Source organism: Diadema antillarum, unplaced genomic scaffold (assembly GCF_040938485.1).
Source record: "Diadema antillarum isolate AM-2024a unplaced genomic scaffold, OU_Dant_1.0 seq00000384_RagTag, whole genome shotgun sequence".
Lineage (NCBI taxonomy): Eukaryota > Metazoa > Echinodermata > Echinoidea > Diadematoida > Diadematidae > Diadema > Diadema antillarum.
The window spans coordinates 651,423-723,511 of NW_027271382.1; the positions used below are offsets into that span (position 1 = coordinate 651,423).

At 39.5% G+C, this 72,089-nt stretch overlaps 3 protein-coding genes across 3 annotated transcripts; 1 reads left to right on the top strand and 2 right to left on the bottom strand.

The window, feature by feature from the left end:
* Positions 1-17,274: 17,274 nt before the first annotated feature.
* Positions 17,275-42,902, bottom strand: LOC139731742 (WD repeat-containing protein 7-like). The gene is made up of 24 exons (XM_071642626.1): positions 42,626-42,902; positions 41,769-41,963; positions 38,269-38,375; positions 37,383-37,461; positions 36,547-36,721; positions 35,095-35,162; positions 34,477-34,596; positions 33,582-33,727; positions 32,064-32,169; positions 31,263-31,431; positions 30,600-30,682; positions 29,542-29,713; positions 28,112-28,332; positions 27,517-27,712; positions 25,990-26,864; positions 24,498-24,679; positions 24,028-24,125; positions 22,546-22,908; positions 21,947-22,147; positions 21,401-21,587; positions 20,452-20,722; positions 19,202-19,384; positions 18,305-18,409; positions 17,275-17,460 (listed from the first exon to the last, which is right to left on the bottom strand). The coding sequence occupies exons 2-24, from the start codon at positions 41,925-41,927 to the stop codon at positions 17,275-17,277; spliced, it is 4,452 nt and encodes a 1,483-aa protein (XP_071498727.1). The 5' UTR covers positions 41,928-41,963; positions 42,626-42,902.
* A 4,968-nt stretch (positions 42,903-47,870) lies between these two features.
* Positions 47,871-57,210, top strand: LOC139731756 (transmembrane emp24 domain-containing protein 3-like). Its single transcript, XM_071642637.1, has 3 exons — positions 47,871-48,182; positions 52,526-52,774; positions 53,736-57,210. Exons 1-3 carry the CDS (start codon positions 48,018-48,020, stop codon positions 53,964-53,966), a joined length of 645 nt encoding a protein of 214 aa, XP_071498738.1. The 5' UTR covers positions 47,871-48,017; the 3' UTR covers positions 53,967-57,210.
* Positions 57,211-60,080: 2,870 nt separating this feature from the next.
* On the bottom strand, positions 60,081-67,062 carry LOC139731743 (uncharacterized). The gene is made up of 10 exons (XM_071642627.1): positions 67,030-67,062; positions 66,288-66,374; positions 65,487-65,606; positions 64,607-64,741; positions 64,307-64,363; positions 63,827-63,913; positions 63,086-63,199; positions 61,976-62,107; positions 61,110-61,151; positions 60,081-60,380 (listed from the first exon to the last, which is right to left on the bottom strand). Exons 1-10 carry the CDS (start codon positions 67,060-67,062, stop codon positions 60,081-60,083), a joined length of 1,107 nt encoding a protein of 368 aa, XP_071498728.1.
* Between the last annotated feature and the right edge of the window lie 5,027 nt (positions 67,063-72,089).

The window sequence follows — 72,089 nt, forward strand, 5'->3', positions numbered from 1 at the left end:
TATTTTGCGTTTAGCGCCTGATTCTCTTCGATCGTCGAGTGATGTTTGGTGTTTATACAAGTGAAAGCAAAAATAATTGCATTTGTCTCATAACTTTTACAACTTGGAAAGCGTCTATGTCACAGCATCATAGGCATATTTACTCATGAATAAGTAGTAAAGTAATAAATATTTCAGAAATCAACGTGTAGACCCTGCACGACGTCATTATCATGATTTATAAAAAAATATTAAAGATACATAAGACTGACATGATAGTAGGACCGGGCTCGCATGACAGCCTCAGACATCAATAAGGAAGAGGAAGTGTTGTTTAATTGGTGCCAGAACCACATAATCATGTAGGCCTATTATACACAACCATATAGGCCCTATCCACGCATAAAAGACTTGGCAAATATGTTCAAATGATATAATTTCCCATATTGTGCGCTCGTTGTATGTTAAACTATTAGTTTACAGCTATTCTTCACAAAGCTCTGATCTATGAAATCACTCGCAGCAGCACGACGTGTCAGCATCCGATAGTGTATACCTCGAGACGAGATCCCGACGGAGCTCAGGCTGTGAGAGATCGAGGCTTGATGACGAAGCGAGGGAGAAGGGGTATTGTTACCTAGACAACACCTTGAGGAAATCTGCGTGACATCTTTAAAATGTCATGGACAGATAGATAGGGTGTGTCTCGGCCGTTGAGATGAGCTCTCCAAATGAGATCATGTCAACGAGAGATTGTTCGTTTCACTTTTTCTTTTCGTTTCTTTTCCTTTCCCAACTCCAAAAGATCCAAAACACGGCCGGGAGACCTTTGTTAAAAGTTAACCCTTACTCTCATGTCACGTTTATTACAGTTTAAGTTGGAATACTGTATCCAAGAGAGAAAGTAATGCAATTATGAATTAAAGACATGTTTGAGTACAAGGCATTACCATATCCCCGCCTCACATAACCAAAACGGTCTTCACCTACCTAGCACATACAGAGCTGCATCAGCATAATCATAATGATATACTGCATTTCTAATGATTTTAAGTAAACTTCTTCTCTTTCCGCCTTTAAGTTTAACTTGAACAGAATCGGAATGTCTCTTTCATTATTTTGTTTTGCTTTTCTTGTGTTGTCATACTTGTGAACCTGACCCCCCCCCCAAAAAAAATGCAGTTTATGTAATCACATGTTGCGATATGTTGTACCTTTCTATATGCTTTATCTACAGCTGTATGTTACATTCTATATTCACTCTCATTCTATGAGTGTTATTATCTTCTGTATGATCGGAGTTATTGTGGTAAGTTTTTACCATCAATTCACTTCAGACGAGTCTGCATATGTGGTTTCTTTTCGATTTATTCGCTGATGATCAGATTGATGATTATCAAATCTGAGAAGCTTTACTAAAATATGACAGCAGGGTGGCTTTCTTCAGGTCACACACGTTACTTTAAAAAAAATAATAATAATTGATACAAATCATACTCCAAAACTGCATAAAAGATGCCGTTTCACGTACTTGATGAGGATTGACACATTTCTAATGATAATAGTCACATGAGTCGGAAAACGTGTCTGTCACTATCAAATTCATAGTCAAAAATCCTAATTAAATTATGTCGCAATGGCAACTTAATAATAATTAAAGTGTTAATGTCCGTAATAGGGATAGAACATCCGTTGAATATTCTTTCTTGGAACAAACCGCAATGAAATCTCAAAGTCGGTGGTAATTGCCATTAACTTCGGAGGACGACTGGATGTTGCAACTAATCCGAACATTTATTCAGTGGGCTTGCGCTATATGATAAAAACGCCTATTTGCCGTCAAAGATTAAAGACACTCAGTCGTGGCGAGTGGTTTGTGCGGCACGGAGACGAACGCAACACGCTGCCTCCCCCATTCTGTATCAAATGTAGTGACCCCCGAATGAGAATAGCGCTGGCTCAATGGGTCAGCGAAAATACGATAGGCTACAAGAGAGCTCCCTGTGCTTATCTCCTAACCCAAAATGGCTGTCCCAGCGAGCCACGAGAGCTTCCGAATGGACGCACACTCTCAGTGCGCATGCACATGAAGAGAGGCCGAAAGAGCCACGCGTCTTCTGGCCTCTCTCCTCCAATCACCGCAGCTCGCGGTGACAATATTTGTGTATGACGCGTACACACACACGCACACACACACACACACACACACACACACACACACGCCGCAGCGTCTTCTGGCCTCTCTCCTCCAATCACCGCAGCTCGCGGTGACAATGTTTGTGTATGATGCGTACACACACACGCACACACACACACTTGTCTCAGTGGTAGCATTGCGCAATTGCATGCACAAACTTCGGTCGTTCGGAGTTTACGTACCATTAGGGATGGCGATCGGCTGCCTTTAAAGGCAGGCGATCGCCATCCCTCATGGTACGTAAACTCCGAACGACCGAAGTTTGTGTAATGCTACCACTGAGACAAGTTTTAGTGTATGTGTGTGCGTGTGTGTGTACGCATCATACACAAACATTGTCACCGCGAGCTGCGGTGATTGGAGGAGAGAGGCCAGAAGACGCTGCGGCGTGTGTGTGTGTGTGTGTGTACGCATCATACACAAATATTGTCACCGCAAGCTGCGGTGATTGGAGGAGAGAGGCCAGAAGACGCGTGGCTCTTTTGGCCTCTCTTCATGCGCATGCGCACTGAGAGTGTGCGTCCATTCGGAAGCTCTCGTGGCTCGCTGGGACAGCCATTTTGGGTTAGGAGATAAGCACAGGGAGCTCTCTTGTAGCCTACCGTATTTTCGCTGACCCATTGAGCCAGCGCTATTCTCATTCGGGGGTCACTACATTTGATACAGAATGGGGGAGGCAGCGTGTTGCGTTCGTCTCCGTGCCGCACAAACCACTCGCCACGACTGAGTGTCTTTAAGTTTCTCTGCTAATAGTTGTCTTCATTCAGAGTGACACGGCTCGGAACTTGGCCCGACCTCAGCGGAAATATGGCCATGATTGGGCGCGTAACTTCTCTCAGACAACTCCGGCTAATTCACCGTGACTCCTTTAAGGCAACACATTAACCTCTGTCATTAACTCGTTTAACAAACATTAAATCCCACGGGAGGATAAAAAAAAAAAAACTGATCTCATCAAATCCAATGTCCTTAATTTAAGAGTGTTCCGGTCACTTTGACAATGTCGTGCCGTGAAAGCTTACTCGGAGTGATGTGCACAACAAAATAATAGCCTGCTTATCTGGACTGATACATGTAACTGCATGGACGTTTATGTTTTTCCTGCATTTCGTCGAGCTGCCCTTTGATATTATCTTCAAGAGAGTTTACTGCATGATTTCCTTTACTTTACGTCTGCGATGTTCAGATTAAATCAAAACGAAAGTACCAAAGTTGCATGAAGTGTAATCTTCTATCATACCTTAATCTTCTGTGTAGGAAGTTTTTCATTCTCTGACACGTTACTATGTATCCACCTACTTTTGATTTCTATGTGGCTTAATTCGGTGCAAAATCATTTTGCAGCTCAGTTCTGTGTTGGTGTGAGATGTCTCCAAAATACATTCAAAGATCCCGTCACTGAAAAGACGTAAGATGTGAGATATATTTTATTGTTTCACTAGATGAGATAATTAAATTACTGCACATAAATAAAAAGTCTCATAACTAGTCATTATTTTTCTTTATTGATTCTTATCTTTCATTTTCTAAGCAGTGATAAGATTCGTAATCTTTCAAGATTCAAGATTCAAGATTCAAATTTATTTTCATTTTTATCAAATAAACAGAGAAATTATATACAATGTATAAGCAATTACAAAAAAAAAATCTTAACAATTCCGTCTCATAAAGGTAAAAAACGGGGGGGGGGGTTCATAAAGTTGTATCTCCCTCTCTTTATTATTTTTTCTTGTTTTCATCTGTTAGTTGGTGTTGTTTGTTGGTCTATAGATGTAGGAAGGGTCTCGCAGGATGCTGGGGAATTCAGGAGCGCCGAATTCAGCGGAGCCGATTTCATTTGCGAGACTTGTCTTGAATTCTGATATCTATCGATATGAGGCATTATCATAGACCAGGGCCGGATCTACTTCTAATCATATTGAAAATGATAACCATCCTGTAACCTGTAAACTTGATACTGTAGTGAAATAAGAAAATCCTCCCCGTTTCACGTTATACCGTCGCCCGTCGAAACGGCTTCGCTAGCCAAGCTGCGTCGAATGATTTATATACCTCACAGCGGAAGTCAACATGATTATTTCTTCCCCGAGAAACATTTCCTGATGAGAAGCAGTTGACATTTCTCTTCCTGGTAGAAAACTTTAGAAACTTTGGGAAGAATTAATGATTAGTGGGGCCGGGTCTAAATTGACGGTGACGGCGGAGCTAGAGGAGGGGAAAATGTCTATCGATGTCATGACTGCACACCGCGGGCCTGATGGAGAAAGGAAATTAAAGGGATAATATAGTTTTGGTTGAGATGAGAGATTCAGATTGTAACTTTTTTGCGAGGTAATTAGAAATCATTTATAAAATATCAAAGAGCACACAATTCTAAGAGGAATTCAAAGTTTATTTGATGAAAATCGGTTTTGAAATGGCTGAGATATCCAAAAACAACACAAAGCAAAGTGGTCCTATTATAAAAAGGTGGATCCCCCTTTTATTATTTCCTCTTTATTTTGATTATCTCAGCTATTTTAAAACTAGTTTTCATTGAATAAATCTGAATTCCTCTTAGAATTGTATGCTCTTTCATATTTAATAAGAGCTAGGTTTCTCATCATCTCACACAAGGAAAAAAATTGGAAACCTGAAGCCCCATCTCAGCCAAAACTATATCATCCCTTTAAGATCGAAATGAGGGAGACTTGAAAATAGCAGAGAGCAAATGTTACAACATTGAACCGGATTGTTTGAGCGTTGCCAAGTGGGCCTTTGAGTCTCCAAACAGATGCAGACGATTACGAATGCGACTACTCCCATTGAAAATATCGCAAAGTTCGTCAGCAAGTAAAGGTAACATTCACGTGAATTATAAAAGGTGTATATTTGACTTTAGAGTCCGGTTAAATTGAACACCTGTCCGTGCTCAGTCAGAACGGGAAGCAGCATGGCATAAAAGCAAATGAAAAGACAAATTCCACTGACGAAAAAAAGAAAGAAATGAATGCACAGCTGAAAATGACATACTATACACACAAATTAATGTGAACCACCGCATTTGACATAGTTTGCAAAGACTATCATCACACACACACGTTGTCCATAAGTGTTGAATGTCTGAATGATAAATGACAAACAAATGTTTCTCTCCCCTACAAAGTTTATTGCTGATTCAAATTGTGTGTGTTCAAATGGTATTCCTTGATAATGAAACTGTTCTCCACAAAGTTGACAAAGTTAATTGCTGATTCAAATTGTGTGTGTTCAAAAGGTTTTCCTTGATAATGAAACTGTTCTCCACAAAGTTGAGGGTAGCGGATAATTCTGAAGTAGGTGTAATGCTTATTTCATGTTTAAGATAAGTATGTAGGAGCCTATACATACAACAGTCAAATATCATAATTTATTATGTCAAAGCTGATTACATTTGTTCCATTCTTCATGTGACTGAGAGATGCTTTCAACACGTAGAGAAACCAAACAGACAGAATAAAAAGAGCATTTTAGTCGTTTACTCTGCACTTTATTATATCGTGCACTGTCTTATAGCTGAAATTAACGCACTCTTTCCAGGCACGGCTGTCATTGTTGTTGCAATTCGGGAGCGATTCAATATAAAACCAAGGGTTAGTTACCTTGAAATGTGGCTCATGTGATAATAACTCTCTGATTTTTCGTTATATTTGAGCAAGATATTGACAATGCCTTTTAACTCGTTTTGTATGTAATTTTCACATCTTCATTGGACATTGATCCACGTCTTTCTTTTATGTGCAGATTACCCAACTTTGCAATGATAGGATATATTCTACATTATAACAGCACAAACATGGAAACACACACACGTATGAACCCCACCCTGAAGATGAGATTTCCTTGTGGATTACGAAATATCAAATAATCTTGAACAGCAATTCACACCGAGGTTTGTTCTTTTATTCGTCTTCGATCAATAAACCTTGCAAGGCTACAAAAAAAAAAGAAAATCAAGAAAAATGTTTACTGTATTTCGCACCAAGATATCGAACACAGTGCAATTTATCAGATTTGACACGCATTTGTTCATTCCTGAAAATGCAGTAATGATTTGAATAGTTGTTCATAAACGGCGACAGGACGGAAAACCATGTTTTTCATATTCCCCTCTTCCTAACCTCATCCTCTTCCCACCCTCTTCCTTGCGACGTTCCCACTCCATCCTCCTTGCTCAGATCCCAGGGAATGAGACCCTCTTTTTCTGGCTGACCGACCTTCACTCGCGTGGGAGACGATTCAATTTCTTCTTGCTCTGTTGCTTCAGCCCTTTTTACACTTGTGTTTCTTAACCCCGGACTTTCCAAACCACATGAATATTCATGATTACGCTGTGTACTGTACACGTACACGCACGCACCGGCAGCACTTGATTACCTCGTTTCTGATTGGTCAGTGAGGGTCGGACTTCGTCTCCGTCGCTTAGCCCAGGATTATTTTTTCGTTCTGTTTACACTTACTTGCATGGCACCGCAAATGCGGTGCTAACCCTGCTATTTTGCAGGGCCAGATAGTACCGGACTATCGTCGGGGCTAGCCCACTTTGGCAAAAACGAGTGTAAACAGAAAGTGGCTAAGGATAGTCCCGTACCAATGGTGGGGCTAAGCCCCCCCCCCCCCCCTTAGCCCCACCGTTGGTACGGGGCTAAGCAAAAATTTACAAGTGTAAAAAGCCCTTTAGTTGGTTGGTTGTTTTTTTTTTTTTGGGGGGGGGGTATCGAGATTTACTGAAGGATTCACTAGGAGTTGAACTGTAGTGGGCCTGAAAATCTATTGTATGTTAAGGTTAACTAAAAGTTTAGAGTAAAATCACACAAAGAGCACGGCGAAAGTTTCATTACTAGAAGAACAGCATCAGAGGTAAACTTTAGAATTGTGTAGTTTAACTCGTTTTCCAGAACAGGAAGATCGGTCACAGTCACTCACTCAAATTAGATAAAGTTTCAGAATATTGGTCTGACAAGTTTTCCATTCGCCAACTCGCTAAAATATTTACAAATTTTTCTTCTGTGACATGCGTTGAAGACAGGGAAGGCAAATTCTTCCCATCTTATTGTTCCAGGGTTTTAGCAATGATTTAGCAATGACGATGACTTTGCAAAGGGGAGAGATTGCTGTTGCAGAAATTTCGACAAACAGAATAATTGATAGTAAAACCAAGGAGGTACTGAATGGGCTCACCTAGTACCCCCTTGGTAAAACTCCGTTTGTTTTGAACTCCTCAAATCATTCATTCTCGTTTATTCTTTCTTTCTTTCTTGTCTATTCGTGGTCTATCTCTTTAATGCTTTCTCTCTTTGCAAGTTGCGGGAAAACACATGTAAGCAGACATGTTTTGAAAGGTATCCAGGCAGATAATCGAGATTTTTTTCCAGCATGGAATATATCCATGGTTACCAGTCGCTATCCTTCTTCGTTTGCCTCTGTCTCCCTGTTTTACCGTTCTCTCCCTCTCTCACACTCTCAGCCCCCCTCCCCCCCCCCCTTTCTCTGATCTCTCGCTCCCTCTCACTCTTTACTCCTCTGCATCCACTCCGCATCTTCTTCCATCACTTATCGCCTCTCTAATGAATGGTCCGGGTGGTAGAGACACGACGAGTGATAAACTTCACTCCAGAAAACCACTCGTTCACCCCGCATCAACTTTCCACAATTCAGCACATCTGGTCCGGTATAATAGCTTCCAAACTGATCACATGATGATCAGATCTATACAAAGGTTACCGAAAATTGGTGTAATACTTGCTCCAAGTCGTTTCAGACTGCCCCCAGAAGAGTAATTGTCAAAACAGTTCAGCGATTAAATCAATGTCCACATCATTTTATCGTCTGCTTCATTTCTCGTGCGAATGAAAGGAAACCAAAACCCGAATATAACTTTGGACTGAGTGAAAGTAGCACTATTAGTAGAATATATCATTTGAAGTTTTTTTGAATTTTTTAAAGTTTCAGTGCAGTCACTGCTGGATAAGGACACTACTACAGTTCATGACGTCATTGTTGACAACAATATAAAGAAATATATGGAGAATTCCACGAAATTTAATTTTTCATGGAAAGTACGCGTTCCATCGACATGCTATTGACACATGTTAAGGGGAATGTCATTCCCTCTGCTTTCTGAAAGAGGCAAGCAAAGTGTTCTTTCATAATGGTAGAAAAGTGAAAATATGTTGAATTTTCTTTTATTTTCTATATATTTTTGTCCATAATGACGTCATGAACTGTAGCAGTCTCCTTGTTCAGCGATGACGGCACCGAAACTTTAAAAATTCATAACTTCTGAACGAAATACCCGATTTTCCTCAAACTTTCTCTGGTGAGTTCAACTAATACTGCCGTTTTCAGAATCCATATCTATATTTCGGTTTTGGTCTCCTTTAAATGCAGTTTGAGTTTGAGTTCAGAATAGACCACACTCATCTCTACGCCATGCCTTATCCTAACTTCTGAAGGAATAGCAAAGTGGCGTCATACAAGTGAGTGAAACGTTCTTCCATCTTGGAGTTGACTCTAGTGAGTAGAGTAACGCAAAACAGGTAGAAGTTTTATCATGCCACGTTTACACCATTGTTCCCGGGGCCACCGTGGACGAAACGGAATAGACGTAACCCGTTCCATCACGAGATTCGGAAATCCCTATAAGGACCTTGTACAGCCCAGCCCCCCCCCCCCCCCCCACACGCCCAAGGGTTTGCTGTATTCAGTGGGTTAAGTAGACTGTCATCACTGTATCACGTTTTCAAATTGGAGGGTCGGGTGCCAAGTTTTTGAGTCGCTATGCTATGGATAAGGAAATCTGTCCGACACATCACTTGCGATCTTATCTATCCTCATCTGTTCTCGACATTTTTACTACACATGAATAATAAACTGTAAAGTAAGTTGAGAGGGGAAACGGTTGTGTTCAATGATCGGTCATGTTCAATGATCAAGAAGTCAAGATTTTTGCGCAAAAACAGAAGAAGAAAAGAAGAAATGATCATAATTCGTCTTCACCGAATCCCAGTTCCACTCGCCTCCTGCAAATCTCTTCACCCATGGACTGTAGCCTAGGGTCCATGCTCACACACTGTTCAGTCTTCAGAGCAAGGATCTTTCATTGATTGTGACAAAACGAACAAACAGCGATGCGAGCAGAAACGATCAGCTATCCCATCATTCACGGAACGGCAGACGATGGGAAAGTTGAGACAATGATCATGATTAGACCTCCTGCAGCGAACGCGGCACGAATGTATTTGACGGTGCCGAACGGGGCAATATTCTTAGCAATCAATACGTGTAGATACATTGCGAGGAGCAACATTCTACTTTTGTGTGGTACATACAGACTTAAAGGAACCTACTCCGCTGAATCTGATGAGTGTAAAACAAAACGAAGAATTGTGAATGTCATTAAAATTGGACCCCTCCCCACCCCCCTCACCCCTTAAAAACAGAGAATAATGGAACTTTCACTTTACAAAGAAGAAGGAAAAAAAGGTGATACACGGTCGGGATCCAGCGGGCTAACAATAAAGATGAGGAAATAAGCGCCATCACTTCACAAGACTCCCCCTGGTCTGCACATTAAAAAAAATAACAATAAAAATATATACATTGTATATAATACGTTTTGCCAATCATTTAGCAAAGGCAACCTCGCTTTAAAACCATTTTCAGCCGAGATCGTGTGATTTCTTCTCCTCATTGCGATCAACAAAAATCGAGCTTCTTTATGGTTTACTTCAGAATCACAGGACTTTTTTATTAAAACACACACACACACACACACACACACACACACACACACCCACACACACACACACACACACACACACACACACACACACACACACACACACACAACTTGGAATTCCGCCTTGCAGGTATTTTGTTCATCATTTAAATGTTCCCCCAAAGAATCAGTCATAACTAACATGACTAAGTGGACACGAATCATCCATTATTGCTGATGATGCCCATCGCCATCCTACGGCGTGTGAGGAAAAGGAAGACCAGGCTGCGGGAACACAAACGTCTTCTCCCGCGGGCTCTTCCCCCATTCCCGCTGACACGAGATACTAGTACCACAAGCTGTCTCTCACTGCTGCGACACTAGCTTAAAGGAATGATATATAATTTTGATTGAGATGGGGCTTCAGGTTTTTAACTTTTTTGTGTGTGTGAGATGAGAAACCTCTTATGAAATATGAAAGAGCAAACAATTCTTGGAGGAAATCAAAGTTTATTTGATGAAAATTGGCTTTGAAATGGCTGAAATATCCAGAAACAAAGAGGTGGAATTCACCTTTTAGGACCACTTTGTTTTACCTTGTTTTGTGATATCTTATACTTGTGTTGTGATATCTTATACTCGTTTTGTGATATCTTAACTTTAAATGAGGTTCTCTTTAGAATTGTATGCTCTTTCATATTTCAGTGGTGGTTTCTAATCATCTCGCAAAAAGTTAAAATCTGAATCCCCATCTCAACCAAAACTACACTGTCCCTTTAAACCAGGACGAGGATTTGTTTTCCCCCGACACTTCATGTTCTCACCTTTATTATGTTTTGACGCCTGTTGGAGAGGTAGGGTAGGGGAGCAGGAGGAGGTGTTTGAGAGGAGAGCGCATCGGAAGTCACGGTCTAGACCACTGATGGGTATTATTGTTGTATTCTACAAGTCACCAAAGGCAGCTGGCGATCGCCCTCATAGGAGGGCGTGAACTTCAAAACTTTTACAGAGCTACGAGTGCAGATTGAGAAGGCCCTGAGAATGTCGAGTCGTGGGGTGTGTCACAACACATTAATTCTCTCAGGACCACTCCTTCGTATAGCATGTAATCAGCCATATCTTGCACAATAAGTATGTCAGTGGTAACGGCAGTTATTAGCTAGAAGAGGCATAGATAAATCGAAAGCCACATGGATGGACAGATGAACAAATGAAAAGATGAAAAATTCAATGGACGGATGGATAGATGAATGAGCGCACGACTGAATGAAAGAATGAACGAGTAGATTACTAAATGAATGAAAGCATGGACGGATGGATGAATGAATGGAAGGATAGATGGATACCAAAGTAAATGGATGAATGCGTGGATGCATGAATGAATGAATACATAAATGAATGAATAAGAATTAATGAATGGACGGTAGATGAAAGAATGAATTGATGAATGAATGGATGGGTGGATGGCTACATGGATGTACAGGCAAACGGGAATGCATGTCAGGTAAGGCATACACACGAATAACAAGGCAAAAGTAGATGTATTGATAGTAGATAAACAATCAATACTTGGGAATGGATAGACCACAACACAAATAGGTGAAAAGTTGATGAAGATGTTTACATGGATATATTGGTAGATATAGATAAAGAAAGTTACCATATGAGTTACCCACATTCATCATGCATCAACCTCACTCAAATAAGTCTCCCACCACATTCAATTCTCCTCGTCACAGATACCATTATCACACTGCTATTGCTTCATAAACGGAGACGTCAAAACAGAATGGATATTGGGGCAACATAATTATATCTTTATATATTCAATACAATGTATACACACCTGTTGATATTTTTTTTCACATTTACACGGTTTCTTACAAAACAAAAAATTGCACAAAGCATAATATTTCGTCTATCAATGAGCATGATGCTCAATAATGCCTTAAGACTGTACGTGTCAACACAATCGCATAATTGAATGACTATTGAATGCATGGGTGACCACTTTTATAATATTATTCTGTTTTGCAGTGAAATAGGATATAAACATGTGATCAGAAAGAATTCTACAGCTATTCATTGGTTATCTAAAAAAACAAAAAACAAAAAACAAAAAAAAACATTGAAAGGCTGTCAATAGCATGTGTAAGCATTCAAAAGACATTTTTTTGGACTCATGAGATCTGAACGCTAAGGGCCGAGTCCCATTAAACGTCACTTAGTGTCTGTTACCCATGGGTGAGCCGAACTCACTGTGTGACCTCCTTTTTCCTTTGGAGGGAGGGAACATATGCCATCTATGTGGGGGAATATATATAATTTGGACAGTTTCTCTCTCTTTCCTGTTATTCACAAATTCACAATTTCAAATTTTGCCATGTTCATATAATCCTACACAGCATCTTTACTGTACCTATTATCATAATCATTACAAAAGAACCCTAAAACATAATACAAAATTTTTTTGGACAATCCTATACTCAAATCACATAGTACTCGCATATTATATGAGGCTTCATAAGTAGTACTTTATGTCCACTCAATGTATACTTACTGTCTTATACTTCCAGGAAATATTCACAAAAACAGCATCCTCTTAAATTTCATCAACATTTGTGCATGAGGTCATCTGTTAGTATTGTCACATGGCCAACCTACCACCTCTGCAAGACAGCAAACAAAATTTACCTTCCATCATTCTTCTGTATTCAGGTCATCTTAAACTCCATAAGAAAACAGATATACTTTCATGTTCAAATCAACAGATGATAAAGTGCATAAAAGTCCATTTGCACAAGAAAAGTCAAATCATATATTCATAACTGTACATAGTTGGGGATATGTCATAGTACAGTATTTTGTATACCTCTTTGTCTCTTTGGTTTCTGTTTACTAAGTATAGTAAAACATACAGCATTTGAAATTTGAAATGTATACAAATACCTGTTGATGAGCATGGGTTTTACCAAGACCTGTACCACCACAGCTCTCCTTAGACAAATGACACATTTTGACTTCAACAATCCAAAACTCTGTTCCAACAAACCTGAAATTGTCACTTGTGACCACTAATTAATGATTAGGAGTGACATTATACTTTATGTTCTTACATACATCTACATTCATATATGAGAAAATCTTTCTCTGTCAAATTGACAAACGATACAAGTCAAAACAGAGAGTTACAAACAACCAAAAAATCAGTTTGATTTCATTTCATTGGGATAGAAATATGAATGGGTTCATGTGCTTTCAATATCTTTTTTTTCTATCCATTTTCAATGAGACAGAAAAGTCTGAAGTTCAGCTTTATGAATTAAGCACAGGTGACATGCCTGACATCAGACACCTCCAATTAGCCTGTAGTTACAAAACAGTAGTATCCATCACTGAAGCACATATGAAAGATGCCCCCCCCCCCTCCAACAAAACAAACAAACAAACAAACAACACAACAACAAGTGTTCATGGCATTTGATGAGGAATGACAGGAGTTGTACCATATCAAGGGGAAAATGCATAAATCAAAGAAAGGGCTACAAAAATTGACCCTATCTAAAGCACAATGTCAAAAGTAAAAACTTTATTCTTCAAATAAAAAGTCACATCTCAATAATTACTAGTAAAATGAATGGCTAATAAAACAAGAGAGAGAATGTCGACACAACTTCTGGAGTGAAATTTTTCAAGCATCCACCTCAAAAGTCCGAGATTGGTGTTAACGCTGAAGGACAATACACTAAACCATACTGATGCCACAGTGAAAACCAATTTCAACAAAATTTTCCTTTCTGTCCCACGGAGTATTAAATTATCCCATAAAAATGCTATTCTGTCACACAATGCATAAAATTCAATTGTAGCGCCGATGCTTAATGATTCCACTCCCTATGGTACAAAGTAATTAAGAATGAAATGATTCTAACCATCACTTAATCTTCTCAGACACCATACCCATTCACACCTAAATTACACACTGTAAAACAAGATCTTTTCGCGGCATGAAAGTTTCGCCAATTGGAGCGGACGGTCTTTTTCGTGGCATGAAATTTTCGCGAGTTGCCTCTTAACATTCAATGCATATAGTGTAGACAAGAACTTTCGCGTGCATTTTAATTTCGCGAATCTTGGCTCTCGCGAAATTGAAATGCACACGAACATTCCTCATTTTACAGTATTTTCTTCACAATATTCCGCTTCATATACCAGGTGCATTACTAATTACAGAAATAGAATGAGATACAGATTTCCCACATACAGTCAAGACACCTGTCGTATTCAGCAGGATACAGATAAAGACCATTTTCAAGAACACTTATGCACAAGTTGAATTGTGTAATCAATAGTACAGTGGAATGTCGACTTCACCAAGCATTTGGCTATCATAGTCAACTTTTGGTTTAGATGACTGGTTTCATCTTAGAATTCTCAACCATGTACATACAACCCCATACTACTAATACAGGTAACAAACAGAAAAGGCAAAAATAGCAGCATTACCTCCACAATCATCTTATAATGACAAAGTAAAAGGGCAGAGCACACATGACTACTAGACAATGGTTGCTATGGAAACACATCTACAACATCGGAAAGAGTGCCAAATTGTTCATCTGCAGAGCGATGCACTTTTGTGGGTGGTGAAACATACGTCACAATGTGAACAATGGCCACACCTCATTATCTTCTTGCGCCACTGGGTCACAAATGTTCCCACCTCCAATAAATTCTCATACTTGTTCTTTTCAGCTATAAAGTATCATACATACCTGTAATGTACACATACAAATTGTACATACATTATATCATCCATATATTTTATTGTACAGTTTCTTTGATAGAGTTTCTCGCAACATCAAGTGACATACAGTCCTGTGACCATTACAAATGGCAGCATCCTTTACATTGCAGACAATCTAGTAATACTGAGAATCGACAGCTTGGGGCAAAGTTTGACATACAAGCAATTTATTTATTCTATTGGCAGGAAACATATCTTCCGCACAGAATTTGGAATGAACGTCATAATTTCATCCTAGTTAACAGAACTTTATAACAGAGTCCACAAACAGTACATCTGTACTCTGCAAATTGATCATCATCACTCTGAGTCGTTTAAGTTATGGCTTGCAGAAAAGTCTCTTATTCTTTGTCATTACTTGCTCCTAATAATTTTTACAAAAATCTACATTTCACCCCTTGTCAGCACTTTGCTGTAATTTGAGTATTTACTGCATGCATATGATATTTCTGTGTGGTCAAGAGATAATTGCCTGGACAGAGCAATGTGCCTTGATGGATCCAGCTCACAACAAACAATCTTGTAAAAGAAAATGCAAAGGGAAGAAAAATAGGACAGAGACATCAAAGCACATTACATTCCAACATTTTCTTCATGCTTACTCTGACATGGAAATACAAGCAAGAAAAAGCGAAGAAAAAAGATCCAATCATGTATTGCACATGCTCGTGTGTTTACGTGTATATGTGTGTGTGTGTATATGTGTGTGTGTGTGCGTGTGTGTTTGTGTTTGTAAGTAATGCATTAGTATGTACATGCTGCAATGTGTTCCTCACAAATCTGACTATCCTACAAAGTCCTGAGCATTTTGCGCAAGTACCATGTAGCATTCTGACCTTTGGCACAAATCTGGTCAATGCAGGACCAACAACAACAACATCTACCACCAACGTATTTGAACCTGGCTTACTAGACAGTTCACTTTATTTTTCCTTAAAGGGGATGGCTAGTACCTGATCAGTGGGAATCAGTGGGAATGCTGGAGGATGATTGTTCCAATCCTTGTGGGATTCATTTAAGAGTACATTATATATCTATTGTTGTGTGAAAACTATTTGCTTCAGAATGGTCTCATATTCAAGTAATGTGCAGTTTAATGTTTCCAGGTTAGCGTGCCTGGTCAGTGACGGGGCATTAATCTACACATTACTTGAATATGAGACCGTTCTGAAGCAAATAATTTTCACACGACAGTAGATATATAATGTACTCTTAAATGAATAACACAAGGATTGGAACAATCATCCTCTAGCATTCCCACTGATCCCCACTGATCGGTTACTAGCCATCCCCTTTAACCCCTTGAGGACCAGCAGATTTTGCTATAACATGCATTTCCCATAGACATCTGCTCGAGCATACTAGGGACAAGTCTTCAATGGGTTTCAAAGGAATGTAAAAAACAAATGATGACACCAATGCATGAACTTTTCCCGCCTTCCTCCAAATTATTCTCTATCCTCAATCGAGCTGTAGAGTCTGTGTCCAAAAACTTTGACAGTGCAGGGCATCATTACTGTTTTCACATAAAATGCATGCATCAGAGTCACTCCTGTGTATTATATCCAGGATACCTTAAAGGAACATGGTCCCGGTGGTTTAGTCGAATGCGTACGCAAGCGCACGGAGCAAGTTTCCTACAGAGACCATTGCTATCGTTTCCTCTTTAGCACTTACGCTTTGACCCATTTCCCCGAGTCCGAAGAAGTCCGATCCACTGTAGTCAGTGGTCCAATCACAGTTCGGCTCATGATTCAGCTGAGGGAGATGACAGCTTTAGCAAACTTCTTTTGTGATAAGCACATAAGCAGGCACCCTGGCATCTCTACTGACTGCATGATACGCAGAGAAGACAACGAAGGCAACGTTACCTAGCAACACCTACGCGCTTTATTCTTGATGACAGCTCAACTTCGGCAATCTTCGTATCAATGCTAACGGTGATCGGCGTATCATCCAACTGCGCCCTCATACCCACCGGGGCTATGCGCCTTTAAGCTACCTTCCTTTTATCTCTACTAGTACTCTGACACAGCCAAATCTTTCTTGTCCTCAAAATTATTCTAAACAGCGTCGCCACAGCTTTCAGCTACGGTTGTTCTCTTGTAGCCAAAATGCTGTGACATGCCGTCCCTTTTTTTCACACTTTATGATAATGATTAAAAAAAAAGTTCAGAATCATTAGAAATATTTGATATCTTCTGGCAACCTTTCTTAGACTGCCCTGAAATTCAGACGTGCATTTTGTCTGCTGGAATAACATGAAGCATGAGCAGCCTTCAACTCAAAAGGACAAAATCTTTCTTCCACTTTCCTTCCGGAAGACTGCAACCACACAGTGCACTGAGTTGTTGAAGCGACCTTGCGGTGTAATGTAACGCCGCATCTCCACATTCCGTACACATTAAGTCATTTTAAAGTTCGTCATCTCAGCGATCAAGAGCTGCATGAAACTAGCATCAACTCCAAGCCGATGCCAAAGCTGGGGGGGGGGGGGATATATGGGGAGGGGGGAAATACCATGGAGGACAGAGATAACACCATCCTTCCCCATCACAGGCTGAACTTGTCCATCGTGCCGTCGATGTAGCGCAAGATGGCCGCCTTGCTGTGCGGCCACGTCACGGTCACCTGGCGGAGCTGGTTGGCGGTGGAGCTTCCAGAGAAGGGCTTGGTCATGTAGCACTTGACGCACTTGGTGGACGAACTGATCATACCTCCGAGAAGGGAGGCTCCGGACTGGTGGGAGAAGATGATAAAAACAGTGATTCCATGACATTTGCTCCAGCGACGATTGTTCCCATTAAATATCTGATGCTAAACCAAACATAAATTCTACCCACGAACATCACCCTTACCCAAATCTTAATCCTCACATCACACTAAACCTAAAACCCTATCACAACCCTAACCCTAAGTCCTTGGAGAAAATAAGACTGGAGCAAATGTCTTGTCACCCAGAACAGCATGGGTGAAGCTAGCAGGTCTCCGTTTCCACATGCAGGGCAGACATAGAGAAGGTTTGTAAATTCACATCTTGGTCTGTATGGCTGTTGTTTGTTTGTTTGCTATCACATTGAAAATTTGATCATGTCAATGATATGAACCACATACACACACATGCACATACATACACCCTCTCTTTCCCCTGCAAAACTGTATACTCACTTATTACCCTCATAAAGGAATTTAAAATGGCTTAGGATATACTGCTTTTGTAGCATTCTGGTTTTTGTTATTCATGGTACAAACTTCATTTCATCAAGTACTGAACAAGAAGTTGAACCTAATCAAGGTATTCAGAGAGGTTCTATGACATTTGCTACTGCGACAATTACTCCCATAAAATATCTGCACACTAAGCCAAACATAAAACCTACCCACAAACATAACCCTAACCCTAATCCTAATCCTCATATCACACAAAACCTAACAACCCTATCACAACTCTAACCCTACGAAAATTAGACTGGAGAAATTGTTGTAGGAGCAAATGTTGTGTCACCATTTGGAGATCATGTACACCCAAGTCCTAACTGTGTACCCTAGGCTAACTCTCTCTCATCACAATTTGATAACTCACCTGCCAGAAGCAGAGCTTGGTGTCGCCAAAGGCGTAGGAGGCGAGATGTTTTCCATCTGGCGAGAACGAGAGGGCCGTCACCGCCGTCTGGTGTCCAGAAAGTATCTGGGAGTGGGTTCAATGAAATGACAGCCACAACATGAAATTATTCTTCTGTGATTTCCACAGTTAAACACCAATTCTGATATGGACGAGGTTTCAATGACATCATCAAGCTATGGTGAGGGGCAAAAACTGCATATGGGGACACCCATATGCGTGGGCAAGCGCATAAGCGTTACATCCCATGTCCCATCATCGCTTGTGATTTTATCAGGCCAGTCAGGTAGGCTGGTATGTGGTATATGTACCATGCGCTAAAGCTATGCGTTTAATTCACACGCGATTTGTTTTTGCCCCTCAGGCAACGCCTCATTTCATGTCACGGAACCTCGTCTATAGTTGAATGTGTGGCTGAGGAACAGTTATTAAAATCATACATTTAATGCAACACAAAAAACCACTATTTTGTTTTCACATAGATACAATGCCCTTCAGAACAAAATGGACAAAGAGACATCCCTTGAAAGGCAGCTTTGTTACACAAGCATTATGTTATTTTACAACATAATATGAAGGAATTGCCAAGGTTTCTTAAAGCAGTTGGCAATTCTACATGCATAACTCTACTCACAAGTAATTGATATAAGTTTGATTAGATCTCAATTCTACACCAAATGTTCTAACAACCGAAGACTGTCCAGCAAAATCACAGGGGGCAAAGATACCTTGGCTTGTATTCATGCATGAATTAGTTTTAAGGTCTGCTTTTACATTGTCCTCTTTTTCTACATTGAAATTTAAGAGCATGCCATGGATAGTACAGCAAGGATGGAAGGGGGGGTTGGGATGACTGACCTGCGCCTTGCCACTCTTGAGGTCGTACATGGTGATGGTTCCTGCCTTGGCGCCCACGGCCAGCCGCTTGCTGCTGGGGCAGTAGCTGAGCATGTTGAAGCGGCAGATGAGTGGAAAGACCTCCATCAGTCCCTTGGCCTTCACCTGGGAGATCTCCAGGCAGAACACCACGATGTCCACTACCTGAGGTTGGACGTTGGAAAGAAAAAGGAGAGATGGGGATGGATTGAGAGTGGTCAATCTCTTCGGTTGTGGTGATGTCTTTTTAAAAAAAAAAATCAAAGCTGTTGCACCTATAATCTTTCAGCTATACTCAAAGAAGATATGACAACTGCAAGGCAGTCATTTCTACATGTGAACAAACTACAAATGAAAGACATATTGAATTGGAGAAAAAGACTTGTTGACTCTGTCCTACTCTGTGTCCTACATATTCATTAATTCGACTGTTTCAGATTATCAAGTAAAGTTGCCCTTAATTATCATGCACATACATGCTGATACTACACTACCTATTACCATAGCAGTTATTGTAATACTACCTACTTAAAAAGTAAACAAGTTCAGTGAAAATCAATAGACAGAAAAAGAAGGGGAAAATGATAAAGAGCTTGTCAATTGTGTAATTCCTACTAGGCATACACGGGGGAAAAAAAAAATCTTCAGCTTATATGATCATCACAACTAAAAGAGGGCAATGCTGCTATGCCTTTTCTGCATCTGTATACAACTTTTAGACTCTTTGACTTTTATCAATTTCCAATTCCTCGTAGCAATATTTGCAGTAAAGCAATATCGAGGGAGCATGTTCTTATGAGAGTGGAAATTTCATGCCAGTAATTTTTTGCTCTCTTCACTCTCAGCCAAGTAAGATAAATTTCCCAGTTTTTTATTTCCATCGAATCAAATTATGAATATGAAATATCTTACACATAACAAGTGAAAATTTGTGTGCTTTTATATATGAGGTACTTTCATGTTGTGCAAAATTTGTGAAATTTCCACTTTTACAGAAGCATAGTGCACATCTCTGATAATGAAGTCCTCATGACTGGTGCATTTCTTTCATTATATCAAAATGTTGCTATATCCTAACAGTAAAGTATATGAACATACAAAGATCATAGTTTCAGGACCTGAATTTTCCTAAATTGTAAACAGAGTTTCATTACAACTGTGTTTGTTGTAATAAAAGTGCACTGTACTAATCATTCACAAAAACAGAGGCTGTACGTGTGCAAAGTGGTCACCTCCACTAAAAGGTCGGCGACATCGTTCTGCATCTTCTCAATGAGCAGCTCGATGATGCGAAGGATCTCGGCCTTGGCCTTCTGGAGGGGGCTGGTGTTGAGCACGCTGGCCGGCACCTGGGCGTTGGAGGCCATGGCCTGGTGCCGGGCCACCTCCTTGGCCATAGTGGTGATGAAGGTCGCCGGGCGTGCCGTGGCGATGAGGGACAGGGCGTGGTGGGCGCTACGACAGGAGTCCGCTGCTGGAGTGATGGGCAGGCCACTGGAGATGCTGCACATATAGGGATGTCCAATGGCATGGAATGCTTTCAGACAATCCAATATCAGATAAAGCTTAACTTGACATGACATCTGGATCTATTGGCATGAGATGATTTTTGTAGACCAGTGTCATACAGAAATTTCATCATTACAAACTTCATGTTCACTTTATTTATGAAACTAGCACATGGTAAAAATGATGAAATGTCATATGTGCTGATTATATATAATTACATATTAGCAATTATACTACCGCAGTAATAATTGCAGAATGTCTTTGTGATATGCACTACCAGCAGCACTTTCGTGTTTTATTGTAAGATTATTATCAACACTGCCATAGCCATAATCAAAATGATCACTGTTGCAATCATCATCATCACAAATATCAATGACAACCAAATTGACCATTTTTATTGGTCAACATCATCATTACTACCATAACACCTGCATCATTTCTTTTATCATCATCAACTCATGGTCAGAATGGTAGGCATATCACTGCCATCCTCATCATTATCACTGGTTCCATTGCAACTCCTAGACATCTTTGTTAACATCAATAGAAACATCAATCTTATCATTCCTAACAAACATTGACACCATCACCATCACCATCATCATCTTCTTCATCATCACCATCATCACGTTGCCATAACATGAGCGCACATTCATCCCTGACCCTCACCAAGCTGAGTAGAGGGTGGGGTCACAGCACAGCTCCAGGAGACCCAGCAGGACGGCAGACACGTCTATGAAGGGCTCCCACACTGTGAAGCCCCGCCCCATCAGGTCGATCCCCGCCCTGCGGATGGGTGTGTGGGCGGGCAGCTTGTTGCTGGGCGGCTGGAGCAGCAGGAATGCAAGAGCTTGGGCTGGTTTTTGTGTCAAAACATTGAAAAAAAAAAACACATGTGTACAAGTCTGATACAAATTTAGCAAAGGTGCCTGTTCTGACCCTTAAGAAGAAAACACTATCACATCATATCTATTCAAAAGTAAGAACTGTGAGGTTTGTAGCCATTTCCAGTAGGCTACTCCTAAAAGGAAGTGATTGGTAGATGATTTTTTCTTTCTTTCCCCCGGGCTCCACACATATACACAGCCAAACACATATATAACATGCTTCTGAACATTACTAGGTCATCCTCCAATGACATAAAAACATAACCAATGTTTTATCAACTTCAACTGCTTCCTCCATGAGGAAACAAAGTTACACAAAAATCCCTACCTGTATGTCTTGCCAGCGAGTAATCGGAGAGCCCAAAGCCCTGCTGGATTGGACGATTGCTGGCATTACTCGGCGCCCTCTGTCTGCTAGGCTGGATCTCCGCCCCAAACTGTGCCCCCATCACTCCCAGCATCACTATGGCAGTGGCCTGCTTACGACGGGATTCAAACGAGGATGATACCTTGCGGATTGGAGAGTCACCTGAATGTGTGCAGACATTTACAAGAGAAATTATACAAAAATTGATAAATCCATACATCATATTCACTGAAATATATATCTGGAGTCTAGCTACTTACTTTCAAGAGGTAAAATGACTTATGGAATCAAACAAAGATTATCAAGGACATATGCATGATCGGGGAGCACAATAATGTAATATTATGTTTTTTTTAAAAAAAGCTTCAGCAGATTAAACTTTCTATAATGACAAACAATTAGGTGAAAACAATAAGAACTGCTAATTTTTTCTTCACTCTCTACATCTGTCACACAGGGGACTCTTAGCTCAGTACCAATTATGCAAAGAGGGTTTTACAAACGTCCATGTCTTACTGAACTTCATTTCCGAATGACATCCCTTTTGCAATTTTGCACACCTGATAGAATCTCTTCCTCGTTTTCCACCTCGGAGCTCTCGCTGCTCCCTGAGTCCGGGTGATCCCTGCCCATCCCCCCGCCGGCCAGTGGACTCTGCCCGGTCTGCATGGGGGCCGTGAGGCTGACGGATGAGTCCACGTAGTGGGGCAGGTGGGGCGCCCAGAGGTTGATGATCTCCTCCCGCCCGTCAGTGCCGATGCGCTGGAGCTCGGCGAGCAGGAGGGCCTGGCTGGCAGAGCGCACCTCCAGACACCGGTCCTGCCACCGCCGGGCCAGCATCTCCAGGTGAGGGGGCTTGTAGTGCACGCTCCCCAGCAGGTCGGGCAGGAGGACGCAGTGGAGGGCTGCCAGGAGGCTCCAGCCTGAAAATGCAAAGGGCATTCACCACGGGGTTAACATTTACATTCAAAGAAATGACAAACTTCATGACTTGATGAATGGAATACTTATGAATAAATCATCAAACAAAACCACTCCATTACTTAATGAATTAATGATGGAGTGATCATGTAAATAGACACAGCAATCAATGCATTCAACGACATATCGATATCGAGTATGACTAGTGCAACACAAAAACTCACTTTAAATCCATTTGTGACCGTGCACCACAAAACAAACAAAAAGTTGCACCCCTTGATTTTACGCAAGGATTCAAGAAAGGTGAAATGGGTGAACTGAGTCAGTTTTGAGTTTTCCATATTTTCTGAAAGAGCTATTCTTCTTCTACATTATTCTTGAGTTTGGGATCATAAATTGAATGGAAAAAGCGGGTTTTCACTAGCTTTTCTACAACCCCTTTTTTGGTAGAGTATTGTGATCAGGTTTTTCTTAGAGGCCCCTTTCATTTCTTGAAAATCCTTTGCACCCTCTTCACTTTCAACTCAAATAACTTTTGAAAGGATGACGCTACTACTCTGAAAGTTGAGAGTTATCATGGTCAGAATGTGGTAATAAACCATGCTCAATTTCAGCTTAATTTGATAATCCCGTAATTGTTGGTGCTACAGTGGTTAACATCATGTTTTTGTCCCATTCATGGTACAGGTAACACGGCTTAGTAAAGATTAAGCACTTGAATAGACCCTGTACTTCAGAGCCTCTTTACTCAGTTCACACTTTCCAGAGTGTGTGCATTCCTTCCAGTATTTATACAGGTTAGGAGAATCCATTTGAATTGAGTTATACATCATCTTAAAACTTAGAGTCTGCTCTTTTAGAATCTGCCCTTAACTAAAATTCCATGTCTGGCGACTTTTTGTTTGTTTTGTAGTGCAGGGTCACATTTGTTGTTATCAATCAGATGCAGCTTCTAAGGGTCTTCATACTTCTCTCTTGCAGATATGACTATCAATACAAGATTTCCATATCTGAAACTAATACATTTTTCTGTCTGACTTGGATTCTGCATGGACTCATGGCATAGAATCTTCACAGAACAAAACAAACAAATGAAATATTGACAAGATAATTGTGCTGACCTTGCTTGATTTGAGCCTGCTCTGGAGTGAGGTCTGCCAAGTCATCCGTTCCATTCTCCTGGCCGTCTGTCTCATCCCTTCCTCCCTTGCTCCTGGATCTGTGTGTGACAATGTCAAAGATAAAACAATCTTTACACAATATTGAAAATTGCCTTCCATATTGAACAATCCTTCCAAAACATTCTGGGATGCCAATAAATAGATTAACACGCCTGGCAATAAGATGTAATGTTATTGATCTCACAGTAATCATATTCTTTGCCTGCAAAGGTAACATGAATGCTTCAACGGTTATCTTTTCACCTTATAACCAAAGATGAAAATTTCCTTACCTAGCATCACTTCAGTGCTTGAATTTTTACTCTTTAACACACAAATACCTTACAAATCTTTTCACCCTTTTCAAGAGCAGTTTAAGAACAAAACTTTAAAATCACTCGAGCCATCCGGTCGTTGGTACCATGCCATACCTCTTTGCCTTGGGCTTGCGCAGGTGTGACAGCATGACAAAACTGGCGTTGTTCATTCCCATGAGCGTGTTGGCCACGGAGATGACCGACAGGAGGTGCTGCGTGGTGACCGCCCGAGACAACTCCCAGTGGCCCAGGTAGCCTGGCTTGGGCTTATCTGGAGTGGTCAATGAGGGGGGCTCCTGCAGGGGGGGGGGGGGGATTAGGGTCAGCTGTATCATATTTTTTCCATTCACTCTTTGTCCGATTTTTAGTCTGACAAAACTATTCAAAGGCTGCGAAATAGTAGGGGCTGAAAGGAATATTTCCAGCACATTACAGGACTTGCAGCAGCCTCTGCAGATGTAAAAGCACACTGCTGCAGTTAGAAAAAAAAAACAGATATATTTCAGCCAAAACAAGGAAAATCTACACATACCTAGCATGCTCGGTGAAATTCAAAACAAAACAGAACATATTTTTCAATTCAAAAATCATATTCTTCTATATGGCAAAAAACACACTAAAATTTGCGAACACACTTTAGTTGTAAGCTCTGAGATTACCACAGAAAAATGTCAAAATCATTCTCCAGAATGGTGCAGACATAACAAGTGTAAGTGTGATATTAATACATAGTCTATTAAAATATACTCTAAAATTATACAAATCCATATAAATGAGTTTGTTACATGCTTGGACAACATTGTTTGCATTGATGAGTTTCTTCCAGCACTGCTCGTGTACCTAGCTGCACTTGATACCGAGTATACAACCTCACATGCAAATGTGAAACTACATTTTCTGACACTGTTCTGTTGCTATATTTCAAATCTACTTGCAGCTGTAGGAACTAATTTCTTAAAATGATACCTTCAAAGCAGCATGGAAATTCAAAAAGTTGACTGATAATCACTTGATGTACAAAATGTTACATATACCTTTATGTGATTTCTAGTGCTCCTTATGAACATATATATCAAAAGACAAAATGACATACAATCATGTGCATTAGAATAGAGCATCAATTCCACTACACAAAAAAAGTTGAAACTCCCTTCCAATAAAACATTGACAAGTAAACAACACCCAGACCGCTGGTAAACGACAAGATTTATCATCAGTTCTGTTTTCATGATACAGCAGCAATCCTGTTAGACATGCACCAAAAGGATATAATAAGCCAGTTCACAGTTACAATCTGAGCATGTGCAGATAAAGGTCATTGCAAACCTTCTCTTGAAATGGATTTGTAGCTGAGGTATTCAAACCTAGATAGGGCTTCTTGACAACTGTGTTGTAAATGAACCAGGTTCAGATTGGTATTTATTTTCGGCAACATTAACATAAGCCATTCATGCAGCACTGACATGTAAATTAACACTTCCTACATTGCTGTTTTCAACTGCTCTTCTTTAAGACTATTCCATATTTTGCAAAGTCTGTGGTTGGAGAGGTCATTGCAGACTAGTGCTAACTGTGAACTGGCTTATTATAAAGCCACCATGCTCACCTGGTGGCTCCTCTTCTTCAGTTCCAGAGCCTCTTTGGCCGACATGGTGCTGGGATCTGGAGAGTGGGCTGGTGTGGCCTCCTGGGCCATCAGGTGGTGCCAACCAGGCAGCATGAGAGACATGTGGGCACCATGAGACAGCAGACCAAAGGAGACGGGACAGAAAGGCTTCAGCAGTCCCAGCTTGTGTGCGCAGATGTCATCAAGGGTCGGGTCCAGACCCCAGGCGTGCAGGCACGACATGAACAGCTGGGCGATGTCGAGGGTCAAGTGGTTGGACTCCAGGGTCAGGTGCTTCGGCCCCTTGCGCCTGGCTCCCGTGTGCGACTGGGAGGCCTTTGGTGGCCGCAGCGACCCCATGTCGTCGGAGTCCGAGTCGCTGTCTCTCATCTGCTTCTCTATGTGCTTGGAGATGAAGCCCACCACCTTCTGGGACAGCTTGGGCGATTGTCCCGAGCCGGCTTTGGCCATCTGAGCCGCCATCTTAGCCATCTCCCCCTGGGCGCCCCTGTTGATGATACCCGGTATCAGATTCTTGTCTGTCAGCAGCTGCACGATCAAGTTCTCCGCGTCGAAGAATAGGACGTGGAAATCCGGGTCCTTCACGTTGGACTTGATGGCCTGGATGGTGAGGGCATGAGAAGGATCCTTGTTAGCGATGTCCCCGCTGTTGGGGACGTTCAGCATGGAGCCCTGGGCGGCAGCCAGGAGTGTGCGGTGTGCTGCATTCTTGATGGCCGTCAGGCTGCGTCGGCGGAAGGCCTGAGCGATGCTCTGTGCTGGGGTCAGCATCATCTCCGTTGTGATTCCTGAAGCATCACACGCTTCAAGTATGTCTTCAGCTGTACTCCCTTCTGCCACCCTATCGAGATGACCTGCAAACAAGAAAGTTATCACTTTAACTAAGACTTGTCATTTCATATGATACTCAACCAAAATCCAAATGATTAAAAAAAAAAGAATTCCGAGGAAAGAAGCATTGAAACTGAGGCACCTCACTGTAAAATAGTTATTGGTGCTAATTACCACTGTACCGGTAATCAAGGAATCCAAAGCTTATTACCAATCTTCAAGTTGTAAACATACATCACAGACACATAATATAATATCGTATGTCCCCCCCCAAAAAAAAAAAATAAATAAAAATAAAAATAAAAATAAAAAAATAAAAAATAAAAAATCTAATTGGACTTTATGCATTTGCAATTTTCAAAATAATCATACAATCTAAATGTTATTTCACGTTATACCAACCTTGTTACCTACTGCTTGCAGAAAACCAAATTCAATATGGTTTTATCGGTCACAGTGAAATGAGGATCTTTATAAAGCATGTCACTGGCCCATTTCTTGCAGGTTCGGCACTCGGATGCTCTTGGCATCCATATGAATGAAAATATTTTACTCACAACTAACTGGGCAACCAAAGCGGTAATCTTTCCTTTGTACCTATGCTATGTGCCATGGAGAAGTTGTGCGTACTGTATAGGAAAAAGACAATCGAACCAAAATTGCCCCCATTCTCACCCGTCTCCATCTGCCAGACAAACACACTGTTATCCTCCAAGCCAACGATGAGGAAGTCCTCTGCCGGCCGCCACTTGATGTGCCTGATGGGGAACAGGTGTCGGCTGGCAAGGAGCATGCACTTCCTGTCCCTCAGACTGAGGAGGGCCACCGAGTGGTCACTGGCCACAGTACACACACAGGTTAGGACACGAGCCTGAAAAGATGCACGGCAGAGAGAAGCATACATTTGAGATACAGACATCTCTTTGATTAAAATCATCCATTCAAATGAAGTAACTCTGTTTAGGTGGCTGTTGGGGAAGTTAAGAAATAAGACCGATCAATGTAACTTACGATAACTTTAAATAGAAGAATCACATTACAATACTAAAGCAATGGTCAATATCAACATATTCTTAATGATTAACTGCTTTATTCCAACTGTCTTCCAGTTCACAAATGCACATCATGCAACTTCAGCTGATGAGCAGATGCCATGAAATATACCTAAAATGGTCTGATAATCACATGGTGTCTGCCATGACTTGGATTGCTCAAAGGATCAACACAAGCTGTATTCACAGTCTGTCCTAGAATGAGTCAGAATCCTTACATTACACTCTGCTGGTGGTACGACGATCCTCGTAAGCTCCCCACCATGGACGCAGAACGTGTGCAGCATGCTGCCGGCAAAGATGTCCCAGAGGCAGACGGTGAAGTCGACCCCGCCCGAGACCAGGTAAGCGGGGTCGTAGCGGGTGTGCTCCTGGTTGGGATACATGAGACATGTGATCTTACCCTGGTGGCCACGAAGGATGCGATGAGGGGGCCAGCCTAGGATGGACAAAAATCGCACAATTTGCTCAAGTTGTTTGGCATAATGGACTGGTGACAACTACAAGCATAGATGTTTTGACCTGAATCATCGGAAACAGCTTTAAAGACAGCATAATGTAATGGAATCCCATCTCAACCACAGAAAAAAGAAAACATCGATATCTGAAAAGCAAATTTGTTAACACACAAACTTATTGGTCAGACCTATGATGGCACTGGGTTTAAGAATTACATTTTTAACCACTTTAATTTGTGAATTTGTATATTTACCTATATATCATGAGTTCCGTGAATATGACACATGCGCAACACTTTCACAAAATACCTTCTAGGCCCTGGCTCAACGAACCCTCCACAGTTGCAAGTTACAACACCTGCAACTCCCAACAACTGCAGCTACCATGGCAGCAGCCAGACAACAACCAACAAGCACTAAGGACTGAGGATGTTGCCTTGATACTGACTTGAATTTTTAGAGCTATGCAATAAGAGCCAACATCCTTAATGAAACAAACACCTTAGCCCCATTTCATCAAAAGTTGCAATTAAATCAACTTTATATGCTGCAATGGCAAGCAGAGACTCCAACTCTCCCGTTTTCGACGGGAGATCTCCCGCCGAAAACCCATTTTTGCAAAATCTCCCCTTCTCCCGCTTGAGAGTTAATTTCTCCCGCCCTGGCTCTGTGTCTCCCGTTGGAAATGATTTCTCACTTATTGCTATCGTATGTTGACAAAAAAATAAGCCTTAAATAGCACCAGAGAGCATCTAGAACCCTAGGAACTTCGTGCTTTGCACACATGAACTTGGAGTCTCCTGTTTGCTAGGGGTTTCGGGCGGGAGAATCTCCAGATCAGAAGGTGCTTGGGGGTTGGAGTCTCTGGGCAAGTGTCACAGTAATGACAAGAATCCTGCTTCCTGATTGGCTGTTGCTACGGGAAGTTGCCATTCTAGCAAAGAGTTGCTATCCTAACATCTTCCATGAAATGAGAGCATGGGATCCTGGTAAATGCTTAACTTGTCCTCCATACAGACCTCTTCCTCCATACCTGCCTTTCAATAACCGAATGCCAATTACACCTGCATAGTATCTATGGGAATTTCAAAATCTTGTAAAGAACAGGTTGAGAGAATGAAAAGCAAAAGAGAACAAAGACAAAAACACACACGCAACAAAAACAAAAAATATGATGAAGAAGGTCTCACCCCTCCTGGCTGTGTGAGGGCCTTCAAGGAGTTGAGCAATGGCAGTCTGCACAGCGGGGACGATGGCAATACTCCCATCCTGCCTCCCACAGACAATCCAGCCCTGGCTGGGGATATAGACGCTGGCTGTCACAACCAGATGCTTCTCCTGGGTTCCGTCACTGGCCAGATTCTGAAATTACAGAGATTAAGATCACTATTACGAGCATATAGGAACACAAACACACACAACACACACACATGCATGCACGCTTACAGACACACCCAAATGCAAACAAGCACACACATAGAAACACACCCAAATGCATGAAGGCATGCAATCTTAACAGATACTAACTTCTTATGTACACAAGGTGGTCACTGTAATCTCATGACACCAATATATTTCATATTGAATTTATCAAAATGGACAGCTTGAAGTTATATTCATTTTCGAATTGATGAAAATATTCCTTCAAGTGGTTTTTCATTGCAACTGATCAACAAATTGCCCTAAATCAATGTAAACAATGTACTTATTTACGTCAATGTAGGACAATTCATCGATCAGTTGCAACATCCATTTTGTTGTCATTTTCCAAGGAGGCAGGTCAAACTCATCCATCAAAAGGTCAAACTCATCCATCGAAAGGCAAAAGGCTGCTAACTTTAAATACATCACTCTAAGTACTGAATGTTTAGTTTGAACTTGGTAGATGTCTCATGTTCATTGTATCATCATAAATAAAGGTAACTGTTAATAATCTTCATATCAATGCTTGGCTGGATTTAGCGGTAACTTCTTTCAGTTTCATGTAGACACATTTAACAGTATCTATTAACCTATCCTTAGGATAAAAGTCACACAGCACCAATAGACAGGAGAAGTTTGGTGAAATGAGTGCAGAGGGGGGCATTTCATGAAGCATTTTGGTCGGATATTTTTCTGACAAACTGTTACAAGCTATTGAAATCCTTGCATCTGATTGGCTGAGAGCCCAATTTGTCCGACAACTTGTTGGACAAAATGCTTCATGAAATGCCCAAACCCCCCCCCCCCCCCCCCCCCGATCTCTTACCAGTTGATCAATGATGCCGCTTGGTTTGGGGTTGCATGACTCCCAAGTAGCACTGAGACTATTGCTGGCTGTGGGCGGCATCACTAAAGAAACAAAATCAATGCAAAATGCTTTGACATTACGTTGTAATATAGGCTTGTCCATTGTAAAGTACATGAACATTCTCTTGGGAGGGGGGGATCATATATTAAAATATATTTGATATCTGTCAAGTTATGGTCTTCTCCAAGAAATTATAACATAAAGCAAGCAAAGTAAAAATTTCCAAAGAGTGGCTGGAGGACCAAATATTTAATTATCCATTATCAAAATTATATAAAATGTTATATAATCTTCTCCATCCAATCCCCCCCCCCCACAAAAGCAAATTTTATCATACATGAGTATGTTTATCCTAAATCATTCACATTATTTCCACAATACCACAAAACTTCTTTACATTTCACATAGCATTTACATTAGAGAGAATTTAGTACACAGATTTAGTATCACGGGTATTTGGTAATATCAATAACTTATTATCATTAATTTTCTAAATTGTAAAGATACATTTTATGTCCACCACAAAATGGTCTTCTTCAATATATTTTCTAAAATATTATACATTCATCATTATTGCAATCATCATCATATCTCTATAAAATATGCTATCAAAAATCTAACCTGGCAGGGTATCAAATTCCTCTTGTTTGAGGTAGCTAAGCTCCTTGTCTGATACTTCCGGAATCTTCCAGATAGTGACCCTTCCGGAGGAATCCCCACAGGCAAACAGCTTGTAGAATGGACCCCGTCTTCCGTAGAAGAATGTCATGGCAGGTGAACAAGACAATGGCTAAGAAAAAATAAGACATTAAAAATCTATTTCAAAAAAAGTGTAATTCTAAATATCTGAAAACACAACTACAGTACTACAAAACACAAATATTTCAACACAGCAGATAGAAACTTATTGTATATATACAAATAATAAGAAGAATAACAAGTATTGCTATGAAGATTCAAATGACTGTACAAAAACAAGACTCTGTCAAAGCAAGGTTACCTTTGTCGAATACACTTCAAATTCTGTCTGATTACATAAAAGTCTTTTTGAAATTTGTCTAGACAGCTTTCTGGGCATAAAGCAGAGCATTAAAGCTGATTACCATTATTACATTATGACTCCTTTAAAGTAAGATATCAAACATTCATATATCTAAGAGATTCGTGCACTTGCATTACACACATGAAGTAGCCCTAATCATATACACAGATTGAATACAAGATTCTATCCTTTATTAAAGTTCTCCTTTTCACCTAGCCTTTACACAACGCTGCACACTGGCACTGGTCAGACTGACCCTGATCAGTTTTTGTGTTGAGATAAGCTGGATTCCGTGGCTATGATTTATGGCTTATCATATACAAAGAAATACCTTGATCATGCAGGAAGCACAAAGAAGGGACATTAAAATCTTGACATACCTTCTCAATAGGAGCCTCCAGCACACAGTAGAGGAATGGTTTTGTAGCTGGAGTGCCGGGATTCTGGCCAATGCTGCTTCTAAAATCATCGCTCTCTGGAATACAACTAGGTGGGAAAGAAAAATGAGATGTCAAGTAATCAAGTAATAAGTGGGCCACACAGGATGAGGGTGTGCCTTCCCCCACAGTATCAAAGGAGCTTTAGCATTTAAAGGGATGGTACAGTTTTCGTTGAGATCGGGATTTAGGTTTCCAGCGTGTTTTGATGATGATTTTTTTTTAGATTATGAGAAACCTCTTATGAAATATGGAAGAGCGTATAATTCTAAGAGGAATTGAATGCTTTTTAACATTTCATAAAAAGGTTTTTAAGTATCTTGCAAAAAGTTAAAAGCTGAATCCCCACCTCAACAAATACTATAGCCATCCCTTTAAGCTGTGAATTGTGTGGTCTGGTACATTCTCAATATAATATTTTGGCTTATTCTGATAAAACTAGAAATGTCGCTACAGCGACTGGTTATACCCCCGCCAAACAACATTTCATAAGCTTTGGTCAAAACAACATTTCATAAGCTTTGGTCAAAAAACTGAGGAAGTAGTTAAATCCGCAAGATCTTTCCTTGATCTTCTGCCATTAATATGCCGTTACCATGGCAACGTACTTTCGGGTACTGTCGAAAAATGCGTCTTGCACATCTACAACCAAAGGCACACATCTGTACCAAGTTTCATGGAAATTGGGCAAAAACTGAGGAAGTAGTTTGCAACACAAAATTTTCCATCATTTTGGCTCATAATATGTGAGCTGTTACCATGGCAACATACTTTTTGTCACTGTCAAGAAATGTGTCATGCTGACCTATATCCTAAGACAAACATTCAATATGAATTCCATGAGAATTGGAAGAATACTGATGAAGCAGTTTTGCCATGAAGCATTTTGCCCTATATTTTACCAATAACATGCCGTTACCATGGCAACGCACTTTTTGCCACTGCAGAAATATGTGTCTTGCACATTAACATATTCAGATGAACATCTGTACCTAATTTCATAAAAATTGATCAAAAACTGTGGGAGGAGTTCGCGACGCAAGATTTGTACCCATTTTTGCCCATAATATGCCGTTACCATGGCAACGTACTTTTGGGTACTGTCAAAAAATACGTCTTGCACATCTACAACCCAAGGCACACATCTGTGCCAAGTTTTATGGGATTCGGTTGAAAACTGAGGAAGTAGTTCGCGACGCAAGATTTGCAACGGACCGACCGCCCGCCCGACCGCCCGACCAGCCGCTGATTCCTATATACCCCCTTTAAACTTCGTTTGGCGGGGGTATAAAAAAATAAACCACTGTCCCAAAATATGCAATCTAAGCTGTGGAAATCCACACTTTTTTTGGTCTTGTGTTTGATGTTTGGTGTTTAAGGGAAGTTTGTTTGTGGACGATCACACACACACACACACAAGCACAAACATGCACACACACACTCACGTATCATTCCACTCACTTTGAAGGAAGCTGATAGAGATATCCCTTTCCCTGGTTACTCCAGACCAGCACTCGGTCTGCCGCGATGAAGTCCCCCCCTGACCAGTGCTGCCCTTTCTCACAGTACTGGACACAGAGCTGAGAAAAGTCCCCAGCATCACAGATCTGAAAGGAGAGAAAAAAAACAAAACATGAGAACAAATGTGCCATGTTCTAAAGGCATGTGACACAGACTGATCCAAAATTCTTGATTGGACTAAAAAAGATACACCCTTTCAACAAAATTTTACTTCTCTTTCAATGTCAAAAGAGAAAATTGTTATATTCTGATTCTGATTTGAAACAAAATAAGTGAAAATATCTCTGAGGCAATTCATAGATACCGGTACCTTTTACAGCACTCCTATAATCCAATACTTTAAAGAATGGTGTTGCTCTTTCTAAGACTAAGAACAAAAGCAAAATATTGACTTGGGAAACTTTTTATCTGACTTTGACCTTGTCAGCCAATCCTTGCTTCTTCTGGCTCCCTGTCTGCAGTGATTGGCACAGATGATTGACCTGAAACTAACTGTCCATGAATAAGTTCTGAGTAGTATTCTTAATTCTTGCTGTATCACAATGGCCTTCACAGAGATTACTGTATTGAAACTTGCTCAGTTTGTCTGCTACAGTAAAATTCCTGCCAAGTATTGGGGGGGGGGGGGTGGGAGTCAACAGCTTGCCAATCTTACTAGCCTGGTTTTTTATGGTCACTTACAACACCAAACACCAGGAACCATTATGAAGGCTTTCAAAACAAGAGAGCTTTTCACCATAGACTGGCACTTAATGGATAAGTGTACTTTCAGTATAAAAAGAGGGATGGAGAGAGGTGCTAGGGGTTGAGATGAGAGTTAACTTTCTGTTCTCACCTGCCACTGTTTACTGCACACCACCAGGACAGTCCTGAGAGTGAATGCACACACAGCCAGCGACTTTGCATTCCGACAGCGGAGCTGTTTACATTCCTCCTCGTACTTTGGCTCCGTCTCCTGGATACAAGCAATCAATGTCACACCAAAACAGGTTTGAAATTGCTTTTCCATGCATGCAGCAAAGGAGGAATAAAATGTGAATTTAAACTATCCTGTAAATGGAAGTGCATCTATGTGTACCCATGATACGTCATTCAATAATCAAGCCATACTAAAGAAATAAGGCAGCTTACAAGGATAAATTAACATTCACACAAATCATTCCTGTGTTTTTCGGACCTTGTTTTTGTACAGGCAGCCACAAATGACACTCGTGGACCCGAATATTAACAAAAAAAAGTTTCCAAAATCAATTCCATGGTTTAACTTCAGACCATGGACTGAAACAAGTACAGCTGTACACATGATATGTGTACCTTGCACATGTACATGTATTCATCATAGGATGTTGGATTGCTCCTTATCTTATACTCTGAAAACTGTGACATCTATACACTGTAAATCCACCTCCCTCGTGGCATTTCAGTGATAATACGGGAACAATAAGAACTTTACCTTTTCATTACTGCACAAGTTCCAGACCTTTAGCATACCAGAAGTTGAAATACCAATCACCACATCCTCTGCGTCAAGAGAACACAGGAAAAATCATTAACTTTTTTACTTTCTTTGCTACACTCAACACCAATTATGAACTATTTTGTCTCCTTGCAGACATCTCATACAATTGTATGCATGATCGGGTCTAGGTCAATTACCCCCTGGGCAATTACCCCAGACCCTTCCCCTTCCCCTGACCCTAACCCTAATCCTAATCCTGAACCTAATGCTAACCGTAACCCAAACTCTAACCCTAAACCTAACCCTAACCCCTAATCTTTACTCTAACCATATCACTAACCAGTATTTAGCCGGGGGGTAATTGCCCTAGGTGGGTAATTGCCCTGATACAGTATGATCAACTATTGCAATAAATATTTCCATCGATTAATGTGTCACCCAAGGGAATATTTTTTCTTCTTGAAATAGAATGGTAATTTTTGTTGATGGACAGATATTTTGAAAGAAATGGTGTACAATTCTACGTAATGAAATTGTTGCACAAATTACGTTTTGTATAGCAGTCACACCAAAGTCCGTAACAAATTGCTACAATGCGATACCAGGAAAATTATTCCAAACATCCTAGTACTTTTTTTCTTTTCTTTTCAGGATAGAATTTTTACAAAACTCTGGTCAAAGCAACCATATTTTGACATTGCATTCTGTAGTTCAATATAATGCTTTGTTAAAATGTGGACACACGTGTCCACCTTTGTGACTTCTTAGCATAGTGAACATCACTTGTTTGTGATGGCATGGATTAAAAACATTAACTTGTCTCATTCTGTTATCTAACAGTTCCATCACATGACTATGAGATGAATTTACAGCAATAAACAACTTCCTGCATTAAAATACATGGAAAGCTATAACAAACATAATAACAATGTAAATTCGCTTTAAAATATATGATGAAGTCATCTAATATTGGAAGCCAGTTTAGAGATACATTCTGCACATGAGCAGATAAAGTCATCCCCGATTAATGGAACGGAATGAGACACAGAGTTGTAATGAGCAATGTCATGACGGTTTCTTTAACATGGCAGTGATAGAACATTTCTAAACAATCAAGGGAGCTTTTTAACATAAAAGCAAATTGGATCACATAACTAGGCCATGTGTAGCTTTACAACCATTTTGCTTCAGTGGTTTAAAATTTGGGATCATTTGAACCAGCCCTAACCACAAACAGATCTATATGTCAAAAACCCATATCAGCGCTAAATTATTATTAATCATTACCGGTATTTACTATGCAACATTCTGTCAATAGTCTGTCATGATGTACTTCTCTCAATCTCATGATTTCCACATGGTACATCTTTGACAAAAAACGGCTGACAAGAGACAAAAGTAAAGTCTTCAAATGTAGAAAGCAGGGCAAATTTGACCCCGTCCTACCTTGTCTCTTCAGGGGACGGACGACACAGAGGGCGGAGATCCAGTCCGGAGCGACCTTGGAGGACAGGGTATAGAGCAGTTCCAGGCTAGAGGCATCCAGTATGTGTACATCGGGGTAGTATCCCTGACAGATGATCCGCCATTCCCTGCTAGACCCCTGGGTCACCTGGTATGGCTGGGCGGGAAGTAACAGGTGTACAATTTCATTTCATTTAGACTCTAGCCATAAACGAATGTTCATTTTAAACGACAAATAAACTTACAACTTTTATGTTCCAAAATCAGTTTAGTTGTTAGTGCTGTGGGGTTTTTTTTCCCTTGTCATTTTTTTTTTCACCTATAAGCCCAAATCTAATGAGTAAGTTTGGACAAGTAAATCATTAATGCATGGTTTCCACGTAATTTTTCTTGTAGTATACACGGCTAGGGTAAATATTATAATCCTACTAGAGATGGACTTTGATGTCATGGAGTGCATGAACCTAAATACATCAAAACATACACTATGAGGAAATATTTATAGAATGTCTATAGTCATGTTATCAGAAATAAAAAAAAAATCATTCTCATTACTTCACCGGCAGAGATACAAATGTACTCCCGCATTATCAAGCACAGTGCCAACGGTTTAAGTTTCAGACAATCATGATATAATATTTGCTACTAATTTTGAATCTGTTGCAACATTTTTATAACAAAACCTCAACAGTTTTTGAAAGTCCTCATTGCTCAGCTTTTGAATTTGCCTCCTTACTGATATCCAAATAACGCAACATCCTGCATTCACGCCGCATGTTGTTAAAGGAACAGACATATAAATGAGCCAGGATATTTACATGCATGTTGAGATGTACACCAGAAAGTTTAGTTTGCTCTATACATCTTCCGTCACAGACGTCCCACAAGAAGATCTCTCTGCAAGTGTTAATCATACACATGGGGAGGTAAATATTATGAGCATAACTTGTGATAGACAATGAATTTCCTTTCATTATTCTAACACTAAATATGTGGGTTCATGTAAGCAATGAACAAGACGTTCATTGTAAGCAATGAACAAGATACAGAAGTCACGCTTCTCAAGCTACACTTTTCATCAATGCCAAATCTACTGTGAACTGCATTAGAAAAATGTTGTTTAACAAGGTTTACACATTCATGTACTGTATAGCACACACACACAAACACACACACACACACACACACACACAAATTACACATGCATGTCCTTACACTGTACATATGACAGATTTTTTGCAGTTTCACTTTCCATACAAAAGGAAACCAACAGCATTTCTGGTAGACCATATTAGAAGTACAAATAATTCAACTTGACATGGTAATAGTAATCATTGTGTCTTTGGGCAATAAACATATGACTAATATCTAAAATCTACTTCTGAGTACAGACTTTAACCTTGAATGAAATAAGTCTCCTCAAATATAAACTGACAGTGGCTTTTTGGAGATGGAGATTCATACATGGCGCTTCATCTAGTGCTGCAAGTACTGTATGTGTTACGAGTTTTCTATTTCAGTGGTGAGATTTCATCGACATAGTAACAACTTACATGTATGCATGTTTTGATTTGATGACTAAAGGCAAATTCGGCAAAGCAATGAATGAAGGGACTGAAACAGAGGGTGAAGCCTTTAACTTGTGAAATGACAGTACATTTGTGCATTCCAGTCAAAAAAAGGACAACTTCTGACATGTCTCACCCATTCTCAGCGGCACTGACAAAGCTGGCTGACTCCCAGTTCTCATTGGCCCGTGCAAGGCACGTAATCGACGAAGAGTGTCCAAACAGCATGTTCCTTGGCACAACCTGAGGAAAGACAGTCCAAAGACAAACTGACACAACTTAAATTTATGGAAATTACTTGTGATGTTCTTAATTCATTTACTGTACATACATTTTATTGTCACTTAGAATGCTCAAACTTACCGGTATACTGTACCACAGTATAGCTAAAAAAAAAAAATTATACAACATACTACCATCAGGCATAATTACTAATAAAACAATGAAGCAGGTCCTAACGAAATGATTGGTTGAGAGTGTACACATAACAAGACACTTATTTTGCCTAACACGTAATCTTGCTTATGACTGGCCATTAGCACTTTTGTGTCGCGATGAATGATCGGGTGAGATTTCATTGTTTTACATATTTGTGATGTGGGTGAGTTATGAAAGAATAAAGGATCTGCAGGGCCATTCTCAGATTAAGCGTTCAATTCCATGTGAGTAAAACCGAAAAATCAACCACAAAGTAATACATTCAAAGATGTGTTTTCGGAAACTTCAAAACCGGTCAAATACGAAACAAAAAGTGGAACATTCTAAATGATGGCCATTCATTGAGTAAAAATGAATTGAAATAGAGCATCATATATGATTTTTGATCACCAATCAGATACGTTACCGCAAATTTACATGTTGTAATGGACTCCTAACTCTGAATTAAATTCATTGTTTTGATCCAATTTCTGTTCAGGAAAAGACATCTGTCCCCCCTAAAGATATTGGGATTTTTCAAGAGGTAAAGATGTTGTCATCCCTTGCTAATTGGTAGAAATTATTTCTGTGTGGTAGGTTGAAATATGCTTTTTGCTGAAATGAAATATAACCTTAAGATTCACTTTGTATTTTTTGCAAATTTCGCTTACAAATAAAGTTTCGAATCCCACAAATCATGCAAAGGGAACGATCCGATCTGGAATTTCCACAGGAAACAAATATGAATTGCTTTCCCGGGGAAATAACTATTGAAAAAACATCGAATCACCTTTGGTAACGTATCTGGTAAGATATAAGTAATAATTTTAGTTGTGTATGAATTAATACATATCACCTGTTTAATTATTTACCTCATGAATTGATGTAAAAATGAATAATGTAAGCCCAAATTAACCATTTTAAACATTGTACGTAATATTTAAACTATGAAATGTAGTGGAAAAGAGCCCTAAATGTGAAAGCTGAGTTCTTCATTCGCAGAATATTCTCATCTTACGTCTGAATGTATTTATCCATCTGACTATAAATATTCATTAAGTTTTGATGGATAATGCAAACAAGGTTTAAAATATATATTTTTGCAGGCACTTAGAAGGAAGTAGGTACAGTCTATGAACTCGATGTGCCAAACAGTTGTTTGACCTATGGTAACGTATTTGGCTCATTCCTTTTAATGAAAATGAATAAATAATTGTTCAACTTATCAATGAATCTTGAGTAGTTCTTCATATGTTGAAAAACACTAGAATAAATATGCAACAGAACACTGGAACTTTTCTCGGAAGCGTTTCATAAACTACTTTTTACTCTTTCAAAGTTTGGTAACGTATCTGGCGTACCGTAAATGAATCTGTCGGTGAAGTTACAGAGCAATATCTACTGAATATTCTTCATTTGAACATAACTTTAATTTTTTATGGAAGCGTCATTCTATGCAGAATTATTTTATAAACACTTTGTTTTACATAACATTATTTGTCACCGTGGGTGCCCTGAATTATACGTAACGTATCTGCTAAATCTGAAAAGCAAAAAACTGCTATGCTGAATCTTAGCTTCGTCTTGTAAAATAAACGTTCAAAGTTGTTGCATAGAATATGAAAGTGGCTGGGTTTTATAGAATAGAACTTTGGAGTTTATGAGCACACAACGATTTGTTTGTAAAACCATTTACAATTTCTTTTCAGCATTTTGATTATGTGGTAACGTATCTGTCGGAAAACTTGGCATTAAGTTGTGAGACACTGACGCACAAAGAAAAATCATGTAGAAGTGTTGCTCTTTTTCACCTCTCTGTCCTTTTGGTGTAAGAATATAATCCTGAGGTCCAACAAAACGAAGCATGTAATGTGTAGGGATGAATTTTGACCAGATTTGATCCCCAGAAAGCACAAGACCAATGAGCAAAATTCGGTCACGTATCTGGGGTAACGTATCTGTGGTAACGTATATGGTCGATCATATTATTATGAGAGCGATATCTACCAAATATTTCTCACTTGTACTAAACTTTAATGTTGAATCGATGCGTCATTCCGAGGAGTAATGTATAATATACAATTTGTTTGATATTGCAATATCTGTCGCCGTGGGTGGCGTGAAAAGTATGTAACGTATCTGTCCAAATAAAAGTGTAGAAAACCGATATTTCAAACATTGTACCGTATTCTCAATAAAGAGCTGTTGCACAAAAAATCTAAGTACTTGCAGTGTATGAAGTATATCCTCAGGGTTTCATATACACAGGGTCATTGCATAGTCTTGTTATTTTCGCAATGCTGTAACACTAAAGAAACTGGTAACGTATCTGGCGGTGAATTTGGCGACAGGTTTCAAAAGGCTATAAAAAAAGAAGTCAATAAAAGTTTTGGAACTTTTTGAGTATTGTGATTAGCACATATGATATGCTCATCGTCCATGAAAATGATATTTGGAAAGTATGTTTGTGGACGGAGAGGAGCAATAAAACATAATTCTGAAATAGCCGGCGACACTGCGTTTTGGGGGTCTTAACGAAGTTTAACAGCAAAATTTTATACAAAAAGGCAGACAACCGCATTTGATCGTGTTTATTTTCAACAAATAAAGTCCTCGTGATATATTATACACATTTAAATAGTATCTAATAGGTTTCAGGGAACCGCAAACTGTCATGGAATGTCGGCGACACCAAAATTCCGTATTTAAACGCTTTTACTGAGAATGGGCCTGCATCATCATGTTATAAAGCAAATAGTACACATCATTTTGTTTGGGCACTAGTATAATTACCAACACTCAGTACCTTGGAAAGAGACCTAACATCCTCAGCTAAGTGTACTGCCTCAAGCATGTTTAATTGACAGTTCCAAACTTATGTACAATGTACCTTGTGTAGGTAATTCTTACTACTGCTCTCACTGGTGTATATTATTTGTATGAAAGAGCTTTTGCTTCTTCTAAAATCACTGTGTTTCAACAAATAGCCAAGAACAGAGAGTTAATGGCCAATTATTCTAAATAATCTTTGTAGATGAATACAATGTGGACTGTATCATCTATGTGAAAAGCAACACACAGTGAGAAAAATGAAGCAACAAATTTGCATTCCTGGAAGGCACAATTGCACAATACATCTGAAACTGTTTGAAAGTGGTGTTTAAAATCCTCTTGGGGAAAAAAACAAATCCTTCGCCCGGCGAAACTCATATTCCAGACCTTCATGTTATCATTGAGGTCCCACAGAATGATCTGTCCATCGTGACATCCCGTGATAATGGTTTGCTGGTCACTGGTCACTAGTACAGCAGACACACAGTGGGTAGGAGCCGTCTTGCCCCACAAGACGATGGGCACCACAAGCCCACTGCTCGTCATCTTGGAACCGGCAGAACGGACCTGCTTTGTCCTGGCCTTTGATGAAAAAGAAAACACACACATATCAACACATATTAGTAAAACACACAGATAAACTGGCAAACTTAGTTCATAGTTGTATGAAATATGGTATGGATGGTATGGCAAAGCTCCACTGTGAATGGATTTCATGGAGAGAATTTTTTCAAGATTCAGTAAATTATGAACTACATGTAGATCTATGGCCATTTGGGGTCTGTGTATGGTGTAAAAAGCGTTTGCAGTTACAATATCGTCTGTTGAGAATGAGAAGGGCGTTGAGTTGTCTCGAACACTATGGGTTTTGTGACAACTTAACGCCCTTATCATTCTCAACCGACGATATAATGACATAATGTTTAATGCATTTGTAAAGTTAACCATGACATGGCAGTGCTGCAAACATGAGTTATTCTTGGTGAAACAACTCACCATTGACATCACTTAATATCTCTTAACCTAATAACACTCCAGTATATAACACAGTAACACTCAGATTTAACACTATTTTAGTATTTAGAATCATTAACACATCATGATTTACTTCCTGGCAGACTCGCGACCAAAATTCTGTCACCAACACGGAACACACGATGACAGACACTACTCCAGTGTAGACTAGAACTTTGAGGATCTAGTAGACCTCTACTAGTTGTAAGTAGAGATCAAGAGGATCTTACCTTGTGAGTGTTTCTTGTTATTGTTTATCCACAAGAAGACTGTGTCTGGTGTACAGACCGTCTACTACAACAGCACAGAATCGGATTCGATTCCACCAGTCCACTACATACTAACGTTAGTAGTATTCCACCACCCTCCGCGTCAAGATACAAGACCGACCGAGCATCAATCGAGCGGCGAGTTATCTACGACCTCCGTTAAAACGATGTTCTCTTTGACCATCAAAAGTCGCAGAAATTGCTCGAAAACTCAGAGTTGTCACTCACGCAGCATCTTCTGGTTGATACTACATACATGTAGGTTCGCTGTCAACCTGCTAGCGCAACGCTGCGCTACTATACTACATACGCTATGGAGGTACACGGACGGACGCGGACGGAGAATCTCACACGATCAAGACTGTTCTGCTGGCACATGACAGGCGCGGAGGCGAATGTATGAAACAGCAGCAGCTACCGGCCCATCCCCGCCCCCAAAAGCCGTGTGTGTGGTGGTGTGTGTGTGGAGATAGAGAGGGTAGAAGAGAGGGAGAGAGGGAGCGAGCGAAGTGTGTTTTATGTAGTGTCGGTGTGTAAAAGCTGCTCACGTTACTAGTATCATAACCAATGCATGCGCTAACACACGTTTCCCATGAGAATGATCTCTTCATCTCAGATAGGAAACATCCTAAAGATGACTGATTCCAAAACAAACGATTCATGGATGGAACTACACCGTTGCAATACCGGTAGTAGCAGAACCTGGGAGGTGACAAGACCTGCCAGTCGTACCCCGTCGCCGATGACGCAAACAAGATGATGTCTGAATAATCATTTCGGAAGGCGGGGGGGGGGGGGGGGGGGGTGGTGGTGGCTGGAGGCGGACATGGGGGAGGGACTGGGGGCTGCAGCCCCCCCCCCCCCTCCCCCCGTTTTGGGCTCATAAAAAAAAAAAAAAAACACACGTATAGGGCCTCCGGGGGGGGGGGGGGTGTGAACCCCTCCCTGAAAAACGTTCTCCACGGCCCCTGTATGATCAGGGAAGTGGTTCTCTCCCAAAGAGATTTTTCTCCTTCCCTCTTCCCACCTCCCTGGGATGATCATGCGTTCTTTCTCTGGACACCTGCAAAACCCGGACACCAAACAGGCAACACATCCCCGCCCACTCCTGCAGGAGGGACCTATGTCAAGCCCTGTATAAAGTCTCCAACCGCCCCCCTGGCCCCCTTCAAAGTCGTATGTGCATACATTGCCTATATACACGTATACCTAGACTGTCGGGCCCTACAGCGATGACCGGCTTTTCTTGTCCAACCAAAATTACAAGTTGAATCACCACATCAAAAAGTTTGATCTTTGTGATATAAGTGTACTGGACATCAATGAATTGTGCAAATAGGACCTCACTTTGATAAGTTCACCCGATTCATTTGTGGGTTGAGGGAATGCAACGATACTAGATATATAGACGGAACACATCGGTGAAAGTTTGAGGAAAATCGGACAATATGTTTGAGTTATGAATTTTTAAAGGTTTTGTACAGCCATTGCTGGGTGAGAAGACTTCTACAGTTTATGATGTCGCATATGAAAAGCGATAAAACATAAAGAAAGTCTGGAGTGTTGACGAAAATGAATATATTCACTACATCCTATATTCACTTTTCTATGATAACAAAACAAAAAACATGACTTACTTGGCTCTTTCAGAAAGCAGGCCAGGGAAAAAATATGGGCCAATGGGACATCATCCTTAGGTCAGTGAAGTCGATGGAATGTGACATGTACTTCACATAAGAGATGGAATTTGTGGAATTCTCCTTATATTTTCTTTATCGACGTAATATGAAACGTGACATGGACAAACTTTATAGGGAGTAGTCTTCTCATCCAGCGATGGTAGCACTGGAACTTTCATAACATTGTGAACAGATTGTCCAAAGTTTTTTCAAACTTTCATTGATGTGTTCTACTAACAAGACTGTTGCTACATTCACTCAATCCACACATTAATGGCGTATACTTGCCCTTTAGATACGTCAGGCTATCGTTATCTATTTTGATGAATTTACTGACTGGAGATATCAGACGTGATGGGGAGACGTGGATGCGGACAATATTTAACCCCTGTTAAATATTGGTTGGAGTGAGGTTTAAGTGAAGATTAGGATTATATAGGGTTAGGTTTAGGGTTAGAGCTTAGGAGCAGGTTCATGATTAGGATTAGGGTTAGGGTTAGGGGAAGGGGAAGGGGAAGGGGAAGGGGTAATTGCCCTGGGCTGGAAATTCCTCGAAAAGACAAGACAACATCATACTGTTATATTCATGTACAAGGTTATGCACGGACTAACTCCCTCGTATTTACGTAGTGAATTCGATTTTGCTCCCCAGCACTACTCTTCCCGACTAGGTGAAAAACTGCTCTCACCGAAACCAAGAACAGAATCCCTAAAGAAGTCTTTCAAAGATCGAGGTGCGAAGGCGTACAACGCCTTACCTTCTAATATAAAATCTTCTACTACAATTGATGTTTTCAAATCCAAAATAGCATTAAATCCGTAAGAGTTGAATTTGAATTTGTTCATATGTTTGTTTGTTTGTTTGTTTGTTATTATCCTTTCAGCCCAAGAGGTAAAATGTTCAAACTATTCAACTACTGTGCAAATCTTCACCTTAACCACTTCATATTTCCTACTACATGTAGCTAACAATTATTGTAATTCAACCGTCGTATTTGATTTTCTAATTGCTGTTTTTTTTTCAGATTTATGTCATACTTGTTATTCAAGTTTCAGTCAATTGTTTTCTTGAAGTTATCTTTTGATTTCGATGTGTTTTTACTGTCCTTATATATATTTCGTACTTTTTATTCAAATCTCACTCAATTGTCTTTCATTAAGTTATATATGTGATATAATCTGTTTTGGTGTTGTATTTTCTGAACTTGTTTCTTTTCATCGTAATGCTGCGATTGCATGGCCATCAGTATTAATTTTCAATTGTTTTATCTATTCTTTAGATTTGCTTTTGAATTTTTGTCATTTACTTATGATTTTAACCTCATGTAAATAAGTATAGTATGCAATCCGTATCAGTTAATAATATTTTATTATTTTCGTTTTTCTAACAACTCATGACATCTGAAATTTTGAATCAGCTTTCCAACTTATTCCATGTTTCAAAATATTTCTTAAAACTTTTTACAAATTGTACTTGTTTTTATCCATTGAATTATTATTCTTTGATTTCGATACAATCATTATATACCTCACCTTAAGTTTTCCGTAATTGACATATCACTTGCCACGGATTTTACTTTTCTTAAATTGTCATAGATTAAGCATTTTACACAAGTTTCCAGTTACTTTTTGTTTCGTTACTACGTATTTTTATCTAAATTCATCAAAGTAATTATTTCACAACAATCTGTTTTTTTCTTTTACTGCACAGATATGTTTGAGGATTTTATTTTCAAACACTTCATTTTATATCTAAACATATTCTGATTTGATCATTGTTATATCTAACTGCCTTTAAGATTTTTCTGTTATCGGTTGTTCTTTTTTTTCTCTCCCTCATTTACTGTATGTGTTTCCATCTGCATGTCTGTATAATTCGTTTTGTACGTGTCCATAAATATTGTACTCATTGTATATGGACCCCATGATGGAAGAACAGCGTTGCCATGTTGGTAACGCTGAATATGGGCAATCCACCCTTTATTATTTTTATACGGAAATAAATACCATACCATACCATACCTAAACCCCATCAGTGCATGTGCAAAGGACAAGTTCACCTTCATAAACATAAGGATTGAGAGAATGTAGCAATATTAGTAGAACACATCATTGAAAGTTTGAGGAAAATCGGACAATCCCTTCAAAAGTTATGAATTTTTGAAGTTTTTGTGTAGAAACCGCTGGATGAGAAGACTACTGCAGTGTATGAATAACTTAGATGTCACATGCGTACAACAATACAAGGAAAATATAAAGAGAATTTCACAAAATTTCATCTTTTGAAAAAAAGTACACATTCCCTTGACTCGTTACCGACATATGTTATGGGTAATATTATTCCCCCTGCCTTTAGAAAGAGGCAAGTCAAGTGGTCTTTTATTATACGAAAAAAGTGAAAATATGTTGAATTTTCTCTATATTTTCTTTATACTGTTGTACGTATATGACTCACAAGCTGTAGTAGTCTCCTCATCCAGCGGTTCCAACACAAAAATTTTAAAAATTCATAACTTTTGCATCGATTGTCCATTCCTCAAACTTTCACTGATGTGCTCTACTTATATTGCTGCATTTTCTCAACCCTTATGTTTATGAAAGTGAACTTGTCCTTTGTGGAAAACCTGCATCAGATTTTGTATCACCTGCATCCAGCACCCACCAGTAGTCTGAAAAAAGTTACCCAGTACCAAGGAGAAGGCTGTGAATGAATCGTCGATAATGAATTGTCGCAGTATTTGAGGAAAATCATAGGCCTATATCTTGGAAGTGTAATACCAGGTTCGTGCAACTTGAAATATACAACTCAGAAATATCGTGATCATTTTAGTTTGTTTAATAGGAGCAATATTGTAAGCAAACTCCTTGCAAACCAAAACTTTATGAATCGTAGGTCATTATACAAACAGTCTTCACTCCTTCAGTTCTGTTTATTAGCTTAGAACTCATTGTAAGTCAACCTATGGGCCCCGGCAGTAATTGATTAGAGTGATAATTGCAGGATATCATATTTTGGGGTCCAGCCCAGGGCAATTACCCCCTGAGCAATTACCCCAGACCCTTCCCCTGACCCTAACCCTAATCCTAATCCTGAACTAATCCTAACCCAAACTCTAACCCTAAACCTAACCCTAACCCTAATCTTTGCTCTAACCTTATCACTAACCATGCAGTATGTAGTCCTTCGGGGATCTATTGCCCTGCTGATCTACGCATAAGCATATAACATAAGATTTGTAGCTTCATGGCATAAGTAAGGCCGAGTCCGAACTTGTGAAAGCATTGAACTTGGGCTATTAACATGATTGTTGTATACACGGACGTTATCAGGGACTGGCGCCAACTCTGTGGCATTTGGGCTTGTCACAACCTACGCTAGTTCGTAGTCTGAGTACTATTGGCGATTACTGGAAGGCATGTAGCTCCTTCTCAAGTCGTCATAATACATGCACCGAGTGCAATGTGCTTTTGCTCGAACGCCAATACAGATCTGCCACGTTGGAATATACCGCAGCTGCAACTATGTCACCGGATCATCTTAGCCGTTAGCAGAGAAAAGGAAGAAAAATGATATTATTTAAGGCCTGATCTTAGTTGAAGTTTTTGCAAATACGAGTGGAAGAACAACTGAGAAGTTGTCCTAAGTGAAATACCAGGGAAGGTTTGCAATCACGATGTCGGAAATACCGTCTTTTTTCATTGTCTTTGTGACGATTCTCGTCCTAACGTTACTTGCTGCTACGCATGGAGTGGAATTGACTTTTGAGTTGCCAGATAATGCGAATCAGTGTTTTTATGAAGACGTGGAAAAAGATGTGAAGATAATCCTGGAGTATCAGGTACAGTACTGACCACTGAATGTCTATTATTTTCATATCGGTAGTGATAAGAAGACGGATATATTCGTTGTAGTGTAGATCTGCAATCCTGCAGTTGGAACAGCAACCTACAGTCCCACTAACTACTATTCATGTTAAGTAGAATCTAGATAGAGGGCAGTTACACTCGCGACTCGCAAGCGCAAGTGGACAATTGGAATGAAACCGCCCATCTCCTGCTTATTGATCGCGTTCTTTACACACACAGCATCTGTTCTGTAAATAACACCAAGGCATCAAAATGACGACAATGCTATAGAATTAGCAATTTCGCGAGTCGGGAGCTATTCGCGAATTTAACAACAGGCGAAAATATTACCAGCTGATTACCTTCCCAAAATGAATCCCTTGCCTTGATGATACGAAAATTTCAGTACTACAGCCGTACAGTAGTATACCATGTCATGGCTTACCGAACAGACCATATACTAGTACTGTACTGGCTAAGCTTGTTTACGTATATATAGCACGTCCACGTCTACTTACGAATACTGTAGAGAGCCAATCCATTATCGCAAGGGGACCGCTCGTCAGAAATCTAGCGCGATGGACTTAACCACTTCAAAAATGTTGAATTCTAACTTACTACTAGTTAGCAGAGTTTGGTAAGTTTGTTTTCATGCAGTGTATAACTAGTATCATTCTTATTTGCTAATAAGTTGAAAATTCACACTTTCTTTGCCACTTCATATTTTCTCTGGTCCCCCAATCGCGAATTTAACCACTCGCGAAAATGTGTGACAGCGGCAATTCGCGAAAATTTATGTATGCGAAAATTATAGCGTATACAGTATGTGAATGCAGTAACGTTAGTGGTCCACTACTCATCCACCATTTTTTTTTTTTAACTTTTTTTTACTTTTTACTTTTTACTTTTTACTTTTACCTAAAGTTACTTTTATTATTACTTTTCCGGAACAATGGCAATGCTGTAGGTTAGAGCCTGTTCATCGATCAGTTTTCAGCTGCTCTTGATCCTTCCAATTAATAGATCTACTACGTCGTATAGCCTGGGCCAATCTCATTTAATCCATCACCCTCGGCCTCGCGCAATGGCTGTCATGTATAGAATCAAGAGTACGCATGGGACGGGGTGCAATGCGCTGGAACATTCGAACATGAATACCAATCAAGAGAAATGATGAGGGGGTTACAGGTACAGGTAAATAACCTAAAGAAACAGGAGGAAAACGAATTGAAGAATATCCTCATTAGTTTATACACGTCTTTGCCATTCACAAGATTTACATGCTTTATCAATGAGAGAACAGGTGGTCGATTAAAATGATGAGCTTGCACCAGCATACAATAAAAAATGTCACTTGCGCGTTTGTCGCCGAGAATTCCACGTGTACGATACGAGTCAACAATCTTAGCCCGGGATATGAATCTAGTACTGTATTTTCTGCTATGGTGAAATGAACTTAAGGGGAAGCTGAGGAATGTTTTCTGAGATACAAGGTATTTAGTCAAAAAGCGGTCAATGAGTAATATAATACAGGTCCAAGCATACTATGGCACATTGGTATCTATTGTTCTAAATTGTAAACTCCAGTAGGCCTAGTAAGAGTATACATTGTACCTGTGTACTATAGAGCGTCCCATGGTTAGAGTAGGCCTAACTTAAACTGTTTTTTACAAAATTCATTGACTTCAAGCTTCTAGAAATAATCCATATCCCGTATTTTTGTAGAGCACATGCTGCACCATTTACCTTCTAAGTATAAACTTGATTTCTTTTACAAGTGCTGTATCACTCTATACGTCACGAGCTGCCCGTAATTCGACCATAACGCTGTCTGAAATTCGACTGCCTGCTACATGGAGAAACTTTATATGGTTTGCGCAGGGTGAAACTTTGGTGCCGCTGCTGATACATTAATTCTATAAGGTTGTAGTCCACCTATTGCGTAACTGTCATATATTTAGGTAAAATTGTGCGTCCACAGTAAGCTTTGCAGTGAACAAGAAAGAAGTCAAGTGTCAAGTTACTGTATGGGTGTGTTATCTCGGGTCAGGTGCTCTGATTTCTGCTCTCATTTGGAGAGGATTTTACCGTCTTTTTTTCAGGTTTCTGTGTCATCAGCATACAGTGTATTATAACTCAACTGATTTCAATCTCTGGAAGATGCAGGACATGTCTTATAGAGGATTATGATTGATTTTACCAGATAATCGTGATTTTGTTTTTGCTGTTTTTCTTTATATGACTGCTCTTGGTTGCCATGAAACACAGAATATTGATTGATATTCAGTTTTGTTTGCGACCCAGTTATATTTTTGTCTCTGGGTTTCAGATTCTATGTGTAAGACATATACTGTATAACATTTACTGATTAGTATTTCACAGTTTTTATACCCCCGCCAAACGAAGTTTGAAGGGGGTATATAGGAATCAGCGGACGGTCGGTCGGGCGGTCGGGCGGTCGGGCGGTCGGTCGGGCGGTCGGTCCGTTGCAAATTTTGCGTCGCGAACTACTTCCTCAGTTTTCAACCGATTCCCATAAAACTTGGCACAGATGTGTGCCTTGGGTTGTAGATGTGCAAGACGTATTTTTTGACAGTACCCAAAAGTACGTTGCCATGGTAACGGCATATTATGGGCAAAAATGGGTACAAATCTTGCGTCGCGAACTTCTTCCTCAGTTTTCAACCGATTCCCATAAAACTTGGCACAGATGTGTGCCTTGGGTTGTAGATGTGCAAGACGTATTTTTTGACAGTACCCAAAAGTACGTTGCCATGGTAACGGCATATTATGGGCAAAAATGGGTACAAATCTTGCGTCGCGAACTCCTCCCACAGTTTTTGATCAATTTTTATGAAATTAGGTACAGATGTTCATCTGAATATGTTAATGTGCAAGACACATATTTCCGCAGTGGCAAAAAGTGCGTTGCCATGGTAACGGCATGTTATTGGTAAAATATAGGGCAAAATGCTTCATGGCAAAACTGCTTCATCAGTGTTCTTCCAATTCTCATGGAATTCATATTGAATGTTTGTCTTAGGATATAGGTCAGCATGACACATTTCTTGACAGTGACGAAAAGTATGTTGCCATGGTAACAGCTCACATATTATGAGCCAAAATGATGGAAAATTTTGTGTTGCAAACTACTTCCTCAGTTTTTGCCCAATTTCCATGAAACTTGGTACAGACGTGTGCCTTTGGTTGTAGATGTGCAAGACGCATTTTTCAACAGTACCCGAAAGTACGTTGCCATGGTAACGGCATATTAATGGCAGAAGATCATGGAAAGATCTTGCGGATTTAACTACTTCCTCAGTTTTTTGACCAAAGCTTATCAAATGTTGTTTTGACCAAAGCTTATGAAATGTTGTTTGACGGGGGTATAACCAGTCGCTGTAGCGACATTTCTAGTTGTCTTTGTTTTTGGATGTTGTTTTTTCTGTAATTCATGCTTCACATTATTTGATAGTATTAATGAATTTTGATATAAATGTACATTGCACAGTGGTGTATGTAATACCACACAAGGACTTCTCAGAGAAAGCACTGGGTCATGGAGTCTCAGGGTAATGATTAAGTTAAAGTTTTGAAATTATTATTATTTTTACAAGATGGTTTGGGGTATGTTGATGATACAATTGTACCTGCTGGTATCATACACTTGCTGTCTGACTGTGATTTTTTTTTTTGGGGGGGGGGGGGTGGAGGTTTGGGGCCATGGAATAGGGTTTGGGTGCAAAGAATACATTATCATTTATTTATTTATTTTTTTGTGCAGTTGAGATGTACTCTGATAACACTTTTTTTGTACACTGGATGGATTTTTTTATTGGGGGGGGGGGGGAACGAATACCCATTCGCCACAATGATACACTGTATTTCTAGTTTGTATGTACAATAATCCACCTGTTGTACACGCTGAATTTGAAATTGTATAATTTCTTTTCTTTTATGTCCAACTACTCCCTAATGTGCTTCCTTAAGTTGGTTGGAGAGGCCCAAGGGTCATAGTGATTTTGATTGCTTTTTTCCAACCCGGCTCCTTAGGGAAGCTCAACTGGGAAAGCCTGACACTTTGTTTTCTTGTGTTTTGCTTGTTTTATTTGTTTCTCTGTTATCACTTGTATTGTTTTGCAAATGCCAAATAAATAAATAATAATAATGGTCTTCAAACAATCTAAACACTTGAAATGATGTGATAATTAAACATTCTGCATACTTTTTTACTTTAGTTATTGTTGGTACCCCAGATGACATGTATGTTCCCATTTCAGTGAATCTCACTCTAGAGGCAAATTGATTATCTGTTGCTCTTTCATGCACACAACAGGTTGTGACAGGTGGCCAGTATGATGTCGATGCAGTATTGAAGTCCCCCAGTGGAGCGGTGGTGTACAAGGAGAAGAGGAAGCAGTATGATACCTTCACCTGGACCGCTGACCAGACAGGCGTAGTGGAGTTCTGCTTCAGCAATGAGTTCTCAACGTTTGCCCATAAAACCGTCTACTTCGATTTTGTCGCTGGGGATGACGACCCCCTGATCCGAGACATTGGGGCCCATGCGACAGCATTAACCCAGGTGAGTATCTTGTCCTGGCCGTCTAACTCACAACTTTAAAGAACGGAGTCATTTCAGCATCCATCAATGTAGCAATGTAACATTATCTGACACACTTATTTGAGAGCTCAAAAGTATCATCTTCAGACATGATGATGAATAGATGTCATTTGCTGTTTTGAAGCATGTTTGAAAATAAGACGACTTACAAACTTTTATACATCCCAGTATTCAATTTTGGGCTGCAGCTTCTCCTTGGCATACAGAGGCAGAAGACATCTTTGGATGTCCAAGAGAAGGGAAAAAAATATGTATTTATACACAGTGTATATTATGATGAGTGACCTTTATATTTTCTTGTAAGTAGATTGTATGCGGGTAGATTGAACCAAACTTGGCCACACTTTCTGATAGCAAAACTTGAGAACATGGTTAGATGAAATTGTCTACAGATTTGCAGACATGATATAAAGTGCAATGTACATATCTGTTGTACATTTTATATTCATTTTGAAGAATTGTATATTTTGAATAGTTTGATACTTTGCAATACTGGTATATGAAGATATAATCTACCTTTTAGAACTGGGGAAAATCCTCTCAAATACTGAGTACATTTTGTCACTCCAACCGTTGCATGTACCCCTTCTACATTGTGAAAATTTTGACAGCAATATCTGTCCTTACTTTTCTTTGGTATGAGGAATGTTCATGTCATTTTAAACAAGCAATCACATCCTTTTGTCTGCAGCGCTATGCAAAAACCCAGTTTCTTGATGTACATTTGCTATCTATCATTCAGTTTTCCTCCGTGCTCCTGACCATCCATTGGCTTCAGTGTTTTGGTTTCAGCAACAGATGGGTTTGCTAAGCATAGAGCTTGTTCATACATGATGTACACACACATATACAGTTTGTACTTTTAGTTTTCTGATCAGTTTTGTTGTGCATATTCAATTTTTTGTTTTCTGCACCTCTGCAGCTGGAGACATCGTGTGTGACAATCCATGAGGCTTTGAAAGCAGTCATCAACTTCCAGACACACTACAGATTACGGGAGGCCAAGGGCAGATCGAGAGCCGAGGGCCTCAACCAGAGGGTTCAATTGTGGTCTCTCGGGGAGTTTATCTTAATTCTTATCATAGGTATTGGAGAGGTCATTGTACTCCGTAGCTTTTTCTCAGTGTCGAAACCCAGGGCTGGTAGGATATAGTTTTCCATAGCTGTGCATTTGTCTGTGTGTTTGTTGTTTTGTGTCTTGGTTAAAATGTCCACCTCCCTGTACTAAGGCCATAGATATTGATTTACTGTTTTGGTCTTACACGTACATCTATATTTTTCACCATATGAATCCAAAGTGTCAGTGTGTAGCGGTAGAAGCTGTAGTAGTTAGAGGCATATGTAACTAAGCAAGAAATTCAGATGAGATTTGCATACTTTATTCTGTACAGTGTTGCTAGATGAAAGATAAATCCTCATCTTTTTTTTCCCCATCTGTTTTGATTTTTTTCCCTTTCATCGAATGCATGTTTTCACCCGGCCAGTAAGAGGCTCTTTCTTAGACATTTGAACAGGGATTGGAAAACATTTGTACAGAAATTTTGTAAAGCCAAAATATTGAAACTTCACAGAAATACTTTAAGACTTTATTATGAGACATCTCTCTTTAATTAGGAGATATACTGTAATTGATGTGTTAATTTAACCATAACTTACAATGAGTAGAAGCTGTATTGATTTTGGCATGTATTGTGAAATGTGCCTTCAGCAAATCATTTTTGACAAAAAGATCATGACAAAATTATGTTAAGGGTCACATTTCAACATCGATTTGTACAGCATCTGAGGTCACTTTGTCACAAGATGTGGCGCCAAATTGATTTACTGCTCCAAATTTGAGAAGAGTAGTATGTTCACATTTCTGAGAGGATATGGTGGTTTAAATGTCTAACATGTGTAGACGTATTACCGCAAGAGCCTATGTGTATTGTTGTTTTGTGATTCACTGTGCCGTGTGTATGCAACAACAACAAAAAAAGAATAATATTAAGTGCAAAGAGGTGCCATGTCATTCTATAAAGTGCTTGTTTTCTTTTAGTGTTATGAGTATTATCATGATTCATAGTGTTTCTTGTTCACTACAAAGTTTATAAGGAATATACCTGCCCAATAAGTATGCACTAAATACCATATAGATAGATGTACAGTACAATGTTGTATTCCTGCAGAGTACAGACTGATTTTAGAAATGCAGTTCCTGTGATATAAGTGGTATAGTGCAGCATAGTATCTTACAGAAGAAGAATTATTCACCAGAGACCACAATTGCTGACTACTCCAAAAGCAGGTATTTCAGGTGTCAGTGGGTGATTTCAACTGTGGTGCTAGTGCTAGTGCTATCTCCCATCCAACTGCCTTAAATCGAGCTCCATCAGATTAACAGAGCGATACCATCAAAATTATCGATCCCAACACCAGGTGCTAGCATGGCACCACCACGAAGTCCGTGAGAATTGTGTGACGAAAAAAAATATCGCGCGTGATTACAATCAAATATTAAAAGATGCAGCCATGACTGCTTAGTTATAGATACATAATGAGGAAGATAGTATAAAATGCCACAAATTTCGTTCCTTTAACAAAATACATTTGTACAACGATCTCAATTTTGCTCCCAAGTTCAGATTTATGTAGCCATGTCCAGAGCATTCTTGTACGTTACATTGGGGACCATTATATTAGCATAGACTTTGCACATAAAACGTGCATCTATTGCAGAAGTGAATGCAGGTCTAGCACGGCAACGCAAACACCAGCACTGAACTTGAAATGATGAAGAGGATAATTCCTAGGGCTAGTGTTAGTCAGTGGGGAAAAAGCACGTAAATGACTAACACAAACAACAGAACTCGGTTCAGCAGACGACATTCAACACTGAACTAAGCACCAACTACCAGAAATATGTCATGATTTTGAGATCAATTCCCAACACCGACGTGATTTCAAGTTCGGTTTTATCGCTGATGCTAGTGCTGAGATAGCACTAGCACTGAACTTGAAATCACCCATTGTGTGTCAAGAAACTAGTTTCCTTACATCGCCAAGGAACAAATGCATTGTTGGCCACAATATTACATATTGTGTGAACTTCACGGTTTTATGATGTGTTGAAGCTACATGTATATGTGCATATTTCTTTCTCTATGGCATGGTGTCGGGCAAGCCTGAAGTGAACGGTCGAAAATCTCCAGTTGCATGAATGTCAAGATATACATTTTTGTACTTGCAAAGTGTTTCTCTAGATACGACTGATGTGATCTTTGGGCAGGCATTGATGATATCATATGGACACTGTCTTGGTGGGGTTATGTGTAAAATTTTGAATACACTGCAGAAAAGGCACTGAATGCCAGGGTCCTTTGTAGATTTCCATTCCTGTTGCCTGAGTATTGATGTTCTCTGATAATTGTCTGTAATACACATTTCAACTTAGAACATAAAGTGGTTGAGGGGTCAGGGATGAACTCTTATTTTTTTCCCTGGTGGCCCATTTGGGCCTCTTAAATCTTAGAAAAGAAATATTGGTAGCCTGAAAAAGACTGTATGTAGTTGCCCAAGTGGCCCATTCGGGCCACTTAAATCTTAGATATGAAATATTGGTAGCCTGAGAAAGATATGTAGTGGCCCGAAGTCAAAGCAATAGAAACAATCTGTTTTGAATCTTTGTTGTTTGTTCGAGCCACCAAAAGATGAATTTGGTAGCACGACACCAATTTTAGTGGCCCTCTTTAGTGGGTACATTGTGCATGTATGTTATTTTGGTAGATGATGCATACGCAAGCAGCACGATCAGTGGTGTCTTGTCATAAATATTTGTTGTGTGTTTAAAATGTGTGTAGTTTGGCTGATTGGTCTGTAATTCTTCTTCACTGTTTGCTTCTGTGGCAGAAGAAAAAGATGAATCTGATATTATTAGTGTCTTTTGCAGTCTTTTCAGAGATGTAAATGTCATTCTACCTTGTTTGAAATCATTTATTGAAACTTGTAAATAGACATGGAAGACACCTATTTTGTATAGTAGGCATGGAAATGCAGTTGTGTTTTTTCCCCTTTAGTGTAATTGAGTAGATGTATCTAATTCTTTGTGATTATATCTCATAACGTACACATGCTGTGTAAATTCCAAGCATTTTTGGCATGTCAAATTGTTCCTCGCTGTTAAAGTGATTGCAGAACGTGAGAATGTGACAAAAGTGTATATAGGTACAAGGAGGGCAGTTTGTATGGCGAGTTCAATGTCTTTAGCAAATCCTTCATTTTAATTCACCTCTGTATTGATGACTATTTGTAGAGCACTGTTGTGTAAAAGTAGAAAGAAAGAAAAGAAAAAAGGCAGAACTAGAAGAAGGATATGTTTGATGAAGGTAATTGTGGTAGAGCACATTACATGAAATACTAGGTGGTGTTACAGTTACATATGTTGTGATTATGATATCATGTTTGTCGGTGTAGGGAAGAACAGCTCTAGGGCATAGATTTTAGGTTTGCTTTTGCGAACCTGTGTATTGCAGATCTATCATAGTGTTCTAGAATGGCGCAAGTGCACAGACATGGACCAAATGGGACTTAGTCATATTGGGCTTGTCACCCATTCAATGCAAATCCCAAGACGGGGTGACAAGTGGAAAAAACCAACAGGTGTCTAGGTGTTGATGTTGTGTATCTCTAAACACCCCCCCCCCCATCTCCCCCCCCCCCATCTATCTCAAGGTCATAAGGGTTCATATTTCCATGACCTGAGCTGCTTGAGCTGCTGTCTAAACCTCTTGGATACATTTTTTTTTTCATTATGGGATGAAAACTCATCCACAGCATAGAGAAGAGATTGTTTAACGAAAGGGTAGAAGTCATTTTTGGCATGTATAATGAAGAATAAGACACCAGTAGATAAAGGGAAGATGGGTGGGGGGGGGGGGGGGTAGAGAGGGGCTATCCCTTGCCTGTCACACTTTGAATGAAAGAACAAAAGCTCACATGTGCTTAGCTGATCCATATCTCCTGTGATCTGTGAAACATGCTGTTTCACCAGTGGAGCATAGGACGAAATTCAGCATGATGATTATGTACTGCATCACAGCATGGGAGAGACTCAATATGGGGGGAAATTTTGCTGTTCGTGGCAAAGACCTAAAAATCTTGATTGAATCATTGATCACATTCTCACGTCAAAAGATTCCTCAAGGTTTTTAACCAAAGAGCAGGGTCTGTGAGATGTTCTTTCCTATTTTTTTTTCCTGTACTTCAGATGCAAGCATGGTAAATGTACAATTCAAGTCAAGTCCTGTGTAACAACCATACTGTCTTGACAAACGTAGCTAGGTCATTTTACACGACTTGAATGATAAATACATGTAGCAGGGAATGTTTTCAGCTGATTAAAGATGAGATGATTTGGAATTTGAAATTCTGTCTACACTCATTTCTTTGGTAAGTGTCCTTCTTGGAGCATTTTTTAAAGTCCTGTGGTGAAATGATTATTGATCACTGGTACAAAATTACAGTATAGTGATTAGCAGGGACACTGGTCGTCGTGATCTGTAGATGAGTCAGTGTAAGTACAGTGCACTCCCGTTATAACGAACGCGGTTATAACGAAAATCGAAAAACAACGGCGCAAAAATTCAAGCCCAAACATTATCCGCTCAAACATTATCAGCCCAAACATTAACCACTACAACTGTATTATATTTTTTATTGTTCCAAATTCGTTCGATTATAATAAAATTTCAATATAACGAAAGAAAACTGCTGGTCCCTAGGACCTCGTTATAACGGGAGTCGACTGTAGAACTCGAATACCATTGCTCATCTTCCTCCATCACTTTCCCCGCACACACACACACACACACACACACACACACACATTCATACACACACACGCGCACAAACTCGTGATTATTCTAACCCCATCTGTTTACATGTATTTGAAAAAAAAAAAAAGCGTTATGCTGATTCCTGTCTTTCCTCTTGGGAAAACAGTTGTCAAAGTCCAATTAAATTCAAGGCAACTCAAGAGGGTCTGAATGATCAGAAATACCGTCTACGTCTGAATGAACAGAAATACCGATCTCGAATGTCTGGCAAAGAATCACATTGAATGTGAATTTATTTGTAAACCTTGCCTGTCATATATATTTACACTTTTGAAGAAATGCAGTGTTAATGCAGACGTTTTCCTTGACAACTTCTCACAGGCTTCAGGATAGCAGGCCTATTTTTTTTCCTATGCAATTGTACGAGGACATTTTATTGGAGATTCATTGGGACATGCACTTGTGACATCATAGCTTCTGCCAAACAAAATTGTTAGACCCGTGCTTCTCAACCTTCTCAACCTAAGGCCCATTGACTCATAAATATTTGAAGCTCAGTTAGTTCATAAATTACATACAGTATTTTTTTTTAACTTTGCAGATTTTTGGCCGATATGGCGGCCCATCTGTGAGAGCTTCGCGGCTGCCTGGTTGAGAAGTTCGGATTTAGACCAACATCACTGTTTTGTGAAGATGTATAGTATAGCCTCAAAATTATTACCATCTGTCCTATTACATTGTATACGTCCGACTTCAATGAAACGTCTAACCAGTTGGTCTTTTAGGTATTCCTCTGCTTATCAACTTAGAATGGAGTTAGATATTGGGCTACAAGTAGATCCCTGCTAAAAGTTTCCGGGAATGAATATCACTTGCACATGTATTAGAACATCGCTCTGGCGAGATCCCATCTCCATTGTAGATTTTATCATTTCTCATTCAGCTTTGTACTGCGTCCGACGTTATAGTTTTACGTATCAAGTCGCACTGAAGAGACAGCTCTCTGAAACAATAATTATCCATCGGTCTGAAGAATATCGTCTGTGTGATCTGACTTTGATTGTCAATCTTCAAAATCTTGTTATTTCCTGCCGTTGCAATCACAGTTATTACTAATTGCCACATTAACGCCTGTAACCATCCCCACACAACTACATGTACTCTCTATCTTTGATGTGGTAGCATACAAAGTGTAGTCTAATCTGATGTTTAACTTTCAACATCCAAACATTCAAGTTGACGAACATCATCAGTAGTTGATATACGGGATGTCGGTCAGCAGTTTTATTTTATGTTTATGTCATTTTTTTTTTTACATCGCGGATCCACATCGTGCACGCGTTAACACCATGCAGATAATTTAGTCTTTCATGTTGTTATCGCAATCAATTTCCTCTGCAATCAATGGCGGCAAAAGCAATGTCCATGCCATCGGCCATCCAGAATCGGTTCTTTTATAATATCACACATGTCGTGGAGTTTTTCGCGGAGTCCTTTCCCTCGCCAATTTTGTCCTTCTCGCTCTCGTCGTATTTTCCCGATTTGTTCTCCGTCTTGTCGCTCACCGTCGTACCGTTAGAATTGCTGAGGTGCTCGTTGGCCGTCTCGCGGTAGACGAGCCCCCGCGCGTTGTTGAAACTCGCCACGCTTCCGCTGTCCCAAGCCTTGATCTCTTCGACCTCGTCTTCGTTGACCGTGGCTATGAAGATGCGAGGAACCTTCTTTCGATATCGGGGATGATGATTGAGTTTGGACTGAAAAACGGGGAACAGTGAAAAGACATGGCACTTAAAATAATTATCAGAAATTGTCCACACTACCCGAAGCGTCGTAATTTTCCTTCGGGCAAAAAAAAAGTGGCATACAGTTAAATATTAAACTATGACAGCATTTTGCTTCTGGTATTCAGCGTCATTAGAGGCCGATAGGCAAAATGATTAGGTCGTGTTGATTCGATCAGTATCTAATGCCGATTGAGCCAGTGAGGTATAGACTTTATCTCGGGCCATTGTGCAAAGAGCAGAACAGCAATTATGACAATTACATTGCAGTAAGAACGAGACATCGGTGAATGCCAATGGCTGCGTTAACGTATAAGAGACTTCGGATGCTTTTTGGAGGGTTTTTTTTTTGGGGGGGGGGGTGATTAACGATTTCATGTGCACATTGACTAGTTCGACCGTCAAGACATTTGAAAATAATGCACTTTTGCACTTCCAGATGACCTGGTTGGTTATGTCAATTGAGAAATGATGGCGTCATGTTTTATGCTTTGCCATAATACAGTGTACACGTCGCGTCGTCTTGTCAGCATATTGTGCCATTTTGATGGTGTTCGGTAATTGCATTAGACAACAGAAGTTGGCGAACTGACTGACGCATGCGCAAAGTTTTCGACGCTATATCACTTTCTGTCCACTCACGTATACGTCCGCGTAGTGATTACTTGAAATTTATTAGATATCTTTTTGTGTGAGACTTACCTTTGGAATATCCTTGGCGACAATCACTTTCGGCTCCATCGTCTAGAAAGACAGAATGTGACTCAGATGACTTAATATTCATAGACTCAACAACTATATAACATCAATTTTGTCATGGTATTGAACGATTTGTCACGTTTTGTTTTTGATGACCCAGTGCAACGGATGAATAGGTAACGTGCTCCACGTTCACCAACTCATGTAAAGACAGGGTTAATAGTGGTCCAGGATGATTGTAAACCGACAAATCTCATACTAGTCTTTTTCCGATCAAGTGATATCAATGTTGGCTGTTCAGAACAGGCTAATTCACAAACCAACTTACATCATTGCCATTTGAAATCTATTGCGAACCCAATGCTGTTTTTATAAAAATCATAAATATTGGGGGGCCCTTATTAAAAAACCACCACCACCACCACCGCAGCAGCAGCAGCAGCAGCAACAACAACAACAACAACAACAACAACAACAACAACAACAACAAAGAAATGTATTCGTTTATATACCCGTCTATTTTTTTTTTTGGGGGGGGGATTAAAATCGTGCTAACATTTGTCATTATAAGATTAATCACGCTGGCCATATCATTTAGAGCTAAGTATCACTCCACAGTTAAAAGAAAGGACTATAGGGTACGTGCATAGGACAACGTGTGCATTGTTTCCCCCTTTTTTATGTTTTGTTATAATACAATCGTGCATAATATATTCTATATTGTGTTCGATGAACTATCCTTCCCAACAGGGTGAAAGTCAAATTGACACATGTACTGTACGTCTTGTATCACGTATTCTCTTTTGATGGAAATGAATAAAGCATGAATTAAATTGAAAGGACTATGATAATGATAGTCATTTAATTACCGTCTTCTCCAGCTCGTCTTTGATGACGTAAATGAGAGCGTCAATTTCCCGACACGGCGCTCTCGCCTGCAGCTCCTCGGCTGTCGACAATGCCGTCAGTTCGACGATCTCGTCATCGCTCTTGTTGAAATTCTGCCGGTGAACAAATATTTAACAGTTTCGTTTGCGTTTTGCATAATTTTACGACATAGATATACAGTCTCAGTTCAAATTTTTATTTTGTCACATATTATCTCAAAATAACTCTATTTTTCAGACACAATTTGTGTGTATCAATCTTTATACGTTACTGAAGGTTTTACATCTGTTTCTCTGTACATGACGACACGGTAGTGTGCGTCTTTTTTCTTCTTTTTTTTTTTGCCGCAACTTACTATTATCTCATTTAGTGACTCTGCGGATGATAGAGTGCTAAGTTTTTCTTTTTCCTAACTTTGATTCATAGACGGATACAAATGAGACGGGAGGTGTTTCATAAAGATTTTCAATCGATCTTAGATTTTAAGGTCATCTCAAAATTAGGCTAGACTGTGTGTGACTTCAATAATATTCTAACTTTCAGTATAAAATCATAAGATTGAACATTTTGGATAATTTTTCATTCAGGTATAAACAAAATTAAGTGAGAGACAAAGGATTTTTTTTCTTTATTTTTTTATAATAATTTAAAGCGGATTCTGAAAACATTAGATAAAACTGAAAAGAGAAACCAATGGCATACCATAATTTTAGTCGATCTTAACTTTTTAATTCGACTTCAATTTTTTGTGAAACACCCTGGTGTCATTGGCACATTCAGCGGTATGACCCAACGTCACTTCTTCAGGGGTCGTTCTCCTTGCCTATTCTTTTTCATCCTCGTTCATTCAAATTAAAATTATTACTCGATCGCCAGCACCTCACGTAAGACGACGATTTTTTTCCAGAATAACTTAGTTTCAACGCTGCTCCTGTATGTACCATAGTTCTTTTAAACAAGCATATCAAAAGCAGATCGGTTCTTCGATAGATGCATAACTGCGTAACGAAACAAATTACATGTACATCAGTAAGGGATTGATTCACAACACTATGTAATTTTGCCAATTCGAACAATGATTCCAATATTACCAGGCAAATGGTGTCGCATTCAGCGCCTCTTTCCAACAGGTGTGACGCCACGGAGTAACGCCTTCTCACAATAGCAAGGATTAGAATTGACATTGCATAGCCCGTTTCTCCATCCTGGTGAGGTAAAGACATAGCGAGAGGGTGAGACGGTCACAATTATAAAGAGTGAGAGAATTAAGAGAATATCTCATATCATGAGAATAGAGAAAATGTCAATTAAAAATCATCAAATGAGGTTTAGTATAGTCGTAATTTGCAAACATGCTTTATGTGAGCTTATCGTTCCACTTGCTCTTATTGTGCGCAGGAATACAATTATGCTCTTAGGAAGGAGTTGAATGTAATAACAATAAAAAGAATAATGATGATAATAGTAATAATGGTAATAATAATTATATACATGTATATAAACATATATTCACTAGTTGCTATTAGCATGTCTCGCTTTTCAGCAGGTCTTCGTACTCTTTCATAATATGCAAGAAACAAACGTGACTCTATTTGGCGGGATTTGGAATTTCTTGCTGTCTACTTCAAAAGCACGAACCTGAAGTGCTATCATAATTATGTATACATGGTCCTTTACATAATGCATAGATGATCATAATCATACAAGACACAACCGCGTAATGACATTAACAACATGTTTATTAATGCTGCGAAAGTCACAAGATATTTCGATGTAAGTGATTTACCAACTACCAATGACTACCATGACCAAACACGAACGTCAGTACTTACCGTGTGTACGAGATTGACGTCCATACCGTGTGAGAGAAGAATGGTTACCGAATCTACATCTCCCTCGCGAACCGAATCCACCAGCACCTACAAGCAAATTTTCGTAACAGTCATTCTTCTTTTTCTCCCTTTGAATGCATTAATCTGTCTTTCGTATTTATTTCTATCATTTTTGTTTGTTTGTTTTTGAACGGGGATACTGATGCGTGTCTTCTTTCTCAAATGGTCCAAAACAGTGATTAACTATCCTATAGTCTGCTATAATATGAACACAAATAACAGTAGGAGGAAATTATTTTCATTACATATATATATATATATATATATATATATATATATACACATACATAGTTTAACATGCACAAATCACATGAATTGATCTTTGGTTTATCAAGAAATTAGTTCATTTGTTAGACCATATATGTGTGTTATAACAAGCCCCTGAAAATGAGAGGCTAATAGTATATTCAAACGTCTTACCTCGTTTGGCAAGTCCTTTGGCAATTCGACTGGAGCAATCTTCACTGGCTCTTTGTCCTATAAGATGAGAACATAATAAAGATACACTTGTTATGAGCAATCTGATGTCGATACCATAAGATCACATTGACATTATGAAGCAGCACAATAATTGTTTTGACTATGTGACAAAAGTTCCCAAACCAATATCACATGTATACTATATCAATACAGCCATTTCTTCTTCTCTTTCTATATACAAAATATGTGCTGATACATAAATGTAGATAAAGATATATGTGCGTATATCACTGTACTTACCTTAATGTCCTTAAGCCCATCTTCGAGGGTACTGAGCAAAGACCCAAGATTGTTGCTCAGTGTAAATTCGTAAAGCATCCGTGTCGTAGCCAGCGCGGAAATTTCATACATGCATTTGTTCACTCTGTCGTAGTTCTGTAGTACAGAGAAGAGGAATAGCAATTTTCAAGAGTTAATCTGCAATGCGAAATGTTCATCTGATATTTGATAAAAGAAACGTCCAATCAGCTGACGGACGACGTTTGTGTTACTCATTTTCGCGTACTTGTATAATCACCTTCTGGTTAGTTTGTAATACCTTCAAATCACTCAATGACATTATACGGTATATGATGTAGCAATGTTAATTAAAAACGTGTTTGTGGACTTTCTCTTCATGTCCTAACCATATAATATTTACCTGGAACACTTTCGAACAATAATGTACGTAATCTAAAAGATATACTGCCAAACCAAGACACACTTTCTAAAAGCAGATTTAATGCAATTATTACTTTTGTTCGCCCTGGCCCATGTGTTGCTCCCCAAATCACAGATAAACGTCGGATTATGTCAACTGTGTCATTTCCATGTGTGTATGTTTTGTTTGGCTAAATAAAATATGATGATGGTGATGATGATGATGATGATGATGATACTACTATCGTACAACCACCACCACCACCACCACCACTACTACTACTACTACTACTACTACTACTACTACTACATGTACTACCGCCACCACTACTTCTACTACTACTACTACTACTACTACTACTACTACTACTAATTATAATGATGATAATAACAACAATAATAATAATACTGATAGTAATTTTAATGATAATGATAACAAAAAGGTGTTTCAAAGTAACCAAGACGACTGCATCACCCTCACCAGAAAGATAGTGTCGATGGCCGCTCCTGCCTTGATGAGTAGTTCAGCGATCTCGATCTGGTTGAGGGAGATGGCGAGGATGAGGGCCGAGTGCTGACTCTTCCCGCCTTCTGCTTCAGCCTGACGATGGGGGGCGAGTAGAAGGTAAACAAGAACGGAAGTACTATTATTTACTACTCTTATTCTATCGTATACAGTTAACTATTTCGTACTCAAGAACATTCGTAATTTTCTCATGTTATATTGTTATTTTGTGTGGAAGAAGAAAAACATTAAATAGACTTTTGAAAAAGAGAGTTTAAAAAGTAACTTTAGCAGTTGGCACCATTTTACGATTTTCTTCATCAAATTGGCAGATCTAGCACAAGGTATTGATTGCATGATTAAAACTGACAAAATAATATATATTTTGTTTTTGGCAAATGACGTCGATTATGGTAGACTCGTCTCTCTGGGAAAACTCTTTGCAGGAGAACGACACTATGTGCATTTTGTAAACTCTTTCTAATCCATCTACATGCAGGGGCAGATCCAGGAATTCCACCACTAACATGCATGAGGAGAGAGAAAATGTAGTTTAGAGGGTTGACGGAAAGACGCGGAGCTGTAAAGTAGAAAATGCGCTCCATACTACAGATAAGAGAATATGATATTTCAAATGAATTAGGAGGCAATAAAATGATTTCGAACGGATTGATCGGTCAAACTGGGATACAATACTATGTAGAGACTTTAAATAGATGAAAGATTTAGACATAACCAGGTGAGAGAGAAACAGAAAGAGAGAGACAAAAAAAATACCTGTTCCACCATGTTTGGACTTGCACCAGCCTTCAGCATACGTTCCAGTGCTATGATATCTCCTTCCTCTATTGCACGCTTCATAGCCTGTATGAAAGAAAAAAAATCACATTAAGTAACAAGACATCTCGATGGTAAATCTTACAGGAAACGAAGCAACGTTTAGCATACATCTTTATCTATATACTATTTATAATATGTACATCTCTCTGAATCACAAAATACAGCACCGGTTTCTTGAAGAGGACGGAAAAATATATGAAAAAAAAAGACTGCGGCAGCTGATAAAATGGGTGAATTCTTTGTCTTAATAATGGCATTTTCAAAAGACTGCATATCATCAAGAGTCAAAGAATATGCAAACTGAAGGAGCAATTGATCAAAACTCTATAATCTAAAACATATCTGCTGGTACATCGAACAAAGAGCAAAGTTGAGGTTGTTGCCGCAGTTGATGAAATTGTGATTTGAATGAAGACAAAGTGCATATAATGCTTTGCGAGAAAATTTCAGTTTATAGAATGTATGAAGGGAAAACAATGAACGGAGAGAAATGACTGGCTAAAACAAACAAAGCTGAAAGAGTTTAAACACGAACTGCACCAAAGGACGAATCAATGAAGAACAGAAACAACATGACAATGTGTTGTATACCCTATACCATGCTCCAAGAACAATCGAATTAAAAAAAACCCTAAAGTCCGGAAAAAGAAGAAACTAAAATCCTGAAAACAATACTCACTGATGAGAGGAGAGGAAACTTTGAACTCGTCATCTTTCGTTGCTTTAATTTGTCTCTTCAGAAGTTGTTCTTGTTGGTGTTGCCTTTCCAATGAGAGAGAAACATCATGGCCGAGAGTGTGTCTTCAGATCAGCGTTCTCCACACATCATCCGGGACACTCGAGATCTGTAAGGGTGGGGAGCATTAAAATGACACTTATCGTTATAAAGTGGTATTATTTTACCAACTCAGACTCTATCACAGAATATGATATACGAGAGAGTCAACTCTTTCATGTCTTACAAGCCTTCTGTGCCGCACGCTGTTTTCCATGACTCGACTGCAGTCATTTTTTAAGCCATTCCATTTTCCTAATTCTTTTTGATAGTGGTAATTTGTACCAAGACTCCGTGATTTAAATCTAGACTTTAATGTTGTTTCTACCCCTATAGTCAAATTTTTCTATTAAAGTCTCTTTCGGCCACCTTCATATACGTAATTACTATGTAGACAACCATTCACCCACTTTTTACTCTTCCACATTGCAAAATTTGCAAAATTGTGGTATAGGCTATATTCACGCTTACCTCTATAGCTGATATAGTCGGCATGCGGTAATTAGGGTCCGTAAACAAAAGTAATGATAATATTCAACAGTCCTTATAGTTAATATCTTGAGTGGTGACGACAGATACTAGATATTCTGAAATTTTGCCCTTTTTAATGTCCGGAGACAAGCGATTCGTATCACAACTTTGAAGGATCCAGGTGAAGTTTCAGAAAGTCATCGAATGCGTACAATTTCAATTAAGCACGGCCCTGCTTTGTTGAGTAACAGAAGACATTGCTGGGGAAGTGGAGGTGACACCTATTCTTACAAACGACAAGCGAACGATCGATGAAACTACATTTTGAACTCTCCGAATTCTCATTGATTTTGCTGGGGGTACCGAAGGTCAGAATTACCTGTAAGCCGTGGTTCAAGTAGATGACTACTACACAGAACTCTAAGTCACTGTCTTCGTTGTATGACGAATCGATTTCTTCACACCTATACAACGGCCTATAGCAACGGATGTGCCTATACGCACGTTGCAATTTGATCATAGTTTTATGTACAAGGTTGTCCATCACGTGAATGCAGACGTAACATGAGCGCATTAGTGTATAAAATTAATCTATCGACGTCAGCTCCAAGGATCTACGCACCTGCAACACAATGTAGGGCCTACGATTGATAAAACATTGACATCATTGCATGTTGCTGTTTGGATTGAGGCTGGAGATACTCATGTAGCGACACCAGCATCGTCAATAGCAAAACATCTATATTTGAAAACCAGCGCGTGTCGTCCAAATGAATAAGTTAACAGCTTATGTTTGATAAATGAAGTGGCAATGAAGTTTGCTTTTACATGTATTGGGAGGTGTGGGGCCTACGTAGACAAGAATGGCAGACAAAGTGTGTACATGAAACACAAGGGAGAGTGACATCACCTCTGTGTGTCTATGTGGTGATGAAAGACAAGCTGCATCTTAATCAGTTCTATCAGAGGGCTGAGGATGATGTCTTTTTACCTTCATAATCATATTGCTTACAATTATTATATTCCATTCAGTTGTCGGATTCTTACAAATTTTAATACTTCAGTTTTTTTGTCATACTTTTGTGATATACTCTATGGTATACGAATATTGTATCCTGTATCTGTAAAGCATTACATCATTGTGCTAAAGTGCGAGTTTTTCTAGTACAGTTTTTGGATTCCTCCCCGTTTTAATTAGTTTTCTTTGTGTGTCTTTGCTTGCTTCTGAGCACACTTAATTTTACCAGCAGCTTTTGTGGGTCCGGTCGTTGAAACAAACGCTCACACTCGCTTCAAGTAGAGTTTTACCGTAAGATCCGTATTAAATGCATGGGTTACGAACCCCTGTGCTGTAGTGAGTCAGGTAATTCAATTGAAAATGCACTGAAACACAAGTGCATGATACACAAAATAACTCCTGAATGTAGAATTGAGTCAATTGTACCAATGGCGTTGTGTGAAGACAACCACCAACGAACGCTCTACTCTGTGTGATTGAGCGATTAATGTCATATACCTCCTGTTCTACTCTGTACGTTATACCCCAATCAATATCATATCCAAAGTTTCCTTTCACACTATATTTCGTGATAGCAAAATTAGAATCTGCTATTTTAGGATAGAAAGGGCAGGCGCCGTTTGACTCTATAAAAAAGGAACAATAATAACTTTAGTCGTGGTCTCCCTCTTAAGCAAATTACCGGACTTTGTTTTCATTTCCTCTCTTTTTTTTTTTTTTTTTTTTTTGGGGGGGGGGGGTTGGTGGAGGAGGGGTTGTCATTAACAAAGATTTGAAATCAGGTGTGTCATTATAGTTAAGGCCTATAATTCCGTTCGAACTTATGGATGGAAGTATGTACTCAAAATATGCATATAAATCATCTCATATACTGCTCCCATATCAACAATCGAGAACACAGGTTCTCTTGCATAATAATTTTTGTATTATAGTGGTGATGGTGATCAAGGAGAAATCTTTCAAAATATCCAGTAACGAATGTCATGAATATCTTTCGATCCTGCTACCAATGTCCATCCATCACATTTTCAAATGTATTTGTCTCTTAAAGAAAACACTAAAACACACGCAGGCACGCACGCACACACACACACACGCACACACACATAAAGTGATTTAAAAAAAATCAAATAACACTTGTAATTGTTACCCACACAACAACTCAATCGATCGCTGATAAGTGTATGTTTGGTCAGATCCGGCTGGTGGCTTTGAATGTCCTTCAAAATGTCACGCTTTGTTTAAAGGAGAAATGCTTGTCGATAGCCCCCCCCCCCCCCCCCCCACACACACACACACTTCCGAGAATTGTGGCAATCACTGATATTGGTGTACAGGGGGTCGTTTTAAACAATGTGACAATGATAACATTGTACCTTCCTTAGGAGTCATGTGTGTATGTGTGTGTGTGTGTGTGTGTGTGTGTACGCGTTGATATCGGTGATTATTTTTTATTTCTATATAACGATACATAACACCTCATCTACTACTCCGGATAGTTCTTTTTTTTTAGATTAATCAATATGAAAGATTATATATCATAAAATTATTTACGATCTCGTAGTCTAGATCGTTATCGACATTCAAAATTTCTATGCTATGATATATGATATACCATAAATACATATGTAATAAAATCCTCCCCCACAAACACATACGCTATATATCACAGGTATCTGAATGATATGAAATATTACCATCCAACTGTTAATTTTAACTGTCAGCCGACCGGCATGAATCTGTCAATAGGCCCTATAGTACGTGCAGATTGATGGTCAATAGATAAAATTCCAATACTAGTTTAGAAGAGGTGCAAGACAGTAAAGATGATGTTTGTTCCCCTTAAACACTGGACCGCTTTACACTCCGTTCCAAACTAAAAAGATATACTCGTAATGCACCGTTTTACCCTAATCCCATTGTTGGAAACTAGGGATACTCACAAAGCAAGGTATATGTTAGCGCACTTTCAGAAATTACTCTCGCACTAATTCCTGGGCAAATAAGACCGAAGGATAATCACTATCCTTGCAAACACTTTTGTCGGACCTGAAAGAGGATTTCGAGAAGGGATAAGTCCGTTCGAAAGGTCATTTATATCCTATATAATAGAGAGAGCCCAGATGCGGCAGGGGACTTAGGGAACCTCTTTGTAACAAGCCGAACATTTCGTTACTCTGCCTTCATGATGTTCGGGTGCAAGTGACGTAACAGTACCAACAGTTATACATCATAAAGAAAGAAATCAACGTCTATAATTATGACAGTGATGTATGGGGATCGTTATTTCAATGATTTCGCCACTGCTTCGCAATCTTTAGGGAGTGATATCGAACTTTCGTCTGTTCATATACACAGCATTGTGTGTAATTTTGTTTTTGTTTTTCTGTACCATTCAGGTTGATGAATCAAACTTTTTACATGACATTGTACACTTTTAATATACCAATAATATTGCACTCAAAATTACAACACAACCGTATTGGTAGAATTGTGGATTATGAAAATAATATCATATAATGTTTTTACTTTATAGGTCATGACCTTAACAAGACACCCTTCCCAACTCCCCATTTTCAACACAACGAAGTTCGATTTTCCGTGAATTGAAATGCCCTCATAAGGTGGCAAAATGTGTTTGTTTGTTTGTTTGTTTGTTTATTCATTTTTAATGAAACGGCATTTCTTGAATCAGCAATCAGCGGAAAGGTTATAAGTCACGATCTTCGAAACCAGAAAGTTATAAGTATCCAACTTTCAGGGTCAGACTCTGTTTGACTCCAGACCTGTGGATCACCCGTATGTATACCAGTCGGTAGTCCAAACAAACTTACCTCGTGCAGGAGAGAATAAAGGGAATCCTTCACGGAATAGTTCGCCAAATTTACCAAGAGTGTTGCTTAGAGGGGAAAAGTTCTTGTGTCCGTATACGTCGGTAATTGGTGTAGGTTAGTTAGGGATCTCGTATAGACAGTCAAGAAGACAAGTGTGTTTCTATGGTGAAACAGGACAGCCTTTGAAGTCTGCTTACTGCCCTTAATGGTTCCATTCACTGGGCCCCCTCTGTGATGAGTGCTACAAAGCCTCACGCCCTTCCCCCTTTGTGGGCCAGGACGGCCGGGACCATTCATAAACACCCCCGCTGTGGATTTTTACTCTCCGAAATCGATAACGGTATTGTGGTTGTCTTGGAGTTAACGGGACATCTCATCTACTGGCAATGCATGGTCCTCGCGACGCGTTCACACCTCCTCCGAAGTCCCCATTCATTCACCCGGTCCTTCCCCGAACTTAAGGATGCAGCAACATTGATGAAGAGATAATAGTGTATGTCTAACATTCATTATTTTTGTTGTTGCTGTTTTCTGTGTTGTTATCGTCCATACCTCCGTAGTTTTCTTTTGTAATGATTGCATTGGTTTGACTTGTTCTGTTTTGTCAATTTAACTGACATTTTTTTCTTAAATATGTCAAA

Bases quoted from the DNA above. Each gene is read 5' to 3' on its own strand.
- LOC139731743 (XM_071642627.1), bottom strand. From the start codon at position 67,062: ATGACGAGTTCAAAGTTTCCTCTCCTCTCATCA. The intron at 66,375-67,029 runs GTGAGTATTGTT...TCTTTCATACAG, and splicing joins AGTTTCCTCTCCTCTCATCA to GCTATGAAGCGTGCAATAGA. The intron at 65,607-66,287 runs GTATTTTTTTTG...CCCCATCGTCAG, and splicing joins GTCCAAACATGGTGGAACAG to GCTGAAGCAGAAGGCGGGAA.
- LOC139731756 (XM_071642637.1), top strand. From the start codon at position 48,018: ATGTCGGAAATACCGTCTTTTTTCATTGTCTTTGTGACGATTCTCGTC. The intron at 48,183-52,525 runs GTACAGTACTGA...TGCACACAACAG, and splicing joins AGATAATCCTGGAGTATCAG to GTTGTGACAGGTGGCCAGTA. The intron at 52,775-53,735 runs GTGAGTATCTTG...GCACCTCTGCAG, and splicing joins ATGCGACAGCATTAACCCAG to CTGGAGACATCGTGTGTGAC.
- LOC139731742 (XM_071642626.1), bottom strand. From the start codon at position 41,927: ATGACGAGCAGTGGGCTTGTGGTGCCCATCGTCTTGTGGGGCAAGACG. The intron at 32,170-33,581 runs GTGAGTGGAATG...TTTCCCACCTAG, and splicing joins CTCTATCAGCTTCCTTCAAA to TTGTATTCCAGAGAGCGATG. The intron at 24,126-24,497 runs GTATGGCATGGT...TGTCACACACAG, and splicing joins CGCAAGCCCAAGGCAAAGAG to ATCCAGGAGCAAGGGAGGAA.